The following is a 72,089-nucleotide window of genomic DNA, read 5'->3' as shown; positions in this document are numbered from 1 at the left end:
GATTCACATTTGGCCCATGGGCTTCTTTCAGAATGGCCCCCAACGTTGGAAAAGCTATGCCAATGGCTTGGGAGACATTGGATGGCAGCTCACGTAGTGCTTGCCTGGGAATTTCTATCAGTACTAAGGCATCTTCTGTGTCATCGGACACCGGCATGGAGAGGTTGAAACTGTTCTCTGAGCTGTTGCGATAGATGTGGGCACCTTTTGTCTGAATGAAGAGTTCATTTACAATGCTCTCAGATTCACCGTGGATTTGGAGTTTCTTGGCGAAGGCGTTCACTGACTCCAACAAATCTGAGCTGGCATTTTTATTGGGAATGAAAGCCCAATTTGAAAGGGCAGTCTTGTTAAGGATGTGGTTGGCCATTTTTCCATAGTTCTGCAAAGGAAACAAGCCTGTTAGTGTCAAAAAGTTAATTTCTAAAACCCAAAACTTTGGCAGATCTAATTATTTCATCTCATCTGATACTGACCTCTTCAAATTCACTGTTTACTGTGATTGTGCATGACTAATGCTAATGGAAGAAAATATAAGGGATATAAACAGCATTGTTTTAGTATTAAAAAATAGAGAGACTCTCATCAGTTGGCCTGGCTAGTTTTATGTCAACTTGACACAAGCTAGAATCATCATCTAAAAGTAGGGAACCTCAGTTGGAAAATATGCTTCAAAAGATCTAACTGTAGGACATTTCCTTAGTTAGTGATTGATGCGGGAGAGCCCAGCCCATTGTGGGTGAGGCCATTCCTAAGCTGGTAGTCCTGTGTTCCATAAGAAAGCAGGTTGAGCAAGCCACGTGAAGCAAACCATTAGACAGTACCCCTCCCTGGCCTCTGCATCAGCTCCTGCCTCCAGATTCCTGCCCTGCTTGAGTTCCTGCCGTGACTTCCTTCAAATGATGGGCTATGACATGGAAGCAGTACAAGCTAAATAAACTTTTTCCTCCCTAATTGCTTTGTGGTCACAGTGTTTCATCACAGGAATAGAAAGCCTAAGTAAGACCACAGTTAAGAGCATTAGCTGCTCTTACAGATGACCCAGGATCAGTTCCCAGCACCCAGATGGCAGCTCACAACCATCTGTGACCTCAGTTCCAGCTCTGGCCTCTGAAGGCATTAAACACACATTGTATACATACATACATGCAGGCAAAACACTCATGCACATAAAAATAAATCTTTTGAAAAATGTATATGATATATACATATATATCATGTATTATACGTGTTTATCTAAACATTATTATTGCATCTGAGGAAGATCCTTACAGTACAGAATACAGAACTCAAGTTCCATGAAATGTAAAAAATTGTTTTTGGAAGTATATGTGTATTCCATGATAAGTTTGAGAAATATTACATACATATCATGTCCCTATATCCCTCCTTTTAATAGTAAATACCAGTGCTCGTGAGCACAATAGAGTCTCTGAGAAGATGACCAGGTCTTTCTGGAATTGACCTCAGCTAGGAGACTGTTTTCCCAACATGCGTGAAAGTCTGGGTCCTCTTCCCAATATCCAAAGACTGGATGGAGTGATGTTCATCTGAAATCCCAGGCTGAGGGATGTGGAGGCAGGAGAATCAGAAGTGCAAGGTCAGGCTTAGTTGTATAGGAAGTTTGAAGCTAGCCTGGGCTACATGACACCATATCTCAAAACCCGAAACCAAAAGACCCATCCTTAGGGAACACATATGACTTTGTTTTACACACCGATACTAACTACTCTTGTAATGCACAACTCCCTTCTAAAAATGCAGAGTCAAACAAGGTGATCTACTAGGGTAGACTTTGTGTAGGCCATCACTATGCATTCACAGTCTAACTTCTTTATAAAGAAGACTATGTTAACACAGAAAGCTGAACAGAAATGTCTGCTGCTGGAAAGAATACTTGAAACTGTTAAAATGGCAAGATTTTTTTTAAAAAAAGTGCATCTCGTGTTTAATGAAACTAATTTCTTGAGTACCTTCATTTTCTCATGAGTCACATTCCCATGTGTTCCGTCCAAAGTCTGCAAGCCTGCGGAGATATTTTTTAATAACTCTACTACGAATGCAATATTTCCAGACGTAACTTTGGAGGACTTCACAGGGTCGACCAGGCAGACGTAGTCCTCGGGGCAGTACTTGTGGATTCCTTGAAAGACATCCCCGATATGGTGCCGTGCCTTGCTGTCTACTAAGTTCATGGGGAAGAGAGAGGACGACGCCACGGAAAGGCTCACTGCAGGATTTGCGCCCTGTGGAAAAAAATGAGAAGCCAACATGCATTAGCGGAAAGGAACTAAGCCACCAACAACCTCTGTGGGGAAAACAGATGACAAGGTGGCCCTAGAAGGAGCTCACTTGCTGAGAATAATTTAAGGCAGTCACCAAAATTCCCAGAGAGCAGACTAGTGAACCTTTCTAGAATTTGCTTTAAGAATAATGGTTTGAGCTGAAGTGTGTTGTCATAAGTATGTATGTGTGTTCATGTGTGTGCATGTCACAGCATGGAGGATGCCCTCACCTGTATTTGCACATATTAAGAGTTAACATTGGTGTCCTCCTCAATCAGCCTCTGCACTTTATTTTTTAGGATTTATTTTATTTTTAATTATTTAGGATTTATTTTACTTTTAATTATATACACCTATATGTATCTGTGCAGCTATGTGCACGTGAGTGCAGGTGCCTGGGGAGGCCGAAAGAGGGTATGAGCTTTCTCTGGATCTAGACTTAAAGACAGCTGTAGTCCATTCAACCTGGGTACTGGGAACTAAAACCTGGGCTTCCGGATTGGCAGTAAGATTTCTCAACCTCTGAGCCATCTCTCCAGGTCTCTATTTCGTGGAGCTCACTGTTTTGGCTAGACCGGCTCAACGGCAAGCACCAGGGTCCTGCCCAGCATGGGGGCTGCGGGCATATGGGGAAGTTCCATAGGTGCTGGGTTCTGAACTCATGTCCTTGTGTTTACTGGCACAAGAACTTTATCCACTGAACCATCTTTCCCAGTCCTTCAAGATTTATAACGAGACATATTCTGCAGAAATGGGGGTGGGGGGGCGGGAGGAAGATCCAGGTGGATGTTAAAGGAGAATTGTTTGGGGCAGGTTAGCTGTTCAAATGCCACATACTAAAGAATCACAATTTTTAAAAAATGTGCATTTTTCCAAGTGTATGTTAGTTGACCGTTTCCTGTTGATTTTTCCCTATACTCCCTCAGAAAGTGACTCTGAATAAGCTAGCACTTTTGCTCTCTTATACCTGTCACCGGAGTTACAGGGACGTCACCAGAATCTCCTGGGCTGAAAAGGCAACACCATCCACAATTCCTCTATAAGGAAATACAAAAGTGTGGAGATGTGTGTCCTTCTGTGGGGTTGGGGGGAAACAGAGAAGTGGGTGCTCAGTAGAAGTATATGAGATCGATTTGTATTGTAATTGAGACATGTAGGAGCCATTGAATTCTTATTCCTGCTAGATTCTCTCTGCTTTAAAGGATTGAAAACATTAGAAAAGAAGTCATGCTTAATTTAATTCAAGACATATTTAGTTGATTAATTAACACAAGGGGCATACAATTTCACCCATAAAGCTATTTTACTGTGCTACTGCAGAGCCCATCATTTGCATGGAGTTTAAGTAACTTTTCCTGGATTTATTTAACCTTTCGTTTCCAAGATTAGAGTTGGCACAATCTCTATTGCTCAGCTGGACTTCCCAGCCAATCTTGGACCTGATCTTTCCTGAGAGGAAGACTGAGAGAGTGAGGAGAGACATAAGCATGTCAGTGCGTGGATAAGGAAGGACGGCCATGATGCAAGCCTCGGGCAGCTTTCCCCAAGTCCAAGCCTGAGACTTACTGCCATTTAGAACAGACAAGAATGGAAGTGCCACCTTCCACCCCCCCACCTCAGGAGAGTTAGCTTCTGTCACCAGGAGTGTACCGAGCATCACCTGAAACAGGGCGTCCACAGAGAGGCTTGTGCATGTTTCCGTTGTTTTCTGCCATTTGCCTTGACTACATGTGAATACTATTTCTCCCCGGAAATATGGATCACAGCTCTGGCTACAGTTGGAAGTCAAGCTGCAATTTCCACTGCATTTATCTAAAAACAGGAAGAGAGAGAGAGAGAGAGAGAGAGAGAGAGAGAGAGAGAGAGAGAGAGAGAGAGAGAGAGAGAGAGAGAGAGAGAGAGGAGGGAGGAGGAGGAAAGGATAGAAAGAGAGAGGGAGGGAGAGGAGGGAGGAGAGAGAGGGAAGGAGAGGGGAGAGAGGGAGGAAGGGAGGGAGGGAAGAGAAAGGGAGGGAGGGAGGGAGGGAGGGAGGGAGGAAGGAAAGAAGGAAGGAAGGGAAAGAAAAAACAAAAACCAGCAAGTTAGAGGCCAAATTACCATTTCCACACTGAAAAATGCATCTAGTTCAAATGCATCTAGTTCATTCTGGGATTCTGTGAACATCTTGCCAACGAGATGACATTGAACTTCATTCTCAGCAATAAGAAAAAGCTGCATGGTTGCTGGTGAAGCTATTGTCCAGGAAGAGTGAGCAGAAGACAGAAAAGGATACCTCGGGGTATTCAGAAATCCCTGGTGAGAACCCTTGAGGTAGGAGTAAAAGAAGAGAAAACAGGAGGGAACACAAGAGCCTTCAAGACTCTTGTACAGTGTATTTGAGTTTGGTCTCTAGCTGTTGCACTGTTTGGGCAAGGTTATGGAACTTTGATGGAAGAGTGTCTATGTGTTAATTTCATTGATTAATAAAAAAAAAAACTGCCTCAGCCCTTTAATAGGACAGAAAATTAGGTAGGCAGAGTAGACAGAACAGAATTCTGGGAAAGAGAAGGCAGACGCTTCAGGCAGTCGCCATAGTCAGTCGCCATGCCTCTCCTCTCCCAGACAGACGCAGGTTAAGATCTCTCCTGGTAAGCGACCACTTCGGGGTGCTACACAGATTACTAAATATGGGTTAATTAGCCAATAAGAGGCTGAAACTAATGGGCCAGGCAGTGTTTAAAAGAATAAAGTTTCCGTGTAATTATTTCGGGTGTAAAGCTAGCGGGGTGGCAGGACACAGCCCCACCGTTCCTTCAACAGAATTTTTAGGATGCCAAGTGTTGCTGAAGGAATTATGTCCCTGAGGACAGGCACTGAGAGTGTACAGCCTCACCCACTTCTAGTTTGCCCTCTCTGGTTGAAAATGCAACCTCCCAGCTCCCTGCTCTGGCTGCCTGCTGCCGTGCCTCCACCAGTTATGGACTCTCCTTCTGGAACTCTCTCTTTCTGAAGTTGCCTTCGGTCATGGTGTCTTATCACAGCAACCAAAGATAACGGATACAAACACCGAGCAGAAACCATGATTGCGTCTGTTTCTGACAGATACTTGGCAGGTGCAGAGAGCAAGAGTCACTGAGCCTTTCTGTGCAGAGCTATACACACAGAGTTGATGGGTACAGCACAGGAAATGCACACAACATTTACATCACTGGAGGTGCAGTCACTTGTCATTACTCACTGGGGTTATTTTCTATATAGCCACCATGAATGCTGAGTTAGCAAGCACTAATCTACTGTTCCCAGAGGAATATAAGGTGAAATTCCTGGGAATTTCTGTTCATAATATTCTCAGCAACTGATGAGATATTCTCAACAACTGCGGTCTTCCTTTGTGTATATTTTGTGTATACTAGTCTTTGATATGCATTGCTAATATGTATTGTTGATTCATTAAGTTGAGCTCACAGTACCCAGCACTCAGTGCACACTGTTCTTACTCAAGCCTGAACAGTGCCAGCCTAACACATACATTTTCTCCATCACAGCCTCCTTTGAGCTGAAAATACTACACAGCAGTCCAGCATTCTTGTTAGAGGATCGCTTGAAAAAGAAAAATCACCACCAGCAAGTCCCAAAACACAAAATGATGTTTTGTGGTTAGTTTTTTGATGGTGGTGGTGGTTTATTTTGTTGGTTCATTTTGGCTTTGGTTTTTTTTTGTTTATTCGTTTTTGACAATTCATGTCCAGAACAGATTGGACTGTGTCCATGTCTGTGAGAAATTATCTTCATTTTTTAAAAAATTTATTTATTTTTATTTTATACTCATTGGTGTTTTGCCTGCATCTATGTCTGTGTAAGGATGTTGGATCCTGGCATTATAGTTGTGAGCTGCTCTGTAGATGCTGGGAATTGAACCCAGGTCCTCTGGAAGAGCAGTCAATGCTCTCAACCACTGAGCCATCTCTCCAGCACCCGAGAAATGATCTTGATTGATGGCTGATGTGGGAAAGGCTGGCCTGCTGTGGACAGCACCAGGTAGCCTGTGCTGTCTAAGAAAGCTAGGTGCGTGTGAGCTGGTGAGCAAGGCTGAAAGTGGTGGTCCTCCGTGGATGGTTCCTGCCTTAGCTCCTGCTCGAGTTCATGCCATGACTCCTTTCAGTGGACTGTCACATGGAAGTGTAAACTGCAGTAACCCCTTCCCCCTTCTAAATTGCTTTAGGTCATAATGTTGATCATAGCAACAGAAAGTCAGCTAGAGCATGGACATATGTGTAGTGTAGGAACTACAGCATAAGGGAGAGCAATGCATTGTCCCAACCCTAGGTGGGAATGTGTGAACCAGGCAATACAATGGCTGTTTTGTGCAAAAAGCCACCCTGAGTTCTGATTTAGGCATTGCCCAGTGAATAGGCAAGCTCTCAAATCTAAAGCCTGCGAAGAGAAGGTGGATTTTCAATGTCTAGATAAACCAAAAACTACGTTTCCAGCTACAGTGGTACTCACTGTCTGGAATTCAGATTTAACCAGGCATCCCTTATTTCAAATTAAAAGTGTTTATTCTTGGGAGCTGGAGAGATGGCTCAGAGGTTGAGAGCATTGACTGTTCTTCCATGGGTCCTGAGTTCAATTCCCAGCAACCACATGGTGCCTCACAACCATCTATAATAAGGCCTGCTGTCCCCTTCCGTCATGCAGGCAGAGCACTGTATACATAATAATAAATATTTGAAAAAAATTTTTAAAAAGTGTTTATTCTCACAGATATGTTAGAAATGGTGTATTGTCAAATGAATGGCATCATAGCTCTGTAAAATGGCGTAACTGTTCTTAGTTACCTGCAGTAAGATAGTTTAAGAGGGATTACATTCTTATTTAATTTCATCTTGGGTAGAGCATAATTTCTTACATTGTAGCAGACAGTATAGCCTAAGATAGGAGTTGTGTGACTAGGAACAGGGTAGTTTTGACTTTAGTGCAATAAACAGTTGAAGATGTTTTTTCATATAGCAGGACTAACCACATACTTTTATATTAGTGTTGGTTGGCCAAATGGAAACTATAAGCCATAAGCACTTAAGACTGTGTGATGGCTGTTCTAGCTTTTCGGCTTGATTATGCCTGGAATTAACTAAAACCCAAGTAGTTGGGCATGCCTGTGAGGGATTTTTTTTAATTAAATCATTTGAAGTGGGAAGACGCACTTCTAATCTGGATCTTTGAGGTGGGAAGATCTGCCTTTAATCTGGGCTGGTGGCCTCTAAAAAGGACATGGAAGAAGGAAGCTTTTGCTCTCTGCCTGAATGTACTCACTCTCTCTGGCAAGTGCCTTCCTTCGCTGGAATTGGAGCCTGCTTCTTCAGGTTTCGGGCATACACTGAAGACCAGCTGAGACATCCAGCCTCATGGACTGAACAGCTACAGGGTTCTTAAACTTTCTAGTTGGTAGACAGCCACTGTGTTGGACTAGACGGACCATACCCTATAAGCCCTTCTGTTCCTCTAGAGAGCTCTGGCTGAGATAAACTGTACACCAAAGAATCGTAAAACGAAATTCAGACAAACTGCAATAAATTGGGGACGGAAAGATGCCACGGCAGTTAACAGTGCTTACTGCACATACAGAGAGCCTCTGTTTGGTTACCAGCACCCACATCAGGAAACTCGTGACTGCCTATAACCGCCGTTCCAGGAGATGCAGGGCCTGTGGCCTCCCCAAGCACTTGCGCTCCTGTGCACATACACACATTTAAAAATAAAATAAATCTTTTTTATTCAATAAATTATTTTTATTTTTTGCCTTTTTTAATGTAAGTATCTCTGGCTGTTCTGGAACTCTCCTGTAGGGGCTTTGAACCCACAGAGATCCTTCTGTCTCTGCCTCCCAAGTGCTAGGACTGAAGGTATGCGCCACCATAGCCTGCTAATGCCATAAATTCTTTATAGAAAATTCTTAATAAGCAAAAGTATATTAGAAAAATTAATTAGTATTATTCTCAAATTATATAAAATAAACAAAAAAGATAAAGGCAAAAACATTAATGTAAAAATAAATATGCCTATGAGTGTTTGGGGGAAAATAGTAAAATTAAAGTATCTGAAGAAACTATTTTTTTTTTTTTGGTTTTTCGAGACAGGGTTTCCCTGTAGTTTCTAGAGCCTGTCCTGGAACTAGCTCTTGTAGACCAGGCTGGCCTCGAACTCAGAGATCCGCCAGCCTCTGCCTCCCGAGTGCTGGGATTAAAGGCGTGCGCCACCACCGCCTGGCCTAAGAAACTATTTCTTATCTCATCTTTTTTATTTCTGAAATATGTAAATCTTGGCCAAGAATATTTTTAAATATTTTTATTTTATGTGTATATGTGTGAGTGTTTTGCTTGAGTGTGTGTATGTATACTGTGTGCATTCACAGTGCCCATGGAAACCAGAAGACACCATAAACTCCCTAGGGCTAGACTTACAGGCCATTATGGACTCCCATATGGGTTCTGGGAATCAAACCCAAGTCCTTCAGAAAAGCATCCACTGCTCTTAACCACTGCGCCATCTCTCCTGTGCCCCCAGAGTGAACATTTACAGCCTTTCCACTCTTGGCTCCTGTGTCATGTCCTCAACAAGGTGTTTTTATTGTGAAATAAGCTAAAGATGATAAGAATAAGTGAGTAGATATCACTATGCTCCGATAAAACTTATATTTACAAAAAATACATGGCATATCCAATTGGTTCATGGGTCAGCACGGGTTATAAGCCTTGGAGTCGAAGAATGAGGCCATTTAAGCAGTCCAAGAAGAACTTCCAAAGGATAGTGTTAATAGAACAGGAAGAGGTAGATGATACCCTCAAGTGGTGGAGCAGACTTGTAATTTTAGTACTTGGGATGAATAATCAAAAGAATAATCCTGAGTTCAAGGTCAGCCAGGGATACATGGCAAGAGCTTGTCTCAAAACACAAAGCAAAAAAGGAAAAAAAAGAAAAAGAAAAAGCGTTGAGAGATATTGCAGTGTTGAAATCAGCAAAAATGAGGTAACAATTTGCAGTGAATGAAGGGGTAGCACCATGGTTATAAACTGGATCGCTCTAGGTCCAGTTCCACTCCTGGGCAAAGGAAGTAAGGTTTGTATTTTTCCCTTGGCATCTATCCAGGATACTTACTTTGGCTAATTCATTAACTAGAATAGTACTGAATTTCTTCATCCACTGGTTGGCGATGCCGTGGTGTTGCTGCAGGTATGTCATGGAGCAGCGTCTTGCACAACAATTGCTAGCTTCCTTTCTGTCCTCTTTCCCTATCCAACATCACATTGCATAAATATGTATATCACTGGCCTTAAACCTGACAGGGACCTGAAATGTCTGGGAGAAGCCACATGATGCTAAGATGTTAGTAACGATAATGTTCTCATTCCTCCACTCCCGGAGTGCGGCCAGTCTTACCACCAACAAATCGCCTTGCTTTGCTTTACCAGAACTCAGAGCACAAGAGTGCTGCCCACATTTAAGAACCCTGAAGACACCTTTGGAGGAAAGAAGAACAGTGTCCTCTTGGCCTATTTGATGTTTAACAAACTTATTTTCCTGTTAAGTGAAAATGAACATCAGTCTTCTCTTCTAAAGCATGTGTGACTATGTGTCAACTCACCTGATTAGTTACATAAGAAACTAACCGTAAGACAATATATCAATGCTGAGAAACACAGAGAATCATGGGAAAGCCTGAGGTCTGAAGATGCTTGCACCACCCGCCTCCTTTTCTCTTTTTGCCCCATCTCCAAATGAATGAAGACTATATTTTACAGCTTTACATACCTTGCGTCCGACTGAACTTATGCTTCCATAGAGGTGTTTGAAAGTCATCTTTATCCTGAAAAAAAAAATAGATTTCCAAAACAATTACTGTGTGATATTCTCTCTCGGTTTCAATTTAACTTAGAGGATCCGTGTTAATGTACAGAGGAAAAGTGCTCAAGACTAGGGTGGCAAATATGGCAGACTCGAGAGATGGTTCTGAGGGAACTTGCTGGAGAAGACACAAGTCAGGGCATACTACTCTCTGAGAGCTCATCTTGAAGGTCACCTGAGCTCTGAAGGTCAAGTTAATGGACGGGGTGGATCTCTTGTAGCTTTAAGGATCCAGAGAGAACACAGAAATGGCAACTATACCATCAATCTAGTCTCTGCCTGTCTCTGCCTGTACTGGCTGCCCAGATGGAATACAGCTAAGGAGAAAGCCCAGGTATTCTAAATCCATCCTGAGTAGGATGAAAAGAACAGAAAGTTCACTGGGTTGCAATAATTGAATCACAAATTTTGTATTCACGTAAAGGATTTTAAGTATCACCTTAAAGTATAAAGTTTGATATGATAAAGATATATGACAAAGAAATTAAGACTCTGTGAAGCAAAACAACTCCCAGAGCCAGCAAAAACTCAGTAAGATCTGAATCTAAATTGCTGTGCTGCAGTTTATGTCTTTCCTGCCTCAGCAGCTACCTGTATACAATCTCCATGGCTTGCAAAGTGACTGCCGCCCCCCAGCTGTTGCCTCCTGGGCTGTTGTTCCCTGCCACCTCCTAACCTTTGTTGCGGTTGTTCCCTCCCTTTGAAAATTACCATCGATAAGAGTAAAGCTATGATCATGCAAAACTGTATTTTAATTGGTGTGTTACGTATCAGCTACCTAAGACATCTAAGGGAACTGGGGGATTTCTTGTAGGATCACACAGGAAGAGAACAAACTTACTTTTCTGTGAATCTTGGGTTTATAGAGAGAACATTCCGTGGTCAGAAAAAACAGTAAAGAACAGACGATGGTGACCTGTGCCTTCATTTTCACACAGGGGGATTTTATCCTGAAACAAAAAGCAAGGAGGTGGGGTCAGCTGGAGGTGATGACGTCACCTGGCCTGCTCAGTGCAAGGCAGGGTGAACGCTTAGTGAATATACCAGACAGAGAGCCACCTTGGTGTGGCTAGAGCCACGGGAGAAAAAGGCACTCAACTGAGAAAACAACCTCCTCCCGTTGGCCTACGGACTTCTCTGTGGGCATTTTCTTGATTAGTGATTGATGTAAGAGGTCCCGGTCCTCTGTGAGTAGTTCCACCCCTCAGCAGATCCTGGGTTGTATAAAAAAGACTGAGTAAATCACCAGGAGCAATTCCAGAAATCAGAGTCCCTGCATGGCCCCTGCTTCAGTTCCTATTCCTGACTTTTATTCCTGCCCGGGCTGCCCTTTTTGATGGACCATGGTTGGGATATGAAAGGCAGAATAAGCCCTTTACTCCGCAGGTTCTTTTTAGTCAGGATATTCATCACAACAATCAAAAGCCCACCAGGTCACACACCAAACAACATTCCTTAGGAGAGGACTCTAATACCTATTTTCAATCTAGTTAAAGTGCAAAAAAAAGAGAGAGAATTTCTCTCATCATTGATCTTTCTACTGAAGAAGATGATGGAAGCATCCAGAAAGATGTATATTCAGCAAAACTCCAGTCCCGTAAATTTCTTGAAAGCAATATTTATCAGATTTTCTAGAGAGCCTGGGAATATGCTTCAGTCACACCTGTGGTCCTTACCACTAAGAAGGCAAAGACTAAAAGAGCTCTGGGGTTCACTGGCCAGCCAGACCAGCCAGTTCTGGGTTAGTGAGAGACCCTGTCTCAAAAATACAGTGCAAAGTGACAGAACAAGAAATATCACCCACTGGCCTACATGTGTGCATACATTCATGCGCATGCACACACACACACATGTGCATGTGCACACACACACACACACACACACTCACATGCATGTGTACACACAGGTACGTGCACACATGCACACACACACATGCACACGGTGGGGGGGGGGACAACTACCCAACTGCTCTGCACCAAGACTCTAGTCACTCGCAGAGAACCAACTGGAGGTAAATTAATGTGCATACTTGTCTGCTACTAGATCAAGTGCCGAGACTCCCTCTAGTAGATGGACCAACAACTGTGCACAGAGACAGGAGGCCCTGGAGAGTAATTACCTCTTCCATGGCCATGTCTGCATTCCCTGCCCTTTTCCTTAACAATCTTTCAAAGTCATATCCCTAAAAAGGTATCACCACAGCACTTCATGTGGGATAGGTGCAATTCAGACCCCTCACTTTAAAAAACTTTTCCTTATAATTTTTCTCTTGGAGGTGCAGACACAGAGGAGCAAAAATAGCTTGGATTTTGGAGGCAGCACTAGGTCCCAGGTTCCTGTCTACTATTGATTAACTGACCTTACCTAGCCTGTTTTCCCAGCCATCTCTTTAGAGGTAGATACATCCTGACAGCCAGCATGTATCAGGTGGCTCTTATTCGCCAGAAATTGCATCAGATGTGAGAGAGCAAAAATAAAGAGACTAGCTGTATTGGTTACTTTTCTGTTGCTATAATGAAATACAATGCCCAAGGCAGAGAAGAAGGAGTTTATTTTGGTTTATGGTTTCATAAGGATACAAAACCATTATGGCAGAGGGGTGTGGTGACAAGCAGCAGGCATTGGGACAGGAACAGGAAGCTAAGAGCTCACATCTCAATTGCAAGCATGAAGCTGGAGCAGGAAAGTCCAGAGGGGAGTGGGAGGGGAGAGGGGATAAAGAAGAAAATATGGGAAGACTGCAAAAATTAAGGGTTATTTTAAGGGGAAGTATGGAAACTTAACACAGTAGAAGTTTCCTAAAATATATACATATACATCTCTAAATGAAATCACCAAATAATGGGAGAGACAGAACCCTAACTGGACATCCCTTGTCAGCAAATGAAGCTTCCGGTACTGGGATTGGATTATATCTAACTGAGTTGTTGGTCGAAAGGGTTCCATGGGGATTCTCAAATAATCCAGGCTGTTTCCAAGACTATAGGTTTCTCTCCACAAACTCACAGCAAGGCCCAGGGCCGAAGATAATGACTACACAACTCGTTGAACATGGAGAAGTAAAACTGGTGCCCACATAAAGCCTTCGCCTCTATCTGCCAGTGTCTTTGATACAGGAAGGCGCTTGCACACTATTAAAAGAGAAACGTAAACACTAACCCAGTCACAAACCCTTGGATCTACATGATGCCCTGCCTGCAAGATACTCTAGGGAAACGGTGCAAAGTTTGTGGGAGAAACCAACTAATATCTGACTCTGATTTGACTTAAGACTCACTCCACGAGATGGAACCCGTATGTGACAGTGCTTGTATGACCAAGAACCTGAAACTATAAACCCAGGGATCTAGGGTAAAACCAAATACGACTGATCTAAAGTAATGATGATGATGATGATGATGATGATGATGGTAATAATAATAATGAGTCCTAATGGCATTCGGCTACACTCACAGATCAGTGCCTTGCTCAGCCGTCATCAGACACTTCCTCCTACAGCAGATGGGAGCAAATACAGAAACACATAGCCAGATGTTGTACAGAGAGTGAGAGACCTAGAACTCTCACCCCTAAAGAAATTTCTCCAACAAATCCCTTCCCTCGGGGATCCAGAGGATGCAAGAGGAGACAGAAAAACTGTAAAAGCTGGAGGTAATGAAGGACACCAAATAAAAAACCAAACCCTCTAAACCAACATGATCAAAGATCATCTGAACTGAGAGACAGAGACAGCATGCAGAGGGCCTGCAAGACTTTAAACCGCTACTCATGCCTTCCGGTTTAGTGTTTTTGTTGGAGTCCTGAGTATGCAAACAAGTGGGTCTTTGGTCACGTGTCTCCTCTTGGACTTTCTTCCTTCTGATTGTCTGGTCCAGTTCCAGTGTGTTAGTTTTTGTTTTATCTTATTGTATTTTATATTATTTTTGTGCCTTGGAATCCTGTTTCTTTTCTAATGAGGGACAGAAAAGAGATGGATCCAGATGCGAGAGGAGGTGAGGAGGAACTGGGAGGACTTGAGAGAATGAGAAAGTAGGATATATTTTGTAAGAAATATATATTTCAATAAAAGGAAAAATTAAGAAGAAATGAAAAGTCTGAGCAGGGAAGCAGAAGCAGGAGACCAATGGCTGAGGAGTGGCAGTGAATTTGCAAGAACACCGGGATTGTGTGCACAGAACTTAAAATTTTCCCATGTGGGTGGAAAGAGGCCCCAGTGTCTAATTATTTCAAGGTAGTGCTGAGCAATGCCACAGAAGACATTGTGATGGTTAGTTAACCATCACAAAACAAAATACCAGAAGAACCTGTGTAAGTCATCTTAAAGTGCCCACACATTTCACAGACACACCTGACTTTCAAATTTTGTTACCATGACACAATAGAAAACAGTATACCTTATGAGTCAGTATGCATGTACAAATACAGATATGCCTACAGGTTTCTACATACAAAACTGAAAGAAACATAATTTTTTGCCTTAAACATTTTATTATTATGGAAACCTTTCTCCCACACACGTGCACACTCCGCCAGATACCGATACTCGCGGTATTTTCTTCTTGTGTGCTACTTTAGTTTACCTGGTATCTTCTCGGTACTGGTTGGGACCCAGTATATCAAACTCACAAGCCTCTAGTGCATTCTCTCCTGTCAGTTAAAAAAACAGACAGTCACTACAAGGTTGACTGCCACTGTCCTTTCCCTGACTTCTTCAACCCTTCCTCTACTCTTCTTCATGATTACTATGAGATCTCCCTCTCGAGGTATGTATAGAGATAGAAGATATTCATACTCAGGACCAAGGACCAAATACATAGAACAAATTCTGAAGATTAAACAAAGTCTCCTCCACGAGAAAAGAGAACGAGAAATGTACAAATAGGTGAAATGCCCAGAGGTGTTGGTAACCAATAGCAACTGCCCCGTGGTGCAAGACCCGGGCTACTTTCCTGGCACCATTTTTACCATAGGAATTTTGTTTCAAACTAACCAGGCTTGTCAGGCATGCTGGTGGACGCTGATGTTCCCGGCATACGGGCTGCTGAAGCAGGAAGTTTGTGAGTTGGAAGCCATTCTGGCCTACACAGGAAGTTCCTGTCAAAGAAGGAAAGGAAGGAGGCAGAGAGGGAGAAAGGAAGAAAGATATGGAGAGAGAAAGAGACAGAAAAAGACTAAATAGAGGGAGAAGAAGGAGAAGGAGGGAGAAAGGGAAGAAAGGGGGCGGGAGAGAGAGAAGAGACTGAAGGGGGAAGGGAAGTGGAGGGAGGGGGCCAACTTGCTGGAGGAAACTCAAGCACAATGATGTGAGGTGACTTAGGGGACACCCAGCAGCAGGACTTCTGCATTCACAGAGCTCTCGAGAGTGTCTGGGGGCAACAGATGCAGCAGTCACAAATTGCCAAGGTCTTTGAGAAGCATTGTGGGGTAATGAAACAAGTTCTATATTCCTACCAGCCAAGAAAAATGTCGCCAGCGAACAATGTATATATACGTGTGAGGCCATAAGCTGGTAAGAAAGACAGATGAACTCAGCACAATTAGCTGGACGGTTTCGAGCATTTGTGCTATTGCTGACTGAGCTATGTAATAATATATCATTTGGCGTGATAATTATATGTTAAGTTTTTTCAGTTCCATCAAATATCGGGGGAGAATTTGAAAGCTACTATCCCATAGGAGTCGTGGCATTCTGAGTTTTGCCTTCTCTGGTTGGCATGGATGTATCATGTAGGTGGTTTCAGGTTGGTATCAACGGGGTTTGTTTTAGTTCTTGTAAGAAAGCATTGAACAGGAACCATCACTCTCGAACTCAGATGTGACCAAGAATAAGAGCTGGTATGGTCCATAAAACAGCGAATAAGTTTTAAGAATGGGAATTAAAAATATTTTTAAAAGAAGAAGAAGAAGCAGTGTCCAACCAAAGGACAATGTTTTAAGTCACGTGGTAAAGGAAACACTTATATTTTTGATTTATACCTTCTTAGATTTACTATTGATAAATGTTTAAAGTGAATTAAGGGCTGGTGAGATGACGTGGCATATAGAGACCTTGTTAGCAGTCCTGATCACCAGAGTTGGATCCCAGAGCTTATTTAAAGAGAGGAAAGAGAGAACTATCTCCACACAGTTGTCTGTGACCTCACGTGCACACTGCGACATGGATACGCACAGACATGCACTGTAAATAAACACATGACAACTTACACTTAAAAAGGATTTTACATTTTGCATGACTCCAAACTGAAAAGTTTCTACAAATACATTAAATGAAGTCCCTCTCGGGTCCTTAGCACCATCTTCTATGTAGCATATTGTCTCTTAAGAAGGTAGAAAAAAACCCTAAATGCCACATTAAAGACAACAGAAAGGTGTAAGCCATTCAAAAGAGCAAAACACGTATGAGCAAAACGCAGCTCTCAGGCATGAGCCTCACCTAGGCTGTCTCACGTGGCTGGACAGTTTAGTGGTTCTCAGCGAAGACGAGTGTCAGGCCTTATGCTATGTAAACAATAAGTATCTCCACACATATATGACGCTCAGCTCTGTTCTGCAACATATTCAGCTTGGCGCCAAGGTTGTGTGCATCCTTAATATTCGTTGCTACGAACCATGGGTCTGGCAGCAGAGAAGCTCCCAGAAGGAAGATGGTTCACAGGTTTCTTAAATCAAGACCCTAATTCGGGGTTAGGTGTATGACTGCATGGTAAACACACCCACTCAGCTTAGAAGAGGCCTTGGCTTCAATCCCCAGCATGTGATGGGGGGGGGGAGATAGAGAAAGAGAGGGAGAGGGGGAAGAGGAGGGGGGAGTACCCTGTGGGAGAAAACAGAATAAGCAGGGTACCACAGTAGTACTTATGCATATCTGGGACAGTTTCCTGTTATCCAACAATTCTTTTCTCAACCATCTGCAATGGGCACCAAAAATAAAAGAAAGAAAATAAACAAAAGAAAATTTTAGCCACAAGGGCATTTATATCCACTGGCTTCGGTTTTCTCTGAATTTGAGAGCTCTGTCTGCTTTCCTCTGGTAGGCAGTGTGGGTTTCATGAGCACTGGATTAAATGCTCTAAACTGGCATTCTGTGGCATCTTCGTTTCCCATTATATCAACTCAACCTAGGGAGCAATATATATACTATGCCAGACTCCCTCTTGTCCCCAACACATATATAGAGGTACACACATACATGTGCACAAGGAGAAATCCTTTCAGAAATAGTTGTTTCATCCAGATTTTACCAAAATATCAAAAAAAAAAATGCTGGAGGGAATGAGGAGAGGTTGGGTAGATGGATCAGAGGTTAAGAGCACTGACTTTCAGAAGACTCAGGTTCAATTCCCAGCACCCATATGGCAGCTCATAACCTCCTGTAGCTCAGGTCCCAGGGACCCTCTTCTGGTCTCTGCAGATACTATACACACATGGTGCACAGACTTATGTGCAAGCAAAACACCTATACATGCTCTTCAAAAACACCCTGCGGGAGTTATCGACCTGGTTCAAGAGAGAAGAGACCTCACTGCTTTTTCAAAGAACCTCGGTTCAGTTCCCAAGATCCAGGCCAGACGGGTCACAGCTGTAATTCCAGCTCTAAGAGACCTGTCTCTGTGGACACCTGCACTCACATATACACAGTCACATACAGGCATACACATAATTAGAAACAAAGATAAATCTTTTTAAATGCCTTGAGGAGTATAAAACTGCTATCATGTGAGAAGCATGCTATCTTAGAGGAAAACACACTGCGACATCTGGGTTCAGACCCAGGTGTATTTGTTGAGCATCTCGCCAATGCCCATCCCTATGTCGGTATGTTCACAGGAGGCACTTGGTTCTCTCATGCCAAAGCTCTGGAAAAACACAAGAAGGAAGGGCAGAATCAGAGATGAAAATTGAGGAATAAACAAAACGCCAAAGACCTATAGTTTGAGGTCATTGGCAGCAATGACGTTAATAGCGAGTCTCTTGTCATTCCCGAAGAACCTCTCTCTGGTTTCTCTACCAGCCCACCTGAGAATAAGGTAGAGCCACACCTTATTCACAAAGAGAACAGAACAAGGCACTAATTTCAGCAATAAAAGCAGCCAAGCCACCTAGCATGGCAGTTTCTCAGGACCTATAAAAGTAATTGAAGCACAGTCCAGGTCTCTCCTTCCCTGGAGCAGCTTGCCTCTCCTACACCCTGATAAAAGCGTGAATTACCCTCCACCATCCACTTTCACTTCTCACAATAATAAACAGCAATTCTAAGCTGCCAAATACAGCCAGGCTCCCTGTTGTAACCTGGTGATTACAGAGAGAAAATAAGATGGGCTGGCCTCAAAGGCTTAAGGGGAAAATACAACTAAATCCACTAGCCAGCCCGGAGTGGAGTATCTAAGTAACTACCCCTCCCAACCTATTTACTGTCCTGGACATCTCACACACCCCTGCAGAAGAGTTCTGACCACAGTGGGTCAAGAGAAGCTGAGAGAAAACAGGCCACAACTAAAAAGAAAAGACAGTCCTGTTAGTCAGGAGGTGGACATCTCCCCTTTCTCTGTCCTCGGCCAACACAGCATCCACTCAGAGTGGGAAACCCTTACTGAATAAATGAATGGGTGAATAAATGACCCTGCAGATTGAATGCGCAAATGAAGATCCTAGCCCAGCATCTGGAGGTTTGGCTCTAAGATTCTGGGGAAACGCTTCTGTCCTCAAGAAGCACGTGGGTGAGCAGGCAGATGCCCCTTGGTAGACTCCCTGAAACACCAAAATCCCTACATATTGGTCTTTTCCAGAAAAATGGTCAAGCATTTGCACAAAGCCTCTCCTATATGTTACACCATCTCAAATGCTGTGTAGGTAGTTGTTACTCCTAGTCATTTAGGAAATAAGAGTGACCGACCCATCTGCATGTGCTCGGTTCAACATAGGATCCTCCCTGCGATTAAAGATGCGGGCATGAAGCATGCAGACACAGAAGGCCCTGGCACTGGAAACGTGATAATTTAGGAACCTGCTGACTTTTGTAGAATGGTTCTCCCTCTCATCAGGCCTCCGTTTTGTTGCACCATCTGGGCTCTGGTTTTTTTAAAAAAAAAAAATGTTTATAAAGTTTCATGTAGGAAGAGATCTGGAAGGGAGAAGGGAGGGGGAAGAAAAGGGTGAAGGAAGGGAGGAGAAAGAGAAAAGAGAGGGTAAGGGAAGGGAGGGAGGAAGGGAGGCAGGATGAGGTCACAGTGGCGTTGGCTGCACATGTGTCTCTGTGCTATCTCCATTTTAAGTCAGGAATTACAAAGCGCTGGACAAATCGGGAGGACTGTATGTTCCTGAACACTGCCTCCTATTTGCTCCATCTTCCTTGCACGTACAACTGAGTTTCTGAGTGAGTTGTAATTCAAAATGATAACCGGTCTTTCTGGGCCCTGGATCTCACTGTTGTCACTGACTAGTGGAGCTAGTAGCTGTAGGGTGACTCACGCTCGCCGAGGCATTCTGCGCCCGTCTCAACATGCCTGCAAAGGGCTGGCATCAGGATCCCAAAGAAAATAAGAAAAGGTCGGTGCAAGAACTGTAAAATAGATGGTGGTAAAGGATGACTGGCATGTGAACTCTCAGCCTTGTTGGTTATCTCCCTACTCCAGGGATGTGCACAGGGCGAGAGGGAGGCACATTCTCTCTGTCTATTAACCTTGTAGACAGCAACTGGCTTCATAGTGCTTGACAGATCCTACTGTCTTGTGGGAATGACTAATTTGGAAAGGTTAACTGGAGGATAAGGAACTCAAGAGTGAGAGGGGTGTGTGTGTGTAGTATGCATGCACATAAACATGCATGTGTGCTGCTCTCCTAAGCCTGATTCCATAACCATATATTCCTATTCTTGTTGTGTAATTAGAACTTTCGCTATAACATCAGATAGCTAAATGAGTCATTTATCTTTTGACCTCAGTAACAGAATCTACAGACTTGTCTTTAAGGGGCAAAAGAAAAAAACGACTGGTTCTCTTTCGCCATGGGTGAGATACAGAGCCTTGGTGGAAAGAGAACTACAGAGAACCACCAGAAATAAAACCAGACCCATCTCTTTTTGGCTATTTTAGATGGCGTCCATCCACCACTTTGTAGCTAGACCCAAATTCTGACATCTCTCAAGAAGCACAAAATTTCAGAGTTGGAAGGCATCTTCATCTCTCAGACTATCTCTGCTATTTCAATAATTATAGAGCCATTATTGGGGCTGGAAATTTCTCTGTGCTATGAAGGATGCTCACTGGAGCGCTGAGACTAATCATGTAGACAACAATACAACACCCAATAAAGCGAGAGCACAAAGCTCCTGCAGCTTCCCTCTGAGTCCAGGGCACAGGCCTTCTAGAAACCCACACTGATCACTCAGAACAGGGGGACACTGTAGGAAGGGTTTCCAGCAGTCACGGCAGGTAGGGCTTTCCTTTACATTGCTATTAAGACAACTAATATTATTAATATTAATATTAAGTTCACGGAAAGAAGAAACAAGAATTTTAACGCTTTGCATTCCATCTTAAGGGACTTGAAACTTATCTGGCACGGAGACAGTGAAGAGGCCGGGAGTCTAACTGGCTGGCAAGACACTTGGCAGTTTTACTCCAAGGAATGAGCAATCCAAGCCTGACAGATGACTCCACGGTGAAAAACAAATACAAAGCAGACACTCCAACTTTGAGCTGGCCAAATTCAAAAGCATTGGCGAGGGGACACTGCGGAATCGAGCCTTCTGGAAAACACCGTCCCAGATGACACGTTTTCCCCTGTTCTGGAACAGATACAGCCAGCAGCCAACTCTGTATGGGAAAGGGGTGAGAGCACAGGCCAGTACTCACGCATCCAGAAAGACGTCTAGCAGCCCAGAGACCGACAGTCACCTGTGAGGGCAGTCAGCACTGCACTGCCCACCATGGTGCCCCACCATCACACGTCCACACCAGACCGCTCCAGCACCCTTCAGTGACAGTGACCCATCTCATCTTTGGAAGAGGTCGTCCCTGAGGCCCAAGTGAGAAACAACTGCTGGTAGTGAGAAGCCAATCTGGTCCCTGCAAGCCAGCCCACAACCTCGAGGCTTGTGTGAGGCTGTGATTCACCCCCACAGTGAATCTGTCAAGCACGCCTAGGAGAAATTACAGGTTTCTCTTGTCTGAAGCGAATCCATTGACGTGAGTCACTTGTTTGTCCTTCAGTTCTTCATCTTTATCTCAGATGATCACATGGGAGTCTGTGTTGCATCTTCCCTGTTGTAATTAAAACCAGGGTGACAACATGCAAGGTTGTACCACTATTGTTTATGGTTTCAAAAGGCTATTATTGTACTTTTACCTCCACCTATGAATTTGGAGATAAACTGACCGAGAAAGTGACCAGGAAATTATAAGCTAGTCTCTACCATGGCGCCAGAAAGATTTATGATTTATGGCTCTTTCTTTCTTTTTTATTTCACTAATTGAGTGTGTGTGTGTGTGTGTGTGTGTGTGTGTGTGTGTGTGTTTGGTTGCCATGGCACATGTTGAAGTCAGGACAACTTGCAGGAAATCAATGAGGCCCAGGAATCAAACTCAGGTCGTCAGGCTTGGTGGCAATTTGCCTTTCCCCACTGCACCATCTTGCTGGCCCTACTTCATTGGTCTTTTCTTTGTAAGGAATAGGATGAGATGTTCTTTTGTGGATCTCCATGCCCATCGGTAATGCGGTAGTCTCCACGTGCAGAAAGCTTCTCCTGACCCAGCTTCCAGCTGACCTGCCAGTCTGGATCAGTGGCCTCAGCACCAGAGCCCCACAGATGCTAATGCTGATGTCTCCTGTGTATAAGCCTTCTTTCCCCGGGTGCTGCAATCCCCCACTTAGAAGTCATGAGAGCGTGACAAGGAGAAATAAGTGAGGGGCAGTTGTGTTCCACAACTTACAGCAACGCAGCTCAAGGAAGCAACGTTTGTAGAAATGGGTCAGCTCTATGTAGGTCACTCGTTAAGTACTGGGTCGTTTGTGATTCAGAAAAGAGAAACACCGTCTCAAGTGATTGTGTCATCAAAAGACTTTATTGAACATGTATATTTACTGAACATACTCTGTGCATAAGACACTAAGACACTTGGTTGCCCTAGCAGCACGCAGAGGAAAGTTACAAAGTGGTTATCAAATATGTCAGCCTGTTCCTAAAGATTCACAACCTTATCTGGGAAAGAAAACATAGAGAAAAAAAGACCAAACCAAACAAACTCTATAGCACAGTAACTACTAATGAACAGTGAACAGCGCAGATTATAAATATTATAGGAAAAGTATGTGTGGGTGCCAGTCATGGAAGACCCCTCAGAGAAGGCAGAAAGGAAAGCCAGGCTTGGAAACACCACAGAATGAGTGGAGTCCCACGGTAGACACGCTTGTTCCTCAAGGGTGGAACTATGCATTATGATCAGGAAGCACTACATAACAGGCTCATTCCATGAGCCTCAGTGGGTTTTGCTGGCTCGTAACCCTAAAGTTACAGAGAAAAAGTCAAATCCTTCATTGTTTTATTTAGAAGTCAATTAACTTGCTCCCAGGAGGGTTATCTTCATTCACAATCATGCCAGAGGCCATAGTTGTATTTACGTGTGTGTGTGTGTGTGTGTGTGTGTGTGTGTGTGCCGCAAGCGCATGCATGTATTCACAGGCATTGTAATAAAATTAACATTTTAATGAGCAATTATTATTTCCAAGCACTATTATAAAAACTTTCCTGTTTAGAATCATAACACTAACCCTAGGAGGTAGCCTCACTTAGAAATGAGGAGACAAAATTCTAAAGGATTTAAGTGACTTTCCAAGAAGGACCACAAAACTGCTTCAGAGCAATGGCTCCTTGACCCACCTGACCACACCGCGTCTTCGCGAGATGGAGAAGCGTACTACAAGTGTCTCTATTGAGGGTTGGTGTAGTCCCTTGACATCTTTCAAGATGCTGAAGTATGAGTTTTGGCTACAGGAGAGAAGGCACGTTCTTGAGGAAATTCCCCAGGAATGCCAGAGTGGTTCTCTTAGCATCCACTGGCCTCTCTTGGTTAGTGATATCACCGCCCTGTCTCAGAGTGTCTGCACCTGAGCTGAGTGCTTTCCAGTCAGATGCACCTGCTCAACATGTAATACAAATAAGACATGGTTCTCTCCCTCGCCCCCTGGGCTCGGAGTTCTCATCTTGACATGGACAATACTTAGTCTTTTTCCAAGTTTTGTGCACTTTAGCCTTCTTCCACCCATCTGGTTACATGAGACTTCATCTTGATTTCACTGCATTGACCATGAGCAAGTTAGTTCATGATGCTGTGGTATCTGCACTGAGGAAAAACCAGCTGTGTCTCCCCATCTTCTTTATCTAAAGAGATCCAGGGATATGCTAGAGAGTAGCTGACTGGACCACCTCTGATCTGTGGAAAGGAGGAGAGCCACGCCCCCACAGAGTGAGCCTTACTTTCCCATGTGTGCTTTGTTTGGGGTTTTGCTGTTGGTTTTTTATAGTTTTGTTTGCTGTTATGTTTTTATTTTGTGTGGGGGTATTTATTTTATCAGACGAGATTTTTCTCTTTAGCTTTAGCTCACCTAGAATTCATCATGTAAACCAAAATGAACTCAGAGCATCTCTCTATGTCTCTTCCTCCCAAGTGCTGGCATTCCAGGAGTACCCACCATGCCCAGCCTCCCATCTGTAACAGAACATCAATAATACTGGCCTCTAGATAGGACAACATGGGCATCTGTCCGGGTCCCTTTTACTTCAACCCTTGCTTTTCTTCAGGGACAGCCACCCATGGGCTTGCTTCAGAGAGGCCTTCTACCCCCAGCATTGTTCTCTGTTAGGTGACATCTGCTTTGAATGTTGAATGTGTTTACATGCAGCTAGGAAAATGAGCAGCACAGGGCTTGACATATATTTCCTCTCCCCCATCCAGGTTTCAGCAGCCTCTCACGTCTGAAGGGGAAAACAAAAAGCCCCTCAGAGGCCCCATGCTCTGGGACAGAAAGTAGTTTAGTGATATTTCATTTGTATTTAAACAAATAAAGCTTGCCTGAAGATCAGAAAATAAAACAGCCCCACTGGTCAGGCTTACAGACCAGGCAGTGGTGGCACACACCGTTAGTCCCAGTAGCCACACTACTTCACCAGAGAAGTAGGGCAGTAGTGGTGCATGCCTTTAATCCCAGCACTAGAGAGGAATACAAGACAGGAGGAGATATGTCTCAGTCAGTCTCATTCTGAGGATTCGTGGAGGCAGGATCGCTTTTTCAGTCTGAGTATTTCTTAGAGATAAGAGCTCTCTAGTTGCTTGGCTGCTTTGCTTTTTCTGATCTTCAGGTTGAACCCCAATATCTGACTCTGGGTTTTTTAAAAAAAATTTGTGTTACACTTTGCACTCAATGTGAGACTTGAACCCACAACTCTGAGATTAAGAGTCTCATATTCTACTGACTAAGCTAAAATTTAAGTTAAAAGATATGTTACTTTGGAGAAAAGGTCTTGCTTTTGTTTCCACAGGAAAGGAGAGGCTATAGATTCATTCTGGGTTAAGAAAAATAAGGTTTGATCAAGGAAGATCCCCTGAAAAAAAATCTCCAATGGGAACAGATGGCCCAGATAATCCAAAGTTTCAAAGCACCTCTATTGCAGTTTCCTCTGAGTTATATATCCAGAACAATCTCAAGACTGCTGGCTGAGATGATCCAGTCTCACAGAATACTCCAGAATGCTTCAGTCAGTACTTGACCATAATCTTAAATTTTCTTTGGGTCCCTATAAGATTTTCAGCACTCTCAATTAGCCAGAAGTAGCCTAGAAAACTATGCCCACATTCCCAATAAATGGATTATGGATGTTTGTCTTGTTTAGTATTGGTTACAAGTTGTTATGGATAATGATCAGGATAAAGCTAAGCAAAGGAGATTAGATTCAGACTCTTGTTTTGAAAAGAGAAAAAGGAGGAATTCTGTGGGATAATGTTTTTGTACACTGTAAAGATTTGTCACTCGTATTAGTTTAATAAATTGCTGATTGGCCAGTAGCCAGGCAGGAAGTATAAGCAGGGCAACCAGACTAGGAGAATTCTGTTAAGAGGAAAGGAGAGATGCAGTCACAAGCCAGGCACAGAGGAAGCAAGATGAGAATGCCTTACCGAGAAAAGGTACCAAGCCACATGGCTAAACATCGATAAGAATTATGGGTTGATTTAAGTTGTAAGAGCTAGTTAATAATAATCCTGATCTAATAGGCCAAACAATTTATAGATTATGTAAGCCTCTGTGTATTTATTTGGGACTAAATGGCTGTAGAACCAGGTGTGACAGAAACTTCTGCCTACAAAGTGAAGCCCTGGAAGCCAACAGAGTTGGCCCAGGTTAGCAGAGCTGTGACTCACAGTTCCAGCTTTCCACTGCATCTTAAAACAGGCATCGTGTCCAATTCCAACACTCTACAGTTTCCTCTTGGTTCACTCTCCAAGAAGTTGCATTCAGGCCCCAGCCAGACTTGACCATCTAATCAGTTTGATTTTGAAAAAGTAGAATATACTGGCAGGAGGCACCCTTCTACACAGAGCCAGCTGTGAGCTACTTAGAGTCAGTCTGACTGTTGGAGACTATTCTTGAGAACTCTCCTTTAGAATCCAACACATTGTATCCTAGGCCACCTTTGCTGAGAAAAGCCGAGCTTTCTCCCTGACGATAAATATGACACAGCAGTGTGGAGGTGGAGGCATCAGTGAGACACTGTTGTTGATACCCACTTTGTCTTCTTGTCCCTGCAGATGCTTAGTATGTCATATGTAGATTTGCAGTTGGTGGGCAAGACATGTTTAGAAGCACAGAACAGCCTTGACAGAGGGGCCATCCACATGTCATCCCCTCCTCCATCAGCTCTGCAGGGTAGAGGCTTCCTTCAAAGTACTCAGTGGCAAGAGGCCAGGAATGAAGTGCATGCTTCCTTGGGCACTGCCATTCCAGGAATGAGCAACCTTGTCAAGAACAGAAAACCACAGCTTAAATATACAAGTAGCAAGATGTGAATGCTTTGCACAATGACCAGCAGCCCGATAGACAGTCTCTTCCTATAAGGCTCTTTGGGACCCAGGAAATTGTGCTCTATTCCCTGAAGGTGCTAAGTTGTAAGCCTGGCCTTTCTCTAACACAAACCACTTCATTTTGGGAACAGGGTGAGACAAGATCTCAGGTAGCACAGATCAGTCTCAAACCTTTTATGTAATTGAGGATGATGTCATAGTCGTGATCCTCCTGCCTCCACCTCCCAGGTGCTGGGATTACAGAGGCATGTTTTACATGCAACTGAACCCATTTCCTTTGAAATATAACTCCTCTCAGCAGTACTATTTCTTTCTACAAGGCCTTGGACCACTGTCAAGGCCACGAAGGCTGCTGGAGCCTGGATGTGTTGGAGTAGGGGATGGGAGACTCTCTTTACATACCACAGTGCCTCTCTCTGCATCTCCCTGTTTCTCTGCACTCTGTGTGAGTTGTGGTCTGTGTGTACATCACCCTCTCTGAGTCAGTCTGCATTTCTCTGAGTTCCCTATATACCCCTCACTCTCTCTGCAGACACTTCCCATTTTCATGCTTCTTCCCATGGATGTGAGTACTTCAGTATATTTGTGTGTTCCAGTATGTTTGTGTGTTTGTCTCTATCTTCTACCCTGTTGTTCTGGAGCCTTTACATGTCTGCAGCTGGTTGGCTGTCCTCCAAACCTGAGTTACCATGTCACTCTCTGTGACCCTGAATTAATTCCTCCTGTGGCTCCTTTCTCTAACTCTAGTTTCCTATGACTATCCAGCGTCTACATCACTACCCTGAGGACGCTCCCCTATATTGCCAGCCATAATTTCTTGACCTTTTAACACTAAAGAAAGAAAAAGGACCACATTCGGAGATTGATGAGGTAAGATGTCCTGGGAGTGGAAAACAAGAAATGGAGAAGAGAGAGCCAGGAAGAGAAGAATCCCTACTCATACCTAGGCCAGGTCATAAGCCTTCTCAGACATGCCTTATTGTTTTATGGGTCAAAAAGTCAGTAACCTAAGAATTTTAAAATGTGCCTTGCCAAGACAGGAATCAAGAGGATTTATTGATGGGGAAGCTCAGCCAATCACTTTGTTTGCGGAATAGTCTATAAAATGATCCATGTGTGCTTGTTTTCTCTTTTTGGTTTCCAGTGCTCTTGGGGTTCATGGGATCTTTGGCCGTGTAAGTTTTCCCTCGATTATTAAAATCTTTTAAATAGAGCTGGTCTGGTTATTTATTAATCAACCTCACCCCCTACAATTTATTTCTAATTATAATCAAAGAAATGCCATAAACACGAAGCATACTTAGAGACTCAACTCTCTTGCTGCATACTCACCTCCCATGGTAGGGATGCATGCTACTTTGTTAGCTTGGCCCTTTGGTAGGATGACAAGAGAATTCAGAAGAAAGATCCTGTTGAAGACAAAATATTGCATTTATCAGTACCAGTCAGTCTGCACTTATCACGGTGATCCTAGGCACACAGATAACCTGAGGCATGGGAAAATATTTTACCCTTTCATATCACCTCCTCCTTTCCTCTTCATATTAAAACTAACAACCTAGCAACAGGCTTGTCCAAGGAGTCCCGCTCCATCATAACTGGCACCAAGAGAATTCCGAAAGAGGAGGAGGAAGAGAAGAAAGAGGAGGAGGAGCAGAAGGAGGAGCAGGAGGAGGAGAGGGAAAAAAGAGGAGGAAGGGAAAGGAGGGTAGAGGAGAAGAGAGAAAAGGGGGAGGAAGAGAAGGGATAGAGAGGGGGAGAGGAAAGGAACCTGGTGTCCTGCCTCAGTTTCTTAACAGCTTTTCTACTGAGATCCTCAACATTAAAGTCCCCCTATACCTTTTGTGTATGTTTTAGACATGCGTTGTCTAAAAAAGCAAGACATTTAAACATTGGCAGATCTGTGGCTACATGAGCACAGGCTAGCTCATCTTGTCAGCTACAAAATGAACACAAGAACATATGGCGTCTTGGGTGTTGGGGAACTGGGACTGGTCCTGTCCAGGTAGGTGCCTTAAAGGGTGACATAAACCTGGACTGTAGAAGATTGCTACCAGGGATTAGTGGCCTTCAAAGCAGAACAGCTAAATGGATGGCAGCCCTGCTTCTTTACTTGGTCAAGGGTGGTAAAGCTAATGACATGCAATGGCCTCGAGCTGCCGAGCAGAATGAAGGAAGGAATGCAAGATGAAAAGTAAATATATGTTGTACTTAGAACCGAGGCTTTTAACCCCGACCGCACACTAGAATCACTGCGGAGCTTAAAATACATGCGTAGGCTCAAGCCTTGAGAGTTTCTGCTTTAATTTTTGAGTGAGGCCTGGATTGTGGTTTGGTGTAGGTTTTTTATTTATTTATTTGTTTGCTTTTGATTTTTCAGCTCCCAAGGTATTTCTTAGATACAGCCAACATCAAAAACCACTGACTTGGACCATCAACAATAATGAAGGGCTAGGTATCTTTCTGACTTACATAAAAACCAGAGAGATAGAGAAAATGACTGTTTGTCTTAGGCCTCAATGGCCAGAATATCCCTATGGTGGCCTGAATAGATCATTCTAAAAACACACAAGGAAAGGACCAAGGCTACTACTTTAGAAGGGATTTGAAATAATCAGGCCAAGTTCGAGAAGAGAGCCTTTGGTGGTCTGAATAAGAATGGCCGCTATAAGCTCATAGGTTTGAATACTTGGTCACCAGGGAGTGGCACTCTTTGACAGGATTAGGGGGTGCAGCCTTGTTGGAAGACATGTCTGCTTCTCAGTAAGTTTACCCCCTTTTTTTAGATGGGAGAGAACATAAAGAAATCAATAATCTCCCAGGAAGGACTAAAAACGTGACCAAAGTTTGGCTAAGACTAAAGAAAAAGGGGGGGGGGGAATGGCAGGTGATAAATCAAAACCACAGAATGCCCTTTTGTTGTTGGCGTGTTGCTCGGGTCAACCCTGAGTCCCTTTTGCTTGCAAATATTGCCAGTCCTTCCCTCATCCAGAACAGCCTGGCATCACAATGAAGTTTATAAATTATAGAAAGAGAGGAGAAGGTAAAGGCACATCACAGTCCAGTCCCCACACAATGCCTGGAGCACCTCTGCCACATCCCTGAACTGGCCCTGTGCCTATGCCATTCTGGTAACCATGGCAACTGCTTCCTTGCTAATCAAGCTCCTGGGAAGTCCTTTGTATTGGGTTTCAGCGTGTGTATCCCTAGAATTTTCACACTTTGCACATGACCACCTGAACAGTATCAGAGAGAACCAGCAGGCTGTCCCGGGAGCCTGAGATCCTTCATCTCCTTTCATTGCTCCTTGTAGTCCCCTGCTTTCTGTTTCACACCTGCAACACCTGCCACCTTGTCACCCCTCTTTATACATCTAAACTGACTTTCGCCTTCATATTCAGACAGAACATTTCAAAGAGGGACCCACCCAGAAAAACTCTACACCGAAGGGTTTATACCATTACCTTGCCAAATGAAAACACAAAGTGTTTACCTCTGATGCTCTGGAGGCCCATTTAGCAGACATTACTCGACTCTTTAAGGCTTCTCTTATCTGGAAATTTAACAAAACCGGTTAGCAATTGAACGTTTATAAGAAGTTAGCAGTGTGCTTGGATGTAACAAGCACTGTAGCAGGAGGACATGTAGCTAGCTGGGACCTTTTGCTGGGTCAGTAACGAGTGGAGTGAACTAGAGAAAATCCAGGAGACGAGGAGAGGCAGAGAGGGAAAGCTTCTCTGGCAGGCATGGGTCCGTGGTCTTAAACATGAACCCAGTGGCTACGAAGCAAGTCTGCACGAGCTCATGGATGCTAATTATATTTTTGGCATTATTTTTTGAACCATTAAAGTAGTTCATCACATCCCACATCACATCTCATTTGGAATTATTCAAAACTTCTATAAAGGAGGAGAAAAATACCACAGAAGGTCATCAGTGGGTCCAGACTCAGGAAATCATAATATTAGTGAGGACTTTATAACTTTACGGTGTTTTTCATGTCTGCCATCCCATTTTAGGAAGAAGATAATCCTCAGAGATAGATACTATTGTCCCCACCACACCGCCGAGGAAGCTGAAACTCCAAGATAAAATGACATCCAAACTCAGCCAGCTGCACAGATACAGATCCAGGTCTGGGATTCATATCCATCCACTGTAGACCTTCCTGCCTTTCTCCCCAACCCTTTCCTGTTTCCCTTCCTTTCTCCCTTCTGCCATGGAAAATGCTGCCTTCCGAGGCCCTGCATACATTGTCTTCACACTAAGACCCGTGAAAGGAGACTTCACCCCTCCCTGAAGTTGTAAAGTCTTTGCTGCAAGTTTGTAAGGAAGGGAGGCGCTCCTGGCATCCAGGGGGATCTTCAAGGCCATGCTGGCACTTCTATTGGCATTTCTACTCTGATCCTTTTTAAAATTTTGTATTTCATAATTGCACAATATTCGCTTAATATAATTGCATGCTGTGCACATTAATAGTAAGTGCATTTTGAAAGATCTGCTCAGTTTTCAACTGCTGATGGGGTTTCCAGGACTCCTCATGCACATCTCTTTGTATCCTTAGTCACATCTGGCCCTATGACACTTCCTGTATTTATCTTTTACATTTTAATTTTAATGAAGAGATTCTGATCCTGACAGAGACTGCATAGCTTGTAATTCTTTGCATCTAACTCTGCACACAGAGCAAAGGTGCTGCCATTATTTGACATCAGGTTAGTAGACACACAACCCTGGCAACTATGACTGTGGGGTACTGTAAATGATTCCTGTGTGTTTGCACCTATAAAGTTGCTTTACAATTTCTCATTTAAAAATGACACAGAATCTTGGTAAGGCAATGAGAGGACTTTTTTTAAAAAAAATCTGATCACAAACCTTTGATGGTAACTTCAATAACATGAGTACTTTAAAAACATGATGCCCTAAAGTGGGCATGGGTGTTTTGCTTCCAATTTTGCTCTGCTGTTGCTCCTTTTTCATTTTTTTCCTTAACTTTTTACTTTGTAGTCGTGGCTCATTTGCCTGTGTGTATGGACCTGTACCGTGTGCGTACACTGCCCCCCAGAGGCCAGAAGGAGGCATCAGATGCCCTGGAACTGGAGTGATGTATGAGCCACCAAGTGAGCGCTGGGAACTGAACCCCTTGGCATCCCTCGTGAGCAGTCCTGGATTCCTGGCACACATCCTTCCAATCAGAGAGATATCCTTCCAAAATAATATTGTGAGATTTAACTAAAAATTCCATTTCTGCCATTAGAAATCAGAGCAGGACCTCGAGGAAGCTGTTTCTTCACCCTGTGACTCTCTTTTCTCATCTCGAAGACAGAGAATAGAAATCCCCTTGATTGTTTTGAGGTTTAGGACTACTGTGCATGAAATGTGCTCCTCAGAAGAGCTTGAAGGATGATGATATGAAACACCTGCATTAAAAGAACCCTGATGGGGCTGGAGAGATGGCTCACTGGCTGCTCTCCAGAGGACCAGGGTTCAATTCCCCGCACCTGTGTGACAGTTCACAACCTTCTGTAACTCTAGTTCCAGGGGACCCAACACCTTCTTCTAGGCTCTGCAGACACTACAACACTTGGTGCACAGACATCATTTCAGGCAAACACTTGTATACACAACATAAATAAAATCTCAGAAAATTGTTTTAAATTATGCTCTGTTTCAGGGGGCTGCACAGATGCCTGAGGTCAAAGTTCAATAAGTGTTCTTCACACTGCTGACCTGAAGTCAGCAGATTTCAGGTCAAGTACTCAACCCAGGAAAACCAAGAATGGCTCACACACAATACCTTTGGATCCAGGATTGTTCCAAACATGAGGATGAAGAAGCCCTGCGAAAGAGGGAGAGGGAATAGGATGCATTACAATACAATGATGGTAAGAGTACCAAACACGACATTGGTCACATCATTGCTACTCTGGCCGTAAGAAAAGAGCTTTATTCCGCTCATCCCTCATCTCAGGCTGCAATGTCTACCCACTGGTTCAACAGATATTGCCTGAAACAACAACAACAAACCTGCTGCTCAAAAAAGAGTACCACTGTTGACACAGAATAAGGCCCCTGCTTTATGTGAGGATCTTAGGAACTTCAGGTTGAGCATCATGAAAATTCTTTTCATTCAACAGGAGCTGTTCCCCTCAAAGTATAAATACTCAAGAAAGATGTAGAGAAGATGCAAGGCAGTGTAGGCTTGTAGCCTCTGAGCAGCAGCTAATAAAACACACTTGCACAGCACAAAGAAAAGCAGGCACACTTGGCTGCCCATAACCCCCTCACATCATCCATGCGGAGGAAGACCACATCAGAAAAATGAAGCCCATCCTCCCCAGCTAAAATCCATCTGAGGGTCTGCCTTTCTGTTTTCACTTGCCGCTGGTCACAACACAAAACCTCCTTGGAGGAAGGAGTTTCAAGGGACAGTCCCATTTTTCTGATGAGGAAAAAGAAGTTCAGAAACACAACTTTTAAAATGCTGTAGACAGCAACATCCTTTCGACCCACTTCTTGGATGCTGGGTGGCTTGGGTGGTGGGTAGAAAGGGAAAGTGAGAAGCTGAGCTTCCCTATGGGCACTCCCTTGCTAAATCACTCTGGCCATAGCTGAATGTGAGCCCAGGCAGAGGAACACAGCTAGCACCATAAAGATGTCATGGCCAGTTGTTCAGCAGTGAGACGACAGCCTATTGCTACCACAGTTGATTAAAATGCAGTTGACAGATGGAAGACGACAAGAACCAGTGTGAAGCCAGACAGCTCATTCCTTCCTCTAGTGAACTCAAATGCTCTTCACCATAGACAGTCCATAAATACCCAAGCTTTGTCCACATGGAGATTTTATCAGACTGCATGTTTGTGTGAACTCTTATTTTAGAAATGCTTACAATTATTGAACTTTATTTATTATCAACATGTGTGTAGTTTATGGACACATAACTATGGTGGTATGTGGCTGGGTGTCATGGCACACATGTACAAGGCAGAGAATTGCTTCCAGGGGTCAGTTTTGACCACCTGCATAGCTGTGTTGGGGTCTCTGTTATTTCGGCCACACTGCATTCTCTATAGGAGCTGGTCTCCAAGCTTCCTACCAATTCTCTGGTCTTGATCTCTCATCTTCTGGGAGGATTTCTTGGTAACAGAAGTTTATCACTGTATCTGTCTTTTACACAGGATGGAACTCAAGTTGTCAGGCTTGCACACCAAGCCCTTCTACCTACTGCGCCATCTCACCGACTCTCACACTCCTAAACCTACCCCTGCCTTTAACTCTAGTGTGAACCTGCCATGGTTGACATGAACCATTGGTTTTCAAAGTATTACTCTTGTAAATATGCTTGGAACAAACACACACCAGCCTGTGTTGGTACTAATGATGCATTTGAAATTCAGAACATTAATGAGATTGGCCTAGGAACTTTTTTCAACTTAGTGAAGAGGTCTGAATGAGAATGTCCCCCCCCCCACCACCGAAAAGAATTATAGGTTTAAATGTTCAGTAAAACTGCTTTGAAAGGATTGGGAAGTGTGGCTTTGTTAGAGCAGGTATGTCACCGGGGTGAGCTTGGAGGTTTCAAAAGCCCATGTGAGACTCAATTTCTCTGTCTCTTTCTGAAACCTGCAGGTCAGGATGTAAAGCTCTCAGCTACTGCTCCAGCACGGTCTGCCTCCTGGCAGGATGATCATGGACTAACAGTCTACGCCGAAAGCAAGCACCCAAGCCCCCAGGCAAATGCTTCCTTTTAAGAGTTGTCTTGGTCATAGTGTCTCCTCACAATAATAGGACAGTAACTAAGACATCTAAAAAACCACAACTGTAGACTATTTCCTCTATATAAATTCATGGGGTTTTGTTTTTGTTTGTTTTCTGAAGTCTTCATCCAGATTTTAGTCTACAATGCTTTGTTCTCCTACTAAAATATCCTTGGGAGACGAAGGTGTCTCAAAGTCCCACCCAGGCCACAATAGCTCTCAGAGAAGACAGAAGAGGGAAGAGGCCGAAGCTACAATGACACCCAAGGCGGCCACTGTCTCCACACTAATTCTTCCACAGTAAAGGGGTTGGCTAGCACCCCAATCAGTAGAGATATTTCCATAGGACTCTAACCGGGAAAAAGCTTGTGTTTTGAAAGGGCTTGTCTCCTGTATCTTCTGCCCTCCAGCGTGTTGCTCAGTCAGCTTCAGCTGCCCCCTCACCTCTGCTAACCCTAAGCCCTACCTCTGCTGCTGCTGCTTCCCATCCTGCGGATGGTATCTGACTGCAGAGGATCCATGGCTCTGCTCCCTTTCCTCATTACTGAGCATCTCAAGGATGCCCTGATACAGAGATAGGCAAAGGCTGTATCAAAACAGACAAACAAAGAAGTGTGGGGAATATAAGACTGTTGTTTTTAATGTAATTCATTTCCTTGTCCATCTGTGTCACTGAATTTTACTGATGGCTGTATCTATAACCAGCTCACAATATTCCTAAACTGTAAGTCAGCTTCCATGAGCCTGTACAAGTCAATACAGCACTGTCTTCTCCCATCCCAGTGCCTAGCCCTCACCCACACTGGTTGGCAGCTGTGGTACTGGCATCTCAATGACTTCATTCTTCTCCTTGCCAGGAGTAAAGACAGAAAATAACTTGAGTTTCAAGTTGATCCTATGACAAGTGAAAGTGCTCACAGTATCAAAACTCAGGCACTCACAGTCCACTCCAAAACAAGAGTCACAAGTCAGCTAGCCTGAGGGGAGCAAGGAAACACACTGCCGTGGTGTGAGTGGCGTGAGACAGGTGTTTAGTAAGGGTTTACGAAGAGTAGCCTGTAGATTGGCTGAGCTGAAAGTTAGAAACACAGGGGTATTACCTCAGCCCCATCAATGACTAGCTTTGTAAAAATGTTTAATGAGCTGACAATTTCTGACACTGCTATAAATCTAGATTGCAATAACACTTTCTATAGAAATATAGAAAATAGCCAAGGTTTAGAATGTTACATGTGCCCTGTACTGTTAACAGTGCTCTCTAAGGCATCAAAATGTTTGCTATAAAAAGTGAATCATTTGTATTCACATTTTAAATGAGGAAAATGAGTAGATATTTGATTTGAAGTCTCTGTTACCAACTGAGTAAATATATATATTTGGAAATACTTTTACTGGCAACTCTACACATTCAAAAAAATGTATAACTCTTTAGGAAACTAGAAGCCTTCTTTTTAATTAATTACAACCTTCATATTTAATGCATGCAATTTCGACCAAGAAGGAAAATATTAAATGTAAAGTACTATTTAGACATTAAGTAGACCTATATGCTAGACCAGTGGAAGACTGAGGTATAACTTTGAGTAAGAAGGAAAGTTGCACAATAGCTATGATGTAGTTCAGTGGGTAGAGCACAGTCTACAGAACCCTGAGTTTTAGAATGTTGGAGGCATGCATGCCTAACAGGTGCATAATCATATACATAAGTTTTTCAATTCTTACATTCAGTATATATTTGTATAAGCATGCAGAAAGAATTTGGCAGTGATACAAATGAAACCGTGAACATTGCTTCATCCATACAAGTGTGAGAAATCCCCTTAAAGACTCTGCTATAACCTGCCTGGTTCACCTAAGATGGCATGCACTGCTGTCTCAAACCTCTGAGTAGCAGACAATACAACAAGGGTAAAAAAATGTAACAAACACCTCCAATATGAGACTAAATTTTAGAAGAGGTGATTGCTAGCTTTCTAAGTAGTAACAACACAGAGCTAGTGATACAGTTTGTACAACATTTGCATAGCATGCATGAAGCCCTAGGTTCAATGTCCAGGTCCCCATAAATGGTGCACGGTGGTGTGATGTGGGACTCCCCTCTGAATGCTATGAATATTTCATAATACCATTGGTTAATAAAGAAGCATGTTTTGGGCTGACAGCAGGGCAGAATAGAGTAAGGTGGGAATTCCAAGCAGATAGAGGAAGAAAAAAGGCAGAGTCAGAGAGATACTATGTAACTGCCGAAGGGGACAGACACTGGAACTTTACCCAGTAAACCATAGCCTTGTGGCAATACACAGAATAATAGAAATGGGTTAATTTAAGATCTAAGAGCTAGACAATAAGAAACCTAAGCTAATTGGCCAAGCACTGTTTTAATTAATATAGTTTCTGTGTGATTATTTTGGGTCTGAGAGGCCGGGAAACAAACAAGCAGCCTCCGCCTATAAATTGGCGTACCAACGTAGGCTGACTACATCCACATAAAACCTGAGAGCACGCGCGTGTGCACACACACACACACACACACACACACACACACACAAAATAAACAGAGTTTCTTGGTGGCCGTATTTTTTTTCAGATGGGCTCTGTTTGCTGGCAGTAAGCAGGGGAGCTGCGTCTCCTTTAAAAGAGGTTTTACTGATTCATCAATAGCAGCAAAAACTCCCATTGTTTCAAGAAGGCAGCTTCCTGGTTCATGTTAGTTGCATGAACAGCTCTGGTTCTTTCAGAAGGCTGAGTACTTAAATGGGATCTGTGAGCAGTGTGTTACAAATTACTTAATGGAAACATTGACCTGCTGTGTTCCTGGAGCTGGGGCAGAGAGAATGGCTTGCAGAGCTGGCAGTAAACATACCTCTGCCATGTTGAACTGGGCAGAGCCAACAGGTAGGGCCACGGAGTTAGTCCTAGCCATACCTGCTTAGCATTTAAAAGAAAAGTCTTTGATCCTGGTCAAAAAATTATAGATACACATTCAACAAAGATAGATTCAGATGAAAAAGACCTCTAAATGGATCACAGTGTTAGATAAATGAACATAGGCTTAAGAGAGAGAAGAAAAAGAGCATACACTTTTATAACATAAAAGTGTACAGACAGTCATAGATTAAAGGAGTAAAGATAATAAAATAAATATTAAACTTGTGAAAAAAGTAATAGAGTAAGAAAAATAAATTACATAAAGATGGGCTATACACAGAGAGTCTGGATTATGTATATTATTGTGTTTTCTTTGATTTATTTTTTTTACTGTGAGTGAGCTAAGTACAGAGAGATATTTGATTCTGGGGGCTGCTAAGCTAAACCAACACATATATTTTAAAGGTATCTTGACTTCAAAATTTGGGTCTAAGGATATGTTGTTTTGAAAAACATTTTGTTTCTACAGAGGATAAGAACCTATGGATTCCTTCCAGGCTAATGTGGTTTGATGAACCAAGACCTCCACAAAAGGTCCCCATAAAACCCCAAAAGTACTTCGCCCAACAAAAAAACAAGAATCAGTTTGGAGACAACTATGCCCAGATTTCCTAAATGATTGTTTATAAATGTTTGTTTACATTTAAAGGGGGTTATGCTATAGAGATGACTACTTTGGATTTGTATAGATTTTGGTTTATTGATACAAATTTAAGGTCAATTTTGGCATATGTATATTTCTGCTGTTGATTAAGGTATTATGTTTGTGCAACTCACTGAAAATGTAATATATAGTTAAGAAATACAGATTAATAGATGGTCATTTATAATAGTCAAGCTGTAGTCATGTTAGTAGGTTTTCTAGATGTACAAAGATATAGTTCAGATGGATAGGTATTCAAATGTTTCACAAGCATACAGAAAATGGCATTTAAAATGTTTTAAGAACTTAGACTTTCCTTTTCAGTGAGACATGTCTGCTTCTGGCAGTACTAATTACTTCAGAGAGATTGATGAATGCTGAAAAAAACTCACTGTGAAATTTGCCTTCAATGTAACAAGGCTATCCATTTGAGCAAGAAACTGCTCTTGCCTGGACAGTTTGATGGTAGGTATGCTATATAAACTGGACATGCAGGACCCATAGAAAAATGACTGCTAATGTTGCCTAAAGAAGGTCAGACAGTCCTTCAGGGTTTCTGAATCAAGAAAGAGTCTGCCAGACATTCTGCAGGACACAGAAAAAAAAGTGACTGATAAGATGTTAATATAGGCAAAATGTCTTTGAAATTTCCTGCTTCGTGGAAAAGTCTGCCAGATACTATGGGCATACAGGCTGAAGATGGATGCCCTAACTTTACAGAAGAACTTTGGATGACTGTCCAGGCAGCAAGAGTGTCTCTGTCAATTCTAGAGTTTTGGAAGTTGCCTATAATGTACTTCCTGTTTACTGAGGTAATATATCCCTCTGGAGTCTTTGATGGAATTGTAGAATAGATAGTTAAAGTTTTCCTTAGTTATTATGATAAAAGATAAATTAGATATAAAAATTTAGACTCACAAATATAAGATAAATAATAGAGTATTTTCCTTAATTTGTCAAATATAAATGGACTAAAAATTTTAAATATAATTCTTGCTTGATTGTTGTATGTAATCTCACTATGTTAAAGTTAAAAACTTTCTTTTGAATTAGACAGAAAAGGAGGGTGATGTGGGATTCCCCTCTGTATGCTGTGAATATGTTTTATTACCATTAGTTACTAAAGAAGCTACTGTGAGCATACAGCAAGACAAAATAGAGTAAGACAGGAATTCCAAGCAGAGGAAAGAAAGCAGAGTCAGAGAGATGCCATGTAGCTGCCGAAGGGCACAGATGCCAGAACCTTACCCAGTAATCCACAGCCTTGTGGCAATACACAGAATAATAGAAATGGGTTAATTTAAGATGTAAGCGCTAGCCAATAAGAAGCCTAATCTAATAGGCCATGCAGTATTTTAATTAAATATAGTTTCTTTGTGATTATTTTGGGCCTGAGCAGCCAGGAATCGACTGAGCAACCTCTGCCTACAGCGGTGCATGTCTGTAATCCCAGCACTTGGGGGATGAAGACAGGAAGATCAGAAGTTTAAGGTCATAGTGAGTTTGAGGCCAGCCTGGGATACGTAAGACCCATCTCAAAAAGAAAAGGAAAAAAAATGAGCCTAATAACAGGTATTTATGATCTCTAGTACCTAATTTTGGTACTAACTTTTGAACTTGTTGCTTTCAGATTCATACCTACTTCATTTTCTGAGCACCTCTAGAAAGTGGCAGTTTCTTTTGTATGAGGAAAAACATGCTTGTAATAACTAGACATGCAAAGATCATGCTGCATATTCTTTGTAAATAAGAGGGTCAGAATTCAAATCCAGGCCTTTCTGAAACAAAATATAGCTCTGTTTCATCATCTTCGGCATGAAACATGGTGCCATGGGCTCCTGATCACAAAACAGCTTCACAGACCGTCCCACTTCAGATTCTACCTCAGCATCCGGACTTACCTGTAATGCATTGAGTAAGGAGAAGATAATGTGGAAGACCAGAGATTGACTGCTGATGACCGTGCCTATTCCGAATCCCCAGGTCAGCCCCAGCAGTGGTGTGAGGATGGCGATGTTCTTACAGATCCTCACGATGGCTCTCACTTCCTGGAACATGGAACTGCCAACGGCAGCCCTCTGGGTCTTGATGATAACCAGTGTGACTGTAATCAGGTTCACTACTACGATGGCCAGAGCTGGGACCACAAAGGCCAGGAGAGCCTTGGTCATGTCCCAGTTAAGCCAGCAGGCCTCCGGGCGGAGGTAGCCTCTTCTGGGCTCCGTGACAGCGAGTGTGGTAACAGCAATCACCAAAGGGCACCCATAGCCCACTGAAAAGAGAGAGGCCACCAGGAATGACTTGGGCAGTGTATGGAACACGATCAGAATTCCATAGAGGATAAGGAGAGCCTTGGCCAGCATCCAGAAGAACACAGCCAGATAAAAGAAATGCACAAAAAAGGTCGCAGCCACACATCCATTGTAGTGGGATATTGGGCCACTGAGGAAGGAAGCCACAATGAACCACACATCCGCCATCAGCAAGGTGGCTGCAATGTTAGCAATACACAGGTGACGCAAATATGAGATTTCTGTCTTTGTCACTTGACTCCAGACTAAGGCCTCGATGAACAGGCAGATGATCAGGCTGCAGATGGAAATGCCCAGGCCTATGTACGTGATATAAATTAGAACGGGGTTCTCCAAGGTATCAGGTGACATGAGGATGGAGAAGGAAGAAAACGACTTGTTTGGCCAACACCTGCAAACAGCCTGCTGGGAATTTTCTTGAATCAGCTTACAAGCTTTCTGGTCCCATCTGCTCTCCAGGGAGTGCCAGCCCACACACTGGGACTTCCTCCCTTCTGCCTTGCTGATCTTTTCAAACATCAGTGAGATATTTTTAAGCTCCTTAGGCAAAATGACAGACAGGACAAGCCCATTCACGGTCATGTTTTCCAAAAGACTGGCTTCCAGGATGGCCCCTAGAGTTGGGAAGGCGATGCTGATGACCTGGGAAGGAGAAGGAACCTTCTGCAGGTCTTCAGTTGTGAGCAGTACCCTCCCAGTGACTTCATCGCTCGAGTCATTGATTCTCATTGAGAAAGTGAAATTCCTCCCGTGGCTGTCCCTGGACATGATGGTGCCCAGGGTATGAATGAAGACATGTGATATATTGATGAGATGGTCCTTCACAAATAACTTGCTTGCAAATGAATTGATTGATTGAAGCAAGACACAGCTGCTGTTTCTGTCTTGGATGAAGGTCCAATTTGATATGCTTGTGCTATTAAGAATATGGTTGGCCATGGCGCTGTAACTCTGTCAAAGAAGAACTGGCATTAGTGGTAAGCCACTCTTTGAAACTTCCAATACATATAAGACTTGCTTTTACAAAGTGTGGTCTTCTAGCCAGCAGCATAGGCACTCCCAGAGATCTCCTTTAAAATGTCCACACATGCCACCCCAAACTCAATGCGCCCTATTCAGTATCTTAATTAACCCCTAGGTGACTTGCTTGCACAGTAAAGCTTACATTTACCTGCAGCTTGTAACCCACATACTGCATGCATACCATAATAGGTATTAATGCAGCCCAACACTTTGTACATAACAATACCATACTACAATGTCAGAAGGTTGGACAGGAACTCAGAAACAGCTCAGTCACTAAAGTGCTTGCCGTACAAGCATGAGGACCCAAGTTCAGATCCCCAGCACCCACATTAAAGACAGACATTGTGAAACATTTGTAATCCGAGCACTAGGGAAGCAGAGACAGGTAAACCCCAGACACTCGTTTGGTCAGTCAACATATCCAAATCAATGATCTCCAAGATCAGCAAGAGACTCTGCCTCAAAAAATAAAGTGGAAAGAAACTGAAAAAGACATTTGACAACGCCCTCCGACCTTACACAAAAGAATACCTGTACACATGAGTACACACACACACATGAATACACACACACACATACACACACACAGAGAGAGAGAGAGGGGGAGGGAGAGAGAGAGAGAGAGACCCTTGGATAGCATTTAGAGAATGTTATCTATAAAGGAATTCCTTGTCTTTCTTTCCTCTTATCTGTTCAGTGCCTTCCTGGGAGACAAGGTGAGCAGCTTCTACTTACTCTTTTCTACCACCACTTCTGCTGCACTCCTGGGCAAAGCCCATCATTCAGTTGCCCTTTCAGAGTGCCCATAATGTAGCTGACATCTGTTAGTCCCAGATTGTTACAAGATCCTGTATGGGAATATGCTGAAAACTCGAACTTGACCACAGGGTTGAATCACCCCTCACTACTCCCTACTTTCAGCATCAAAACCGTGAAGAAATGAATCCAGTCTCATTTCACACTTCTGTAGTTCAAAGGTTTGGTCACTTGTTCTGCTTCCTGTTTTAACAATTTGTTCTAATTCGCAAAGGAACATACGTCTTCCTTTGTGTATGACCCACAGTGTTTCTTCAAAGACCCAGACTTTTGAAGGCTAAGGCAACCATGGAATCCATTGCGCACAGCCTTGAGCCATCACAGATTCTACCCGGCATTGAATAAACCCTTCAAAGGCTCAACCTCTCATGGACTCAGCCCCTCCCAGATTCAACCCATCACAGGCCCAGACTCTGGGGGAAAAATTTTTTAAAAAAGACAGAGATGCATACCACAGAGCCAAGAAAGCTCTCTCTGGTAATATGTCTTGACCTAGCATGTGAATTATTCTTTTCTCTACTATTCTTCCTTCCATAAGATTCGCTAAGCACTTGCTATGTAGCACATTAGAAATACCGAGAGGGAAATATGGTTTCCAATCCCTGGGAAGCTCAGAGGGTATTCCAGCTAACCTAAGTTCCTCCCCCAAAGAGATAACGCTGGCTGATCTGCAAGGCCACTCACCCACATCTTTTCCTCGTTGACCTCTCTGGTTAGGGCTGTGGAGATGTTGTGTAAAAGATCTACCACCATAGCAATGTTCCCCGGCATCCGGGGAGACTTCTGAATGCTTCTGATGACACAAGATAAATCCTTGGGACACTTTGCCATCAGCATGTCTGTTATGGTCTGAGATTTTCTGCGTGAATCATCATGTAGAACTATAGTCGATTCAGAGGACTGAACTGAATATAATTCCTCATCCTCCTGAAATGGACCAAAGGAAAGAAATTCTTTATTTGTTCCTATCAAATACAAAAGTACTTCTACAAGAAAGCCCTATTATACAATTGCACATCACATAAAATGTTTTTATTTTTCATTTTCAAAGAGGCATCTAGGGTGGAATAACTTGATCAACACCAAGATATATAAAACAAAATGTAAGTCTGAATTCCTCAAGGGACGGCTCTCTAGCGCTGTCTGCTCAAACATCAACTGTTTCCCTGTAACACATCACTTCAAACACTTCCTGGGTATGTGCATCTTATGTATATCTTGTATATTTAAATGAATTCCTGTTGCCGTTTAACTTATTTTTACATTATCAAGAGATGAACCAAGAGACAGTGCTTTTTAAAATTAGCAGGAGCTGGAGACTTGGCTCAGTAATTAAGAGTGGGTGCCGCTTGAGTGAGGGCTCGGGATTTAGTCCCTAGAACCCACCCCAGGTGGCTCGCAGCTGCCTGAAACTCCAGGTACAGGAAGCCTGAGGCTTTTGCAGGCACCCATGTCATACAAAGACTCTGACAGAAGCACAGCTTCTCACCTAGCAAAGTCTGGGGTGCAGCCCAGATTTCATGGGTCTAACAAGCTTAGGGGGATGTTACTAGTCAGCGAAGTACACTATGAGTACCAAAGCTTTGGGGTATTTTGAAGACTGAAGGCAAAGATGTTTGACTCTAGTTTGACTGTGGCAGCTCTGGACACCTCTCCTTGCTCTATCCAGATGGTCAGGTTCCCTCATGTCATGCAGGGGACAGGATATGCTGCACTGACTTTCAGACGCAGAGAGGAGATAGGTGTTTATGAGTTCATGGACTCACAACCCATTGCTACCATGGAAGCCTGTCTCTTCCCCTAAGTGGGCCTCATGACCCCACCTGAAGCTCCACTTCACTCATAGAGGCCTCGTGAGAATCCATGATAGAGGAGAAAAGGACCTTACCTCAAACATGTTCATGGCATTCAGAGTGTGGCAGGTTTCAGTAACTTTGTGCCATTTCTTGGCCTTACAGGCAAATTTCATGCTGCCCTCACTTTTTGGAGGGCAAGATTGAAAGCAAGGGGCATCGCTCTCCTTACAGACACCATCACACTCACCTGGGAAAATAAAAGGCAAGGCATCCATATCAGATAGAAAGGTCTGAGATCGTGGCTGCCCAGTCAGTGAGTAAGGTGTCTCTGTGGCAAAGGCACAACAATTCTGTAGACATGGGTATCTTTCCTCAGTAAGATTGATGATAAGAAATGTATTAGCAAGTCATTCCATAGTTCTGAAGCAGGATCCTGTTCTTCCTGACAGAATGACATGCCACATTCCAGTGTTTAAAGCCGACTCAAGTATAAACTCCTCCCATCAAATAAGAGAGAAGAACCCATGGGTTACTCTCCTGAGCCATCTTCCCCTCCCACACCCAAAAAACCCCCAAAAAACCTCCCGGGAGTCCTAGAGATATGTATGTCACCTCTAGTTTGGAACGTTATAGTAAGCTCCATTGTCAATGAGACCTATTCTTGTCACTGCCTTGGTTTGAATTAGTGCAATGAGAATTCACAGCCAAGAAGTCTGAGACACAGTAGAGCAGAGGATGCTGGGAAGATACGAATGTGGCTGGGGCTAAAGATGCAATGGACTTGCATGTAAGTAAGGAAAGGACAAACGTCATCTATCAAAGTGAATCATCTCTCATTCCGTGAGCCAGAGGGCTGAGAATGGCTGGCTGTCACAACAGATGATAAGACTTCCGTGTGATTGGCAACTGCTACCAACATACCATGTGGCCTGGACATCACCGTATCCTTGCTTTTGGTGGTGGCCTGAAAAGAGAAAATCAAAATTCTCAACAAAATCAAATGTCAACAGTTGATACCACTGGTTCATTTTAATCACAGACAAACAGCCATCTCCACGTCAGCTATGACGCAAACACAACCACCGAAAGCCCAGATGTTGTATATGGTCCAATGACATATCTTTCTAATTTTCCCCCCAGTGCCAGGCAGGGGGACTGTCCTCTCCTCCCAGTCATAATTCCGTATCACTACAGTCTCTAGTCTGCACATAAATCACATCATGGGCAGAGGGAAATTTACTAGGAAGCTCACGAAGACTTACTTCACTTGTATGGGCCCCACTGAAGACCGGGAGAAGGTCATACCACATGATCACATGTTCACATGATCACATGTTCACATGATCATATTTATCATATTTTCAAATACAAACTATTCTAACTGCCTTCCACCTGTTGAGGTTCCCATTTTTGTCTCTCACCCCTCCCCACTCACACTCCATCCTGTTTGGGTATCACCAGAGTGGTGCATTTATTGATGACCTCAAGACAAGAAGTTGAGTGAGGAATACATTTTACTGGATTTAGTGGGATTTATGTATATAGTTTGCAGTCACTTCTAGATTATAAGCACATAAATCCTTAAGTGTCATTAATTCAAAATTATCCACAAGTGGCCACAGAACAACACAACAAATGTTAAGAGCCCTGACATCTTACAGCTCTGTGGAAAGAAGCTGGAAGTTTCCCTGACTTTTATAGCAATCCTGCATATTTACATAAAACTGCTATTAACACGTTGGAGAACTAAGCAGTGTTATTCCACAGTAGCAGCAACAAGGGAAGTGTAGGGCAACACAAAAGGGAAGAATGGGAGGCTGAAGAGATGCCTGTCAGCTCACTAGGGGCACTAGAGGCCCTGGGTCCAGCTCCCAGGACCTACGTGCAGCTCACAGCCTTCTGTAACCACTGTTCCAGGGCCTCCTAGGGCACCAGGCACACATGTGGTGCATAGATGTACACACAATCAAAACACCCATGCACATAAAATAAGTGTTTAAAAAATATTTAAAAATAAAAGAATGATCTTTTGGTTCTCTATATAGCAGAAATTATAAACTCATTAGCATGCACAATGTAAGAAAATGCAAGCACAGCTCCTGAATTATTATTACCGGTATTATTTTTACCGTATGACTGAATGATGTTGAGCAATTACTGGATACAAATTCTTTAAGCAATTCTCTTTGAAATTTATTTTGATTCATTTTCTCATTCTTAAAAAAATGCTCACTTTCATTTTGTATTTTATGTTATTCTTCTTTAAGGGTGCCCCCACCCCACCCACCCATGCATATCTGGCTGTCCTGAGAAAGTGGTCTAGGAAAAGACCACCAACCCACCTGAGCTCAGTTCCTGAACTGTCCCTTAAGAAGGCCCGCTCACCTGTATGTGCCTCCACTACCCCATCTGTAGGCAGAACAGGCATTACGGCTTTTATGGGGGAATAAAGGAACTGACCATGAGAAACCCTTGGGGTTGCCCTTAAAAGTGTGAGATCTGCTTATGGCTTGGCAGCGGTTACTATTCTCATACTGACCAGTGATTCCATCGAGCTCATGTTTCTCCCTTCTGATTGATCTTTTCTGATGGCATTTTGGATGCACTACTCTCCCTCTGTCTTCAGAAGGACTTGTTACCCACACTACCGCACAGCACTGCCTAGCCTCAGCTACCTGCACAACACTGCCTAGCCCTGGCTATCTGCACAACACTGCTTAGCCCTGGATACCTACATAGCACTGCCTAGCCTCGGCTACCTACACAGTACTGCCTAGCCTTGACTACTTGCACAACACTGCCTAGCCTCGACTACCTGCACAGCACTCCCTAGCCTCAGCTACATACACAGCACTGCCTAGCCTCTGCTACATACGCAACACTGCCTAGCCTCCACTCACCTTGCTGTTACCATTCTTCTCTTTTTCATGCTAACTTCTCAATTAAAATTTAAGTTCCTTAGAAACATAATTGTGCATTGTCTTCCTTTCCCCCCATGTAAATAACTCAAGGTCTTGCACACATGTACACTTGTGCAATAACATATTGGTATGCATGTATACATTCACAAATACAGACGTGCATACGTTAACATGTATGGGAAAAGAGGCAAACTCAGTCTTCCTCTTTCTGGATGAAATGAGTGCCCTCTGGTGGCCGGGAAGAGCATTATCCATGGCTCCAACTTTTATTTCAAGATTCTAGCAACTAGGGAAGAAAGACATTTTCTGGACATTGTTGTTTGGCCGACACATGGTATTCATTTTCTTTTCTTATTAAGAATGTTATATTTCTTCATGTTATCAAAAACAATAACGAATATTCGCTGTTTGTTTTTTTCTATGAAATAATGCTACGGAGACTCTGAATCGAGTGAGGTCTCTCCAGAACTGAGGTGTCGCTGAGGAACTCACGAAACAGGATTCCTTGGACTCGCCAGTGCATGACAGCCTCTCATTTGTATTCATGGAAACAAACCCCTAGGGTTTCAGTCAAAAAGCTGCATCGCTTCCACTAAACTGGAAGACTACAATACTATTTCTACAGACCTTGAAGGCTGTGTAGATAGTCCCTCTGATCTCCTTATTTCATGAATAAGAATGCAGAGGCTGTTGTAGAGGAGGTGACCTGGAAAAGGCCACGCAGGGAACTCTTCTTATTCCTGACATTAGAATTTGTTCTCCTGACTCCTTCAGCACTGCTCTTTCCAAAGGTCAGGCACCAGATCAAGAGCCAGCAGGGATGTGTGGCAGGAAGTGAAGGCCTCTCAAGTCACCCAAAGCCCGTATTGACATGGCCATGATCTTCAGTACAGAGCTGTGGAGAATGCCTGGTCGCTAAACACTCCAGAGAAGGTTAGGTGACTAATTGGGTGTGTGGGCAGGACACGGGATGCTGTCGACAAGAGGTTCTGGGAAGTCTGCCTTCTTACACGGCTGTCAACAAGAGGTTCTGGGAAGTCTCCATTCTTACACTGCTGTCAACAAGAGGTTCTGGGAAGTCTGCCTTCTTACACCAAAGACCTGATTTGCTTCAGCCCGGTTAGCTTCCTTAGGTACATCATGTCTGGTCCTTCTGGTCAGTTCATGTCTAGGTAGCATCCAGAGTGGGTGACTTTAGCTCCAAATATTAACATTCCTCAACCTCATTCTGGACAGAAAGACAAACACTAACCTGCCCCGCTTAAACTGGAGAACTTCCCGGTGGGCATGTTTACCTATGGGAAAGTCAGGAGAGGGGTAGGTAGCACCTGGAAGCATTGAGAATCAAAAACATAAACAATGGAAGAAAAGGATAGAATGTTCCGGGCAGGGTGAGCCCCAACGATAACAGTAACAACTGTCTCCCATGCAGATGAGAAAACAAAGATAGTAACTAACTATGGGCATCAGAATGCCCCCAGAAGAACATCTTCCCAAAGCTCCTATAATCTCTCTCAGAAATAAGATTTCAATCAGTGTTACGATGAAGGGGGTCCCAAAGAAGAAAGCCAAGCTAATCAGATGGCAAATATTGTTTGGAAAACTCAGGACAAAACTTCCAAAATCATTCTTGCCTAAGGAGGCTCTTGTTCATCTTAGCTCATAAGAAGTCATTCCTTCAACACCAACCTCAGTCCCACCGTCTATAAAGTAAGGGATAAGAGCTTCACCAGTGAGTCCCAAGGCGACCTTCAGGTCTCACGGTCAAATAATAGTGCTCTCCCCCAAACAATAGTTTAAGAAGTCGTCTCTCCCCAATGTTCCTTCACGCCTTCTTTTCAATAAATAAGAGGAAAATTAAAGTACAGCATGAGGGGAAATATTCCACAGAGAGTCACAGGGTTCACTGGCCCTCCGTACTAGAAGAGTAATTTACTATAAACTCCACCCTGTTCTTCTGCCAAGATTCTAAAAGGAAATGCTATTGCCACTTTGAATGAGATGTTGCCTCATTGTGCCAAATCATTCTGAGGTCCTGCCCACTAAATATCTCTAGCATCTCCTGGGCACTGTGGCAACCTTCCCTACCTCTACTACTCATGGCCTCGGGGAACCGCAGCAACCCTCGAGTCACCGCCAAGATATGGGGGCGGGGCATCTGACCCTTGACTCACATTAGCTTCGCTAGATTTCAGAGCCGATTGGGCAAATTAAATGAGACAAGTTCGTAGCAAGGCGGTCCTTTCTGTCGCCTGTCATTGTCATTTCTTCAGGCTGTGCTGGCCCACCTCATCCCCGTCTTCCCCTTATACTTCAGCCCTCGGAGCTGGCAAATGAAGCATTCTCACCAACTCGTCACCCGCTCTCCCCCGTTTGTACCTGGCATAATATCCTGCAGGATTCTGTAGGCAGCAGAAGCACCAAGCCGTACAACCAAAGGGCAGGGGTCATTGTCTTCCACACAGCCGATATCCTCGCCTCTGTGAAACAGAAAGGCAGAACATCTTCAATGAGAAGCTTTTATAGCACGGTGCCCCCGCAGGCGCAGTGCTCATAGGAGACCTGACTCTGTCTTCAGCGCTGCCCAAGCAGCTGGCTCTCTGGCCCGCAGCGGCCGCCCTGTGTCCTACCAGTCATTACCAGGAGGCTGCCGTGGGAGCACCGGCCCTGCTCGCTGTCGTTGATTTGCGTGGCACGCCTCACATAGGAATCCCTCTAAGCAAAGCTGCTTGATGGATTTCACCTACCCTACTGGCTCTAACAAATAACAGCCTGTGTTTAGGCAATGGAAATGTCAGTTTACTCCCTGGGTTAGAACAGGGCTGGGAACTGTGTAGGAGGCTACGGAAGATAAACAGGGATTCTTGTGGATAACCATGGCCTAGAAATACCTTTGAGGGATAAGTGATAGGCTTATCCTATCATCTCGCTCCTCCTCAACCCAAGAAGTGTGTCTCCCTACATAAATAGGAATTTCTGGAACTGAAGTGTTCTTGTTACATTTAACAGAAATTAAGACAAAACTAAAGCAATTGTTTACCATCTCCAACAATGTTAGCATGTCATAGTCATATAATATACTCAGAAATATACCTAACAGAGGAAGAAAATGGATGAAGAGGGCAGGAAGAAAAGAAAGAGAGGAAAGAAAGAAGGAAATGTGAGGGAAGATCTGACAAAATGCATAAGGGACACAAAGGATTGACTAGAACCCGCTGGCAAGGATTCACCTGAGAATATTAACATTAACTCTTACTATTTTCATCCTGAGTGAGATAGTAATTGAAAGATATTAGATGTCTACACTCCCAGATAAAAGGGTTTGCATAATCAGAATTCATTGTATGCATGAATAAAGCTTCAAGTATAAATCCATTATTATGCATAATTAATACATTCCCCTACACATTTTTAAAAAATAAAATTCAACATGTACCCAAAGGCACGTGCTCCTCGCACCATGATAGACAGATAGTTGGTAGATAGGTAAATGGTAGGTGGATAGATAGGTAGATGGGCATTAGAGAAGTAGTGGTGTTGGTGCTTTACTCCTTTGCTCTTTAACTCTTCTGGGGCCACCCAGCTCCCAAATAAATCCACATGGAGTCTTATTATTACCTATAAATGCCCAGCCTTAACTTGGCTTTTCTCTAGTCAGATTTTCTTAACTTAAATTATCCCATCTGTCTTATGTCTCTGGGCTTTTACCCTTCTCTATTTCTGTATATCTTTTCTTTCCTTCTTACTCCATGGCTGGCTATGCCGCTGGGTGGCTGGTCCCTTCCTTTCTCACTCCTCTATCCTTTCCTCCTAGATTTCTCTTTTTATTCTCTGCCTGCCGGCCCTGCCTATGCTTTCTCCTGCCTTGCTATTGGCCATTCAGCTCTGTATTAGACCATTTAGGTGTTTTAGATAGACAAAGTAACACAGCTTCACAGAGTTAAGCAAATGCAACATAAAGAAATGCAACACATCTTTGCATAAGTAAAGCAAATGTTCCACAGCATAAACAAACGTAACACATCTTAAAATAATATTTCACAACAAAATAGATAATAGATGGACAGGCAGATGAGAGAAAGAGAGACAGACAGATAGATGGTAGGTAGCTAGATGATACATACATACATAGATGATGATGAAGAAGATAGATAGATAGATAGATAGATAGATAGATAGATAGATAGATAGATAGATGGATGGATGGATGGATGGATGGATGGATGGATGGATGGATAGACGGATGGACAGACAGACAGACAGATAGACAGACAGATGATAGACAGACAGACAGACAGATAGATAGATAGATGGATAGATAGAGATAGACAGACAAACAGGTAATTGATAGACTAAGAATTTAATTAATTTAAGAATGTAATTGAAAAGTCCCAGGGCTATCACAATGGTTGACTTTTTGCTACCTGACCATTTTTAGCCAAAATGAATTCTTCCACCCAATCATGCATCATATGTAATAATGTCATTACTAAAACGATGAAATTATATTAATTTTTTAATTCATGCTTTCTACCTTGAAAGACAAATCTAGCAGAAATTCTGCTAAAAATCCAACAATCATGCAAAACCTTCGCAGCACATCTTTCCTCATTCAGGTAGCACATTTAAGCCTCTCACACGATGCAAAGGGGAACATAATTCCCAAAACTCACACCTTTTTTTCCATCCTTCTTTCATCCTAAGTCGATCAAATAGACAGTGACTCCCATTGAAAAGCATGTTAGTGAATCTGTCAGATCATCACCAAGGCCAGCACTACTTTGAGAACACTTAGTATAACAGAAAATTAAAGCCGTGGATGAGTTTGTTGCAATAATTCTGAAAAAAAAAACTTAAAAAGAAAGCTAGATATTTCTGAATTAACTTTATCTTTAAATTTTGTCATCAGTATGGGAGACAGCATAGGTTTGGCATATTTGCAAGACTGTAGTTTCAATCTCTAGCATCTCTCTGTGTCTCTCTCTGTCTCTCTCTGTCTCTGTCTCTGTCTCTCTCTCTCTCTCACACACACACATGCACACACTGCTATTGTCACCACCACTAAGAGCAACAACAACCACTCCACACAAACACAGTTCCCTTAAGAGACTGGGAGATGGCTAAGTCAGCAAGCTGTCAGTTGTGCAATCATGAGGAGCTGAGTTCAATTCCCAGTACCCAGATGAAAACCAAGAGTAGCTTCAGGCACGTATAATCCCAGTGCTACAGAAGCAAAGACAAAAGGGTGCCTGGGGCTCACTGGCCAGCAAGACTAGGCAAATTGTCAAGTTCCAGACTGAGTAAGATGAGTAAGAGATCTCAAAAAAAAAAAAAAAAAGCAGGGGGGCTGAAGAGATGGCTCAGAAGTTAAGAGCACTTGATGCTTTTCCAGAGGATGGGAGTTGGGTTCCCAGTACCCAGACTGTGCCACTCACAACTGCCTGGAACTCCAGATTCAAAGCACAAGCACCCACACAAACTTGTATACACATACTCACAAATAATGATAATAAATAATAATGTAGAGAGCCACTGAGGAAGACACTTGATATTGGCTTCTGGCCTCCACATGCATGCTCACGTATTCACATATGCACAAACAGATTTGCACACAGAAATGTGCACAGATGGGCACACATACATTTACACAGATTCAAAAATACAGAAAATGATTTATCTTAAGAAAATCAAACTTTACAAATGCTTTAAGGAATGATAAGAAGTAACAAAGCTGGATGTGGTGGCTTTCGCCTGTAATTAAAACTGAGACAAGAGGATCACTAAGAGTTCAAGGCCAGTCTAGACTGCATAACTAGGCCCTATCTTGAAAGAAAGGAAAAGAGAGAGAGAGAGAGAGAGAGAGAGAGAGAGAGAGAGAGAGAGAGAGAGAGAGAGAGGACGAGGAGGAAGGGAGGGAGAAATGGAAGGAGAAAAGAATGAACGAATGAAGGAAGGAAGGAAGGAACATAGGAATAAATAAGATTGGAGGCAATACTCAACCCAAAAGCTTAAATAGAGATTTATTTTTTACAAAATAGCAATTGAGTTCTACAAACCAAGATGGAAATTGTTTTGTTTGCCTATAATTGTTGTGTATTATACATAAAAACCTTGGTTATATATCACTTTGCTTTAACTTTCTTTTTGAGAAAGTGTCTCTCTAGTGTCTTAGAACACTCTTATGTAGGCTAGACTGGCCTCAAACTCACAAAGATCCACCTGCCTCTACCTCCAAGTGCTGGGAGTAAAGTTATGTGCCACCTACCCGGCTTGCTTTAACTTTTAAAGAGTTAGTGTAATGTTTACAAAAAATGATTTTGGTTATTACTAAGCATATGCATGGCAAAATAATCACTGTTTGATGTGGAAACATTCCTCACGAGGCCCTCATTAGACTTTGCAGGTTGGCCTATTTGATGGTTCTGATGCTAGAGAGACCCAGAAACTTCTAACACCATCTTTAGTACCCAAGAGTAGCTTGTCATGCCTAAAAAACAGACTTTGGAATGCTGTCTTTCCCCAAGTTTCAGAACAGAATGCCTCACGGTTTTTGTTTTGGTTATTGGGTTTTGGTTTTGTTTGGTACCTTAAGCTTTTCCTCAAGGTTAAAGGTATTTCCTAAACTTGATCCTTTCTTGGATTTGGTTTATAGAGCCAGTTGCTCGTTACGCGGAGCAGTGTGTTTTAATGTTGACTTGTGCCCACTGCGTTCACAGTTACTGAGTTGCACTCATTAGCTCCTTTTCAGTGCTGTGAAAGCAGAAGGTTTGGAAGCAGCAGGAAGGTCAAGCTGCAGGACAGAGGCACGACTCGAATAGGCAACGCCTCCCCCATTCCCAGGGCCTCAAGTTCTGCATTCAAAAAGTCACGTGTGCGGTAGGTACACAAACACAAACCGTAAGTATTAATTAACAATGACTTTTTCCCTCGCCCTCCACAGGAAACCAAAGTATGATGGGGTACCCGTGCCCAACCCAGGCCTGAGATTGCAAACAGAGACTTTCTCCCTGGAGGACGGCATACCCTAGAGACAGAGTAGCTGTGTTCAACATGCAGAAGTGTTCCAAATTTCCAGATCCCACAAAATGATCCTCATCTTTGGTGGCAATTTAACTTTTCAATATTCCTTCATATCTAACACCAAAATGCTTCACCCTAAAGTTCTCTCAGGTGACAGTCCACAGCACTGCCCACAGACTCAAGACATCGCAAACACAAAGCAACCGTGTAGGGAGTGCACTGGGCTGTGTTGAGTGTACGGTTGCTTCGGAAACATGACTCAGTTCACTGAAAATGCACACGGTATAGTGCATTTCTCCAGTATAATTTTGAGAAGAGAAAGGAAATGTTTTCAACAGCTTGAATTCCTCTATCTATGCTGATTAAGGCAGTACTAGAACAGTCACAAATCCCACTCAGTACAAAAGTGGACAAAACTCCAGAGCTTAGCAGTTTAACTTTGTCATTCGCAGACAAAGCTGATGACAGTCGTCAGCTCCTGCCTGCATGCTTAGGTTCTGTGATGAGTTGTTGTTTGTTGAATAAGATCCACAAACAGACTCAAAGGCTTCCAGGCAGACAACGGGAATGCATTTCAGATGGTCTCAGCTAGAAGATCCCGTGGCATCTGTCAATAGCCAGCATCTTACTGTTTCACCCTTGGCCAACGATGGATGGAGGCATCCTGAGAGATGCCGCCATTATGAGAGAGGGGAAGAAGAATTTATTGCCTCTTTACTATCTAGATCTATGCATTCGCTCTTCCAGTGCTTTCAAACAATTCTGGGCTTCTGAAAGGACTTTTAGCTTCCTAACTAAAGAGCAGTTGATAAAGCTTGTTCTCCTCAATTCACAAGTGCCAGGCAGTACGTCTGGGATCTGAACCCAAGTCTGCAGTTCTTCGGCTACCGTGCCACTGTTCTAAAACAAACATAGAAGAGCTGGTCTGCACAGATTTCACATCTAACGCTCCTCTTGACGCCGTAACAAATTTATGAGCTTCAGAGGTAGATGCCACGACTCTCTTCTATCTAGGAGGAATTGTGGTTCAGAGAGCAAATAGCTTTCCCAAGATCACATTTCAAGTTATTGGAAAATTCAGCTTCGTCTTGCAACTCCCGATCCGTGGCTCCTCACTGAGCTTGCCCTTTGGTGCCCATGAGGGACTGGTGCCAGGACCTTTCGTGTAGACTGGTGTTTGGGAATGCTCAAGGCTTGTACACAAATGCACACGACCCCTCCCCCCACATCCTTCTTAGTCATCTCTAGATTATCGCTAATGACTAACACAATACAGGAAGGCAGGAGATGAACCAGTTTTGGCCAGAAAGCAAGGTCCAGGGTTGTTGAACTTATGAGCATGGCTCAGAGAAGAGGCTGTGAGGAGGAGGGAAAACCACAGTCTCACTTCTTGCTCTTTATGAAGTCATCAGGAGGTTTCATGTGAGTGTTGCTGGACAAAAGAATAAAAACCCTTGGTATGTATGATAGTGCCTGCCTGAAATCCCAGTGATTCCAGGGGCCGAGGCGGGAGTTCGAGGTCAACCTGCACTGCACAGTGTCTCGGAAAAGGAGAAGGAGGGTAAGGAGGAAGAGGAGGAGGAGGAAGCAGCAGCAGTAAATACAATGTATGTATCAGGAGGAGGAGGTAACACTACAAATACTAAGTAGATAGTATTGTTATACTGTATTTTTTACAGAATGACAAGAAAGTGTACATACTTGATACAGGTGCAGTGTGTGTGTGTGTGTGTGTCTGTGTGTGTGTGTCTGTGTGTGTCTGTGTGTGTGTGTGTGTGTGTGTGTGTGGCCACAGTTAAGTCAACAGATATGAACCTCATGGTCATGGAGGGCCAGCTCTGCATAATTCTGTGCTAGCTTTCTCTGTGCTTGTTGGAAATGGAGAGCACTGTTTGTCCTCACTGGTAAAGCAACCAATGACAACAGTTTTGTGGATTCTGTTCTTGGATTCTGGTACATTCAAACAGGGATTTTCCGAGGCAGCCCCTCCAGTGGCAGGGAGTACAGGCTCCATGTCATATAAACAGGAGAAATCTTTAAAGTGAGGGTGACTTTTCGTAACCCAAACCAAACCCACAGAGCTGCCTACTCATGTGTGGGTGAGCCCTCTGTGTCCCCAGTAGCCCAGTTTGCTAAAAGTCAAGTCATCCATAGGTTCTTCTAAGCCAGTTCCTTGAAACCAACAGCTCTCAACTTGTGTCTCAACCCCCACAGCGGCCATATATCAGATATCCTGTGTATCAGAGATTTACACCATGATTCATAACAATAGCAAAGGTGCAGTTCTGGAGTATCAGTGGAATAATTTTATGGTTGGGGGAACAGTATTAAAAAGCTGCAACATAAGGAAGGTTAAAGAGCTGTGGAACTGGGCTCTTTCCTCCTCACACATCCAGGTCTCAAGCTGTGCTGAAGCAGATGAACACTCAGCCTAAGGTGCAAACAGCACACGGGGTGAGCATGCGCACATGCCATCTATGTCAGTGCTGACCAAGGTGTGTCCTGAGAACCATCCACCCAGTGCGTCATCACAAAACCAAAGACAATGTACTGTCACCCAGACTCTGCAAGCAGCAAGGCTAACAACATGCAAAATTTAGGGTTGGGGTGATGGCCAAGTCATAGCACATGGAAGGTGGAAAGATCAGAAGTTCTGAGTCATCCTCACCTACACAGCAGTTGAGTCCAGCCTAGACTACTTGAGACCCTGTCTCAAACAGAAAAATATTTCCAAAGTCAAAATAACCACATGGACTTCATAAGTGAATTATAATGACGCCAAGTGACATGAATAAAAAGTATCAACCTAAGAATCATTGAGGCAATTCGGTAGCTCGTGCTGATAGGGGAGAAACACAAACAGAAAGGCAGTAACTGTAACAGCTAATCTCAACTATCAACTTGATCAGATAGAGCAACATCTAGGAAACTGAAGTGCACATCTGGGTGCCTCCGTAGGACTTTTGCAGAGATGATTGACACTTGGATTAGCAAATGAGGGGGGAAGACCCACTCTAAGCATGGGCAGCCCATAAGAGGCTGGAGTTTCAGATGGGGAAAGGGGATAGAAGGAGGAGGCACACAGGGAAGGTGAGCTCTGTTCTCGAGTCAGGGCACGTGCTGGGCCCTTCTACTATGGGCTCTTAGAAGATGGACTACAGCAGCTCCTCACTGAGGAGCTTCCCGTCCTTCGGCCTCACACAAGGCCTACATCATTGGTCCCTCTTGTTCTGTAGATTGTGTGTGCCTATCTACAATTCCTCTTCTGTGCATGCTCACGGATGGGGGGGGAGTGCTAGTGTTTCTTTTCCTCTGGAGGATCCTGATACACTAATAAAAGCATTAAATCGATAAAATAACTAATAGCAAAGGTATAGTCCCTGAAAAACAGCAAATGTAATTCTAAAACATACACACACTCACACATACACATATTTATACACATATATACTCATACATACACCCACACACATCCACACACTCACACACATGTACACAAATATGCACACATATACACACATATACACACATTCACACACGTATATACTCATACATACACTCACACACATGCTTACATACACATTCATACACATATACATGCTCACACACTCATTCACAAACACATACACTCTCTCTCTCTCTCTCACACACACACACACACACATTCTCTTGTAAGAAGAGAATGGGAGGGATGATGGATTACGTCACAAATGGACAAGTGTCAGACATCCAGAATCAGTCTCCATGGAAATTAGCTTTGACAACAGATTTTTTTCTAGAGGATAGTAGAATCTGTAGGGTTTTTTTTTTTTCTCAAAATTCTGTGTTGGCAACATGTGAAAAATAGGAGATTCTATTAGACATGGTGGGGTACACCTTTAATCCCAACCATCAGAAGGTAGAGGTAGGAAGATCTCTGTGAATTTGAGGACAGCCTGATCTACACAGCAGGTTCCAGACCAGCCAGGGATACATGGGGAGACCTGTCTCAGATGATAAACAAAAGCAGATTTTTAAATATCACTTCACCCTCATTGTATTTTAAATTTTATAACTCCTCTCTTAAATATTAGAATGATTGTTTGGAAACTAGGGTTACTTATAAGGCAAAACTGAAATGCAGTGATCCCTTTAGTACTTTTAATAGAAAATATAGTATAATAAATATAACTGTATTTTTCTGCTTTACTTTATATTTACGGGAGGGAAGGTCATGGATAGTAATTACATACTTAGAGTCAGTAATTTTGGTGCCATTCATCAAAAGGGGAAATAAAGAAGAAACAAATCTAGGAAGACTCAGAAAAGCTCAACATGAAAACTCACAATGAGAGGCTGGAGAGCCTCCTGTGGAGGATCTGGGTTCGGTTCCCAGCATCCGTATCATACAGCTCACGATGCCCATAACTCCAGTTCCCTGTGGTCCAGTGATAACATCCAGCCTCCAAGGTCACCAACATATAGGTGGTATACACTCACACAAACACATACACATAAAACATAAAAACAAATTCATTTTCAAATGCACAATTATATGACTGTCATGAAAATACATATAAACATGTGATAGTTAGCCACAAAATAATGACTCTTTTTTAACCGACAGATGTTTATAAAAGCATTACACACAAATGTTTACATGATCTTCACATCTGTGCTCACTGGTAAAGAAGAACTATTGCTTCCTTCACAAAATGAGGATATTGAAGTAAAACTTTTGAGTTGCAGCCGAACTCCAGTTACCAAACAGAAGATAGAATTAAAAGGTAGACTCTTGACTCAGTGGCTTAATGATTACATTTTAAAATGCACACTTACACAGCAAACAATTGTTTACCTGGTCACAAGTTGGAGTTGTCAATTTTTACTAATTCATTCATCTTGTGTCTTCTCTCTCTCTCTCTCTCTCTCTCTCTCTCTCTCTCTCTCTCTCTCTCATCTCTCTCATTTGTGTGTGTGTGTGTGTGTGTGTGGTCAGAAGACAGTGTGTGGAAGTGGAGTCACTTCTGTCCTAACACGTGGGTCCCAGGGATTGAAGTCAGATCATCAGGCTTAATGGCAGTGACCTTTGCCCGTCGACTATCTCACCAGCCTGAAGTGTAATCATTTTAACCGCTGTCCTGGGGCAAACATTATCCCTGCTACAACTGGGATGCTATGCTGAGCAGAACACTTTTTAGTGCTTACGTGCTTTGTCCTGTGCACAGCAATCTGCATGGACCATTCTGATAGGGATAGAATTGTTGTCCAATCTCTTTAATTTGTGTTTTCTGCTACAAAGCTTTCCTACTGATAAAAATGAGTCATCACGCAACCCCACTCTTTCCAAACAAAGATATAATTGTAAAAAAGTCATCTCAATAATAAATGAGGACTTTGGTTGATCAACAGTCAGGAGCTCTCAAGTTTAGCTGCTCAGGGATTGCTTTGCCTTCGTGGCAGTAGAGTAGGTTAGACTCCTGGTAGGATTACTGTTGTTATTGTTATTATCGTATTATCATGATGGCTACTAATTGCCTGCCCAAGCATGTTCACAGCGCAACCAAACTTGTCTGGAATTTGCCTGCCCCTTCCAGTGTTTATCATGGATGCAGCCACGTGAACAATAATACGCTTGGCCTGACTCTTTGAACTAAGAGAAAGCAGCTGACCTCGCTGGGTCCATAAAGGCTCAGCACAAGAATATTAAAACCTGAGGAAAAGAAGAAAACAATGGCAGCTCAAAGTGGTAATCCTTGATTTAATTGAACAATAGAATTCTGTGAAAATACCAGTGTCTGAGGCCTGGATTCAATGAGAATTTATAAAAGTAAGACTCGGACACCAGAATTTTCCATAAATCTCTTCTGTGACAGTTCTTTTGTCATTTCAACATAAACTACAGTTACCTCGGAAGAAGGGGTTAAAGAATTGCCTGTCACAGCCAGCGCTACCCTGCTGTGAACGGCTTCTCCCTGACCCCATGGGGCCCAGGACGGTTTCTTCGGAACCATGTGGACTCCTCAGCACAGCTCTGGTGACACAGTACAGGTTTTCAACATCTTGAATTTGTGACAAACTCCATCTTACAGAGGACAGTAAATACTGCTCTAAGCAAACGAGGCTGTTTGTGTTGAACATCAACATAACTGGTATCTTGTCTGGTTTGAGGCTTCATGGGACAAGTATTTACAATGCCATGTATGGCCATGGGTCTATGTTGAGCATTTGCACCATTTGGATTATTTCAGATTTTTTGGCAGACCTTCCCTGTGGAGACTTATTTGTTTCTAACTAAACCCTTTCATTTAAAGCTCGTATTTCTTTCATCAAAAAAAAAAAATTGCCTGTCAATAAATCAGATTGACCCATGGGCACGTCTGTGGGGCATTTTCTTAACTGAAAACTGATGCAAGAAGCTCCAGCTCACTGTGGACAGTGCCATCCATCCCCGGGCAGATAGCAAGCCAGTAATCAACTTTCCTTGGTGCTATCTTCTTCAGGGTCTGCTTTTAAACTCGTCTAGACTTGCTCCTATGAAGGACGGTACAGAAGCTGAAAACCAACAAACCCCATTTTCTCCAGGGTGGCTTTGGCTGGAGTTTAATCACAGCGACAGAAAGTAAATGCAAACATCTTCATTCTGTATTATTTCATTGCTCCTGACCAGCTGGCGTGGAAGTGTGAAGACACCTCTGTGTGCCACACCTTGACTGCGCTCCCCATTAGTGAAGAGCCAACTTCCAACTGATGTTAACATATGAAACTGAGGGAACCCTGGGACTGATATTGAGAGCAGTCCATCCCCTGAAGGAAACAATGAACAAATCCAAACAATACCATAGAAAACAAAAGTGAAAACCGAGAGTTGGACCACTGTCTTCCATGCCCTGCATCCTCCAAAATGTCCAGGATTGTGAGGCAGTCCCTTTGGGACACTCAGCTAGAGGGGCTTAGGAGTTTGCTTGCTGTGTTTAACAGGTTTAGAAATAATATGCAAAGGCAGTAGGAGTTTACAACTTTTATAAAAATAAAATCAGGACAGGAGAGGATGCTCAACACATAAGAACACTGGCTCTTCTACAGGAACTGGGTTCAAATCCCAGCACCCACGTGGCAGTTTACAACCATCTATAACTTCAGTTCTAAGGGATCCAACACCCTCTTCTAGCCACTGTGGGCACCAGGCACACATGTGAGTACACAGATATGTGTGTAGACAAAAACATCCACAACTTAAAAATAAGATAAAATCAGAGGCTTCCTTGTCTACTTATGGCTATTACTGGCTACTCTACTAACAGAAATAGTTAGAAATAACAATTTCTGTATATCCCCAAAGCGATACACTCCCAGGACCATCCACTACCCTGTGGGGTTTCAGAAGTTCCTAAGATGGACTGATTTCAATCGCATCTCAGAGACAGTACCAAGGGTTAGTGGCGGCAGTGGGAGTGGCCTGCCCCTCTAGGCAGAAGCACATTATTACTTAGTGGTCTAGAACTTTCAGAATTTACTGAGGATTAAATAAATAAAGGAAAACAGACTATTTTTGAAACACACTTGTACCATTGTTCTCTACAGACACACTACCCCCACTGCCCCTTAGATCCAGGGAAAACTGTTTCTAGTCTCATTCCCTTTGCTCCCCCAACCCCCTCATATCCAAATTTATAAAGACCAATCCTGGTTCCTGTTTACAGATTTTCATTCATCCAGCAAACACACAATAATGCTGTAACCCTGTATTCTGCAAATACGGTGGGAAAGGGATGAGGGTGTATCTGATCTTTTAATATAATCTGTAAAGACTGAGAATGCAGCATTTGGAGCTAGGAACTGAGTCAGTGCTCGCTGCTCAAGCACACAGACCTGAGCTGTCTCCCCAGCATCCATGTAAAAAGGCTGGGAACTGGAGTGAGCACCTATAGCCTATGTGATAAAGGGTAGAGATGGGGGTGGGGCGCAGGGGGCAGGGGCTCCAGTACAGACAGACCCTGCCTCAAAATATAACGTGAAAAACAATAGGAGACACCCAATCTCAAACTCTAGCCTCCACATGGCATGAATGTACACAGATGTGCATATGCAACCCACATACAGATGTGCACCCACTTGAGCTCTCACATACTCCCTCTCTCCCTCCCTCCCTCTTTCTCTCTCTCCCCCTTTCTCTCTCTCCCCCCCCTCTCTCATGTGTGCACACACACACATACACACAATGTAAGGCTTTCAGTTCAATTCAACCTTATTTGCTGAGTGCACTGAAGATCTCTCAGCTGAGCTACTAAGAAATCAAAGTATTTCCAAAATAAAAATACGAATACAGATCAACTCTGAAAGAGTAAGTGAAATAAGCCCAAAAGAATGAGAGATAACTGTGAAACCCCCCCCCCCTTTTCAGTCAATAAGCTTCTTCCAGTGGGGGAACAAACATTTTGTCAAAATTCAAAGAGTAAACATTTTGAATAAAAAATAAGCTTTTAAGATTGCATTCAGCTGACAAAAACTCCTCCTGGGGAAGGAAAGCATAAAGCGGAGAATCAACCACAATATGGTTTTAAGAAAAAAACATGAAAATATAGAGGGCCGGCGAGATGGCTCAGTGAACAAAGGCAGGACAACCTGAGTTCAGTGACCCCCCCCCCCGTGCTGAAAGAAGAGAAGAGACTCTTGAAGACTCCCTTCTAAACCGAGAGAACGACCCCCTCCCCCGCAAGCTACGACTTGCCTGGTGGAAGTGTAGGACCAGGAGATGCCCCTGCCTCCATTGGCTGATGGCACTCCAGCGCTTTTTTGATACAGTATAAAAATTCCCTTCTGGTATCAAGGAGATTTTGAAGTTGGCAAAACTTCCACAATAAAATTGAGTATTAAACATCACAGCGTGATGGGAGAAAATGACAAAGGCTTCATGACCGTCTGTGTTTAACCATGTGGAAATTACCTGGGGGTCAGATGGAATCAGATGTTCAGACATTCCAATTTTCCAAATTCTAAATTTCCAAATTTAACTGGGATCGGGAGAGCACAGACCCAAATATGGAAGTAAGACCTTTTCCACCCAAGCCTGGAGCTCTTGCTGAATAGAGAGCCTCTAAGTCACCAAATTCTTCTTGGTCCCTATTCCCTGAGTGTGTTATTAATTGAGACCTAAATAACCAAAGCCTCCCAGCTATGCTGTCATAATTAGCTGCTCATTTCTGAAATTCCTCAGCACAGGAGGTCATTGGTAGGAAGAGGATGCAGGAGTACTCACCGTGGCTGGTCAACAAGACGCTCACAGACACCTGCTCTCTTCCCTGGTAGCTGGAAGGGCATCAGTGGCTTTCCTTCGTCATCTCTCTTCAGATCAGCATCTGGGCTCCTGGACCTCTTGAGTAGTCACTTCAGCCCCAAATGGCAGCTCCAGAGACTGAGGCAGCTGTGCTGGACTCTGCCCTCCCACAGACAGCTGCCCCATGTGCAGAGGAGCCCCAGCCCGACTGACAGGTCCTGCCTGGGAGTAGCAACTGAAGTGGGAGGGGAAGAGAGCTGGAGAGAGGATGAGTCAAGTGCCGAAACACACATTCTCTCTCTCTCTCTCTCTCTCTCTCTCTCTCTCTCTCTCTCTCTCTCTCTCTCCCCCCCCCCCCGATGGTAAAGGTTCTGCCCTTGACAAGAGACCCAGGGCTGTGGTGGTGGCACCGGATCCTGGTACTTGGCGATTGCATTCTCACCTGGCAAGTCTACCTGAGCCTGAGAGTTGGAGCTAGAAACCACAAGTTGTCCACACCGGGGCTATAGCTGGCTGGTGTTGGAGACACTAAGATTATTCCAGCATCGCTTCACCCATTCTTACTTGTCCTCACTTCCAGGGCCAAGCAATAGTCAAATTCTGAACCCCTTTGTGGTTATGGGGACATAGATAATCCACTATGGTGGCCAGCAATTCAGAATGCCAGCTCCTCCACCAACCTGGGTTGCATGTCGCTGATAAGCAGGTCCTTGGCAGCTGGCAGTATGCATAAGAAGCAGTTGTTTTTTAGGCACTGGTATTTGGAGCTAGTTTTTACTGCAGCAGAACCTAGACTATACTGACTGATACAAACTCATGGTCTCTTTAAAAACAACAGGACTGTAGCTTTCTGAAACCTAAAGGGTTTTGTGAGGGGAAGGGGGAAGGGTTGTGTGGTGTGTGTGTGTGTGTGTGTGTGTGTGTGTGTGTGTGTGTGTGTGTGTGGGGGGACATTGGTTTTTAGTGTTCACTCATGTTTGGAAGCTGCATCCATAGTATGTAGACTATGTCCTTTTCTTTTTATATGCTCCTGGAAAAGCTCTTGTAGTGGAGTGAGAGGCGAACTACCCTAGTTTACTCTCCATTGTTGTGACAAACACCATGAGCAAAAGCAACATGGAGAGGAGAGAGTTTATTTCAGCCTATAGCTTATAGCCAATCATCCGTCAGGAAAGGAGGTCAGGGCTGGAACCTGAAGGTGGAGGCGGGAACTGAAGCAGAGGGCATAGAGGAATGAGAGACTTACTGTTTTCTGTCTGTGACCTGCTCAGTCGGCTTTCCTACAGTCTAGGACCTCCAGCCCAGGGGTGGTACCATCCACACTGTACTTGGCCCTCATCATCAATCAATAATTAAAAATCACTCCTCTAGACTGGACTACAGAGCAATATGATGAAGGCGTTCTCTCAGCTGAGCTTCCCTCTCCGCAGCTGGCCCAGGCCTGTGTCTCACTGACAATTGACCAGCATACACACTTTCATGCTAACCCTCGTCCAAGAACTCCCATCCTCCCTATGTGGCCTGGACTATTCCAGGGGTGACCAGAGCATAAAGGGGAAGTCAGTAGGTGCTGACTTGGTTTTCATTTTCACAAGCTCTAGATTTCAGAATCCTCTTTGGGGTAAATACTTCAATCTGGAAATCTTGTCAGGTACCTCAAGTGGGAAAATTCTATTTTCTGATGTACTTTATCTTTGGAATGTTAGTTTCCTGTTGGAGAGAGGTTGCTTGTTGGTTCCCAGCTGCCAGGCTAGCTTAGATCCAAAATAATCACACAGAAACTGTATTAATTAAATCACTGCTTGACCCATTAGCTCTAGCTTCTTATTGGCTAACTCTTACATATTAATTTAACCCATTTCTATTGATCTCTGTATCACCATGTGGCTGTGACTTACCGGCTAAGGTTTCAGCATCTGTCTCTGGCTGGACTACATAGTATCTCCCTGACTCTACCCTTCTTTCTCCCAGCATATAGCCTAGCTTTCTCTGCCTAGTTCTGTTCTTCCCTGCCATAGGCTCAAAGCAGTTCTTTATTCATTAACCAAAAAAGCAACACACAGACAGAAGGACCTCTCACATCAGGTTCCCAGTGAAATTAACCTGAGAATATAAAGGTTAATTGGAGAGTTTTAATTTAAAAGTACAAGATCTCATTTATCTCCATCACATACCCGCACAGCTCATGCTAGTACGTCATACTCATTACAACCAAAGAAACTTCACAGATACATCCTCATCAACCACAGTTTCCTTTGATATGAACGATTTCTGGCACATTAGGTATCTGTGGAAATGCAGACTTGCTTAAAGATGACCCTTTGACAGGGCTTCCGAAACTCCACCCCTCAGCAAGGCACTATTGGCAGCCACCAGCTGCCAAGGGAGAATCCATCTTCTTCAGAGATGCTCCAGTAGGTGGCCCTACTTCCAGGCACATACAGAAAGCATGAGCAGATTTGGTGGGTTTTAACAAACAATAGCAGGTGAAGTTGGGAGACAAGAGTTGAAGGTAGAGCCAGAGAGAGAGGAGTAATGGGACATTTGATCGGAACCAGCATGTGCGGGTATGAGACTTTCTCAGACGGTTGGATACAGATGCTTCCTTGGCTCCCAGAGTTCACAGTCTTGGGGAAGAAAACACATGAGCATCAGGCACATCTGAGAGTTCCTCTATTACGACCTGAGAGAGTCATTGCAATTGCAAAGCATGGAGGGGTGGCTGGAAGCTGCCTTGGTCTAGTGCTGCCCCAGAGACCATCTAGGGCCAGTGCAGACCTAGAGGAATTCCCTCACTAACACTTCATTTGTCCATCAGTTTCTTTTCTTTCTTTCTTTCTTTTTTTTTTTTTTTTTTTTTTTGGTTTCTTTGAGACACGATTACTCTGTGTAACAGTCGTGGCTGTCCTGTAACTAGCTCTTGTAGACCAGGCTGGCCTTGAACTCACAGAGATCCACCTGCCTCTGCCTCCCAAGTGCTGGGATTAAAGGCGTGCGCCACCACCGCCCAGCGTTCATGAAACTTTTAAGCATCTACTAAAGACCATGATTGTAAAAACTAAAAGTGTTCTTGCAGATGATCCTGAAACAAATGAGAAAATCAACTCAACTCTCATTAGCGGGGCTGGGACGTCCAGCTTTAAGGGACTGGCCTTCACTCAACAAAGCAGGGCTCCAAATGCAGCACAAGGCATACTCTTGACTCCCATGTGATATTCTGACATTGCCTCACTGAGGGCTTTTTATTTTTTTGGTTGTGAGCCTAGACTTTAATGGCTGAGCCATCTCTCCAGCTTGCAGAAGGTTTTTTATCTTGTGTTGAGCCTCGAGCTTTGGTCCACACTGTCCTGTCCTGATGTTCTCCTTCATCCCCTCTTCTGTGACTAACTCCAGTACTCAAACAGGTTCAACCCAACCCTTCCTAGAGGAAGTTTCACCCAAAGCTCAGGCAAATCCAACACCCTACTTCTGCATACGTTCCCTTATCACTGATTTTCCAATGTTGAAATCTGATCTGGGCTCCCCCATCCCCCACAAATCATTTCTACCAAGGTAGCAACCTACCCCATCCTGTTCATCCTGCTCCGGCCTTACAAACTGGTTCCCAGCCCTTGCCTTTCTGTTGGCATTTATTGTAGCCTGAACAGCCTCCACCCATCCCCACCCACAGCTTCACACCTGGCTGACTCACCTGTGTCCCAAGTGTCTCCTCCTCTGTCAGGCTTTCCATGACAAACCTCTTTGACTTGCTTCTCCCTTGGCATTCCAAAGCATCCAAGGCTGGCTCCACCTTGCCTTGTGATTTCAGCTCCATGCTATCATATCAGGCACACATTCTGTGGTAGAGCTGTCACCATTGACTGCCGCACACCATACTGCTGCTCCGTCGATTCTTTCTGAGGGGAGAGCGGAGAAGGAGAGAAGGGGGAGGGGGGGGAGAAGGGGCAGGGGGAGGAGAGGGGAAGAGGACGGATGGAGGGGGGGAGGGGGGGAGAGGCAGGGAGGGGAGGAGGAGGGAGGCGGAGGAGAGGAGTGCTGATCGGAGGAGGATGCGGCGGAGGAGGAGACGAAGCTAAGAAGAAGACATGTATCTCATCCTCCGTCAGCCTCCTCCTCCTCCTTCTCTTCCTCCTCTTCCTCCTCTTTCTCCTTCTTCTTCCTTATTTCTCCTTCTCCTTCTCCCTTCCCATATTTGATTACTCCCAATGACTTTTAACCAGTTGGGGAAGGTCTTCTTTGTTGGTCACTGAACTAAACACAAGTTGACAGCCATTTTTACCAAATAAGTTTTAGGGGATCTTCTGAGGAATAAGCGGTGTTCCAAGAAGGATATTTGCCTGGAAGATGAAAATAGTTTTTTAGGTACACTAGAAACATAGCCACCTCATCTCCATTTCCCTACCTTCCTTTCTTCCTTCTGAGTTTATGATGGGAGGATGAGGCAGTGTATGCAGCTAGGAGAGTCATTTTGAAACCGTGAGGTGGTAAGGCTGAGAACACCAATATGTTGAGCCAGGGGCTAGAGGTGTGCATGGGTGTAGGAAGTTAGAAAACCACTTGGTCCTTGATAGCACCATTAATTTCTGGAAACTTACCTGGGACCATTAACTTCTTAGCTGTTACAATAAAAAAAAAACTGATGCATTGTGAACTTGAGCTATTGTCAAGTCTCCTGTCACTTATGGCTGAAATAGTTGAATGGATCCTAGCTAAGGAACATCATGTCTTTCTCTACAACGTTTTGTTTCTTTTCCTCACATCCATGAGGCCTCACATTACAGTGATGTGTTCTGAGACAAGCACTGTAACTTCATGATTGTGTTACACCACAGTGTGTGCTCACATAAGCCTAGACTGATGCAGGCCGGCCCCTGCATATGAACTACTGATGTACAGTGTGTGCTCACATAAGCCTAGAGTGACACACCCCGGTCCCTCCAGATGAACTACTAATGCACATGAGAGCTGTGAGCATGACAAGGCATATGTGGCTGCTACCAGAGACTAGAGTCCATGCTATCCTATAGCAACTTTTTAAAGTAGAAAGAGTATATTTTGAATAATAATAAAAATAGTAGTATTATAAATGCGAGAACTGACATTAAGATAGTTGTTTCCTGGGCTAAGGAAATGGCCCAGTTGGTAAATGCTGCACAGGCATGAGGGCCTAAATAAAAAGCTGGATGTATTTGGGATGCACCCAAATCCAAGTTCTGGGGAGGCAGAGACCGGAGGCTCTCTGGGCTTGTTGGTCAGCCAGTCTAGGGACCCTGTATCAAATAATAGGGTGGAGAAAAAACTGACATTGACTTCTAAACACACACACACACACACACACAGAGAGAGAGAGAGAGAGAGAGAGAGAGAGAGAGAGAGGAGAGAGAGAGAGAGAGAGAGAGAGGCACTTGGGAAACAGGTAGAAGCACAGCCTGGGCTCCATGTGTCTTGGGAAGAAAAAGAAAAAGGGATTCTTCAGCCCAGGGCTATCAGGACTATGCTTCCATACAACCAGGCTGCAGTAGGATTTCTATAGCCTCGTGACCACAAGCACATAAGTGAGGTGCTGGACTACATTACAAAAGCTCTATCACTAGATCGTAGACCATTTTCATCTCCATTCTCATCGTACAGGTCCACACCCTGTATGCTGTCTTGTTCCTGAGCAAACTGCCAGTCTTAGGCATCTAGTAGTAACCTGAAGAGTGGAGAGCCATGCCGTCTAGCCTTCCTTCAACAGCCACTTACGGTTCTCTTTGCATCACTGTACGAAAGACCAGGCTCACTCAATGCAAGAGGAGGGAAGGTCGACTCGAGCTCACAACTTTACAGGTCTCAACCCATGCTTGGTGGGTCCATTGATTTCAGGGCCTATTGCAGAGAAAGGAAAGCATATCGTAGTGAAAACACACGGCACGGAGGACGTTGCTCTCACCTTCACCAGAAACAAGTCAGGGCAGTAACCGGAATCCCAATATCCCTGCTTAGTTTGCAGTTACTATTGCTGTGATGAAAACCATGACCAAGGCATGGGGATGACAGGGTTTATTTCACTCACTGTCCCATATCACTGTTCATCATCAAAAGCAGTGAGGGCAGGAACTCAAGCAGGGCAGGAACCTGGAGGCAGGAGCTGATGCAGAGACCTTGGAGGGGTACTGCATATTGACTTGCTCTTCATGGCTTCCTCATCCTGCTTCCTTATAGAGCCCAGAACCACCAGTCCAAGAATGGCACCATCCACAACGGGCTGGGCTCTCCCCCAACAATCATTAGTTAAGTAAATACCTTTGCCTCCAGCCAGATCTTATGGGGGCATTTTCTTAATTGAGGTTTCCTCTTCTCGGATGACTCTAGCTTGTGTCGAGATGACATCAAACTATCCAACACAGTCCCTTTCAAGACAATGACCCCAGTAGCCCAACATCCTCTCACCAGGTCCCAAGTCTTAAGTTCCACTACCTCCCCATGGTGCCACAAGCCTGTAACACATGGACTCTTGAGAGACAATTATACAAACCATAGCATCCCTTCATTTAAGATGTGTCTTGTGTGCTCTCCGTACTAGACACCTATCAGCAAAAGTAACTGGCAAAGAAACTCTGAGCCATTCGTTGTTTCCTGAGAACTCGGCATACAGGAGCAATTCTGGTAGTGCTAACTGAGCTCTGGATGGAACTCTTAGGAGCAGCCTCCTCCCTTGGAGGCAACCCTTGAGAATCAGGTATTGATTATGTGTCCCCTCAGTGTTGTTGCTAATCTTAAAGTTGCTTTCAAATGTCAGTCTCACCTCTTAAACCCAGACCTGGAAGAACTGCCTTCCCCATGGCTCCATGAGCCACGGAATGCCACAGACATGAAATTGCAAGTCGTCTACATGTTGGCCTGACTACCGGGGCTGTTGACTGGAACACGGTCAGTGTTTCGCAGACCACAAAGGGAAGAAAAGAAAAAGACAAACTATTAAACAAGGGCAGGAAAGGACACTGGGGAAATGAAATAATCCTGCAATGTAGCCCAAGTTCCCAGCTGAAGGAAAGGTGTGTGTTAACCCCAGATAAGTAAGGAAATAAAAGCAAGCCAGAAAGACAAATTCTGTGTCTTTTCTCCTATTCAGACTCTCTCTGGACTAGTTGACAGCAAACCCCAGAGATTTTCCTCTCTCAGCTCCCTTAACTCGGGGACTTCAGGGCATTCCACCACACCAAGATTTTTATGGGGTACAGGGAGTCCAAACTCGGGTCCTCAGGCTTGTACAGCAGTTTGCCAGCTGAGCCGTCTCCTCAGCCAGGCTGGACCCTCAGAAGTAGGTGCCTCTACCTGCATGGCTTTGGATTTGACCTGTCTGGGGACAAAAGGAAATGCAGAAAGGACAGACACGCAGACACAGCTACAGAAAGGCTCTGATGGAGAGTCCCCAGAAGTTCGGAAGCTTGGGTTATTTATTTGTTTATTACACAGTGCTGGACGAGGAGACAAGTTTATTGAACTGAACAAGGAGATGGGATGAGAGGACAGGCTAGCCAGTCTGGATGGGTGGTCCCGCCGGGAGCAGTTCTAATGTTGCTGTCATCAGAGAGGATTTAAAGGCTGTGGTTCAGAGCTTCTGCATACACACACACACACACACACACACACACACACACACACACACACACACACATTAGCTAAAGGTCAATGCTTAGTAACATCTATTCTTGTCCAGAGGAAGGATTTGCTAATCATCTGAGGCTGACCTGGGGAAAGCTTTGCCTATTCCCATGGGTCTGAGGCACTGGGGACATTCATGCAGAACAAGTAGGTCTACCCACATCAGCCTGGCTCCAGTTGGTTGCTCTGCCAAGAATAATCATGCATGAAAATAGCAGGTACCATACCAAGCATCTCTGCAGCACTAGCCAGCATTCCCATGAGGCTCTCCACCAGAACCTGCTGCTAATGTAGTCACTGTCCCAGCTGCTGCATCTCTCACTTCCGGCACCATTCAGCCACTGTCACTTATATTCCAGGACTTCCGCCCTCATGTCATCATTGAGCTTACTGTCATTAGTTATCAGGTCCCAAGCATGGGAGGCTTGGCATTTTGGGCAGTGGCTCTACCGTCTGGTTCTCCAATAGGTAATGATGCTTCTTTGACTCTAAGGATGGTCTCAGAGGAAGGGCCAGATACGCAGCATCCAGGCATCTATGCAATAAGTCCTAAGGATCTGCCCCTTAGCCTTGCTTGCTTGCCAAGCCTTTGCTCTGGGTGGCAGCTATGGTCTCTGGGTGCAGTGCATTGTGCCCTGGAAGATCAGCTTATAGCTGGCAGGATCAGAGTAGGGGATAGCATCACTTCTCGTGAAGCATCAGGGGAACTCCATGCCCAAATGGAGGGAGGCATGCGAGGACATTAGCCTGCAACACAGCGTCGTTGATAAGCAGTCAGCCATGCACAAGCTTCCAGAGGTCCATGTCCTCCGTCATCCAAACTGTTGTTTGCTTTCCTTCACATAGTCCATGGCCAATGGCCAGGGCAGGACTGGGTGTCTTGGGACTTGGATTCCCTCTTTCTGCTGGAGAGTGATTCACACCCTGGTTCCCCTTTACTTTGGTTGGAAGCTTTGACGTGCTACTGGGTGATGCCAGTCCTAGCGAGATGTAAAGAAACATCAACTCCCTTCAGATAGGGAATCAAAGGCGGAACAAAGTAAGGAGACCGTCAAAGTCTGACTTGGTGAACCAATGAATGTATTGGGGTTACTAAGAGGAGGATCGTAAGAGTCACGGCTGGGATGGGAAAGGTATCCTGGCAGTTGGGAGCCAAGGACTACCACAAAGTCACACTACACTACACATCTCACACAAGAGATTTGTTGGGAAGGAAAGACCCAGGAGTGTGCGACCTCTGGCAGAGAAGCAGCAGAGAACTGAGCAGAAGACAGGATTTTTATAGGGTTTCTTGGGAGGGGGGCAGAGCTTTCCAGCGTGGCCTGGAATTGGAAAAATTATGTGGCCTTATCTTGGGGCAAGATTGGGAATTGGTGGGATTTTTTTCTATAGTGCCAGGCCTCTCCATGCCCCACCTTAGGGGGGCTGGGAATGGCTGTTAAGACCATTAAAAGAAGTCCAGGGTGGAGCCTGGTGACCAGAGGTCTCCAGGGGCAGGTACTACACTGGGAGTCTCTGCTTGTAGCAGGAAAAGCCACCTCCACTGTCTGAGTGAATAGCCAACAATGATGGGGGTGGGGTTGCTTACGAGAGCAGACAGACTCAAAGGCATTGCGTCACCGAAAGGCCACCTAGCATGGGTGATGGCTTCTGAAAGTGGGAAACCTGAAGTTTCCTGTACACCTTGCAGGCAGCTCATCTTCTGGGCAGTCTGGCTGGTCT

At 43.9% G+C, this 72,089-nt stretch overlaps 2 protein-coding genes across 2 annotated transcripts in view; both read right to left on the bottom strand.

Moving 5' to 3' along the window:
- Adgrf4 (adhesion G protein-coupled receptor F4) overlaps positions 1–11,094 on the bottom strand; it is a 17,546-nt gene extending 6,452 nt beyond the window's left edge. Inside the window, exons 1-5 of the mRNA XM_038341164.1 lie at positions 11,008–11,094; positions 10,074–10,128; positions 3,946–4,097; positions 1,974–2,246; positions 1–382 (exon numbers count right to left, since the gene is read on the bottom strand). The exon at positions 1–382 is cut by the window's left edge and continues 995 nt beyond it. Of these exons, the coding sequence (XP_038197092.1) occupies positions 1–382; positions 1,974–2,246; positions 3,946–4,097; positions 10,074–10,128; positions 11,008–11,094 (949 nt within the window). The remainder of the gene's footprint in view (positions 383–1,973; positions 2,247–3,945; positions 4,098–10,073; positions 10,129–11,007) is intronic.
- Positions 11,095–25,447: 14,353 nt separating this feature from the next.
- On the bottom strand, positions 25,448–63,015 carry Adgrf2 (adhesion G protein-coupled receptor F2). Its single transcript, XM_038343050.1, has 10 exons — positions 62,703–63,015; positions 48,824–48,924; positions 44,445–44,487; positions 43,616–43,770; positions 42,412–42,654; positions 39,475–40,836; positions 32,040–32,081; positions 29,733–29,792; positions 27,572–27,648; positions 25,448–26,173 (listed from the first exon to the last, which is right to left on the bottom strand). Exons 2-9 carry the CDS (start codon positions 48,893–48,895, stop codon positions 27,601–27,603), a joined length of 2,025 nt encoding a protein of 674 aa, XP_038198978.1. The 5' UTR covers positions 48,896–48,924; positions 62,703–63,015; the 3' UTR covers positions 25,448–26,173; positions 27,572–27,600.
- Between the last annotated feature and the right edge of the window lie 9,074 nt (positions 63,016–72,089).

This window comes from Arvicola amphibius, chromosome 9 (genome assembly GCF_903992535.2).
Source record: "Arvicola amphibius chromosome 9, mArvAmp1.2, whole genome shotgun sequence".
Classification (NCBI taxonomy): domain Eukaryota; kingdom Metazoa; phylum Chordata; class Mammalia; order Rodentia; family Cricetidae; genus Arvicola; species Arvicola amphibius.
Note: the sequence above shows the minus strand (reverse complement) of the source record. Positions and strands in the feature narration are given on the sequence as shown.

Bases quoted from the DNA above. Each gene is read 5' to 3' on its own strand.
- Adgrf2 (XM_038343050.1), bottom strand. From the start codon at position 48,895: ATGACCCCTGCCCTTTGGTTGTACGGCTTGGTGCTTCTGCTGCCTACA. The intron at 44,488-48,823 runs GTACAAACGGGG...TTCTCTTTTCAG, and splicing joins CCTGCAGGATATTATGCCAG to GCCACCACCAAAAGCAAGGA. The intron at 40,837-42,411 runs GTGAGTGGCCTT...CTTCTTTGACAG, and splicing joins TCAACGAGGAAAAGATGTGG to AGTTACAGCGCCATGGCCAA.